Source organism: Phyllostomus discolor, chromosome 4 (genome assembly GCF_004126475.2).
Source record: "Phyllostomus discolor isolate MPI-MPIP mPhyDis1 chromosome 4, mPhyDis1.pri.v3, whole genome shotgun sequence".
Lineage (NCBI taxonomy): Eukaryota > Metazoa > Chordata > Mammalia > Chiroptera > Phyllostomidae > Phyllostomus > Phyllostomus discolor.
The window spans coordinates 65,211,137-65,283,225 of record NC_040906.2 but is presented as its reverse complement, the minus strand read 5'-3'; positions in this window follow the sequence as shown (position 1 = coordinate 65,283,225).

Sequence of the window (72,089 nt, the reverse complement as noted above, 5' to 3'; positions counted from 1 at the left end):
GTTAATGCAGGTAGTGTAAATTTATTCCTAAATTATTTTATAATTTTTGCTTGTATGTTATTGTAAGGCTGAACACATATACATATACATATGCATATGTATATATGTGCATATATACATATATGTGTACATATATACACGTGTGTATGCACATATGTATATATGTGCATATATACATGCACACGTATAAAGTATATGTGTACATATATGTATATATGCATGTATGTGTATGGAGAGAGAGAGTGCCTACTATGTGACAGCAATAAAAATGGATTCTCAGACACAGGGAAAAGGAAGGAGAAAATGTCATAGTTATCACGAGCTTGCACTATGAGTAACAGAAAGTCAACAAACAAAAAAACAAGAAGTATCTCAGGTAGTTAGTTACAAGCATTTAGCAGAAAATGATGAGTGCAGTGTGATAGTGAATGCAAATTTAGACTGAGGATTCAAGAAGATCTCTCCGAGGATGTGATATTTATGCAAAGATCTGAATGACACAAAGGAGCTGGCCTGATAAAATCTATGGGGAGAACATTTCAAGTAAAAGAAAGAGTTAGTGAAAAGGTCAAAAGGCAAAAATAAGCTTAGTTCCGTTAGAAGTTTCTGGAAGTTCTCAAGCCTGGAAATAAGTGAACAGTGTAGGGTCTTAAAAGCTCTCTCAGGTTCCAGTGGGGACAACTGAAGTCTTAGGGCTTACATAAGAGGCTGGTGCATTGATCGCTGCAGGAGTCCAGACAGGAAAGGATGGTGGCTGAACCAGTGAAGAGGTGGTAGAAATTCAAAATGGATGTGGCATTTACAGGACATGCTGATAGAAGAGATGGCAACAGAACTACTAGAGAGAGAAAAATAAAAAATAATTACAAGGTTTTTGGTGGTCAGTGAGTAAATTTGGGCCCATTTACTCAAATAGGCAGAACAGGGGAGGAATATAATTCTTTGGGGAGAGGAGAATAAAAGTTTTGCTTTGACCATGTTTTGACTTCGGGAGTCTTAAAGTAATGCCTGTGAGAATGCCAAGTTAGCACTGGAGGCAAATTTGAAATTCACTGCAACCCTGAGACTAGAATTAACCTACAGAGTCTATATAGATATACAAGATAAAAGGAGGGAAGCCATGTCCCAAAGGCCCTCCAGTGTTAGAGATGGAGCAGAGGAAAGACCACCAGGGTAGGAAATACTAGATGTTATTGCATCCCTGAAGCCAAATAAAGAAAAGCATTTAAAGAAAGCAAAAAGAACAAAATGGTAGAATAGGAGACCCCAGCCTTCATGGCCACAAATATCAACAATTAGCCTGCTATCCATGAACAAAAATTGTTCAGCGAGAGCTCAGGAGTGTTCATAAGAAACTTAAGCAGCACAATGAAGCAAAAAAAATCTGAGAATACCTGAACAAAAAAGGAAGAACAGCTTCATTTTCCCTACATCATTCCATCACCCAGGCCAGCACTGTTCAATACCAAGAGAGAATGACCCACCTAGAAAGAGAGAGCTGGTGAGCAATCACCTTCTCCAGCCTTTTGGGGCATCAGATGAAGGATCCGCTTTGGTTTCATCCTATCCAGAGACAAGTGAGATTAAGCCATATAGAGATGGCTAAGAACAGGCAGAAGAGCAGTGACTGTCAGTGTCAGCCGCCTAGCAGGAATGACTAGGGTTCACAGTCACCCGCTCTGCAGAGGAACCTAGCAACTTTCACCACTAAAGAAACTGATGTAAGCACAGCTGGCATGGTCTCTACAGACCTCACCATACTGTGTTCACAAGTGTTTGTATTTATAGATGCCAGACCCCTGAGTGCCTCCCAACTTCCTCCTGTGCTCCCTCCACAGCCTGGGATCTGCACCAGAAGTCAGTCCAGTTCTCTGTGCATGTGCAATATGCCAACCTAGACCCCTGAGGCAGTACCCACCTCTCCCCACAGACCACTGTGCATTCCCTTGGGGCTAGCCATTACTGCTATATACTCCACACAGCCAGCCTGACACCTGACAGTAGCCACCACCACTCTGTGTGTACCCAGTTGCATCTGGACCCTGATGAGGCCCTATCTTCTGTCATCATCCTGCACCATGGGGCTCACCTGTACTAGCCCCCACCCATCTATGCCCCTGATTTTGATACCCTTCACTTCCATGGTAAGACCCTGCAGTGACAATAGTTCACTCTGACAACCTGGGTCCCCAGGGACCCAGGGGACCCCACTCTGGGCTATTCCCTATCACTGATCTCTACTGCTGGGTTTGCTTGCAACTAGCCCCTCCAGCTGTGCACTTGCATGTCATCAGTGCAAACTCCCATCTCCAGCTTCCTCTGCTGGGCATGTGCCTATGGCAAGATACTGCAACCATAGGAGTGCACACTGACAGCCAGGGCCCACACAGCTGCCAGTGCAGCCTCTGCTGGCCCTTGCCCTCACTGCTGACTTGGGCCCCAACTACTACATGTTTGTCTGTAACTGCTCCCTACCACTACACAAGCACCTGAAGCTTGTCCCCACAGCTGAATGTGTGCATACCATGAGCCCTGACCATCTGCTCTGCCTATCCTGGTCCCTAGCCACTAGAATTTGAGGTGCCATTGAGGACCCCAATAGCCCTTGAAATCACTGTGGACCACCAAGAGTCTACTTTAAATAGTATTTAGGATCAAGGATAAAATTAATATGGAAATGAGTAAACCTTGCTCTGTTTAATTAAAATTGATTCTTCAAAATATTTGCAAAGTTCTCTTATAGTAAAATAACAACAGTATATATTCACAACAGGCAGGCATTACGTGAATAGAAACTCCAGCTCTGCCATTTACTAACCAGGTTGCCTTGAGTACTTTCCTTATTTTCTCTGAATTTTATTGTGGTCAAGTGCAAAGTGAGGTTCCTAAAGCTTATTTTGTGGGATTCATTTCAGGCTTAGTGAAATAATGTAAAACATCCAGTATAATGTCTGCCAAAATGATACATGTATAATAAATAATGAATATCTTATTAAGACTAGCTCTATTTAATAGATCCTTTAAAATTATATATTCTCATATATGATTTTATATATAATCATATATTCAATACTGTTAAACTGTGAGTTACGTGATGACAGGAATCATGTCTTACTTACTCTTGAATCTCTATAATCTTCTACAATGCCTAGCATGTAGTAGAAAATTTACAGATATCTGCTGACATAAACTGAACTAAGCTCCTTGATGGTTCTTATCAAACCACCTCAACACTTAGTGGCTTAAAACAACAAAATATGTGTTTTTGTTCAGGACTACTTCCTCTACTTCACTTAGTGTCAGTTAGGGTAGCATAAGACCTGGGCTCTAGAATCATTGGAAAGCTCACTAGATCACAAGTTGGTACTTGGCTAAAAAGACATAACCAGCTGTGGCATGGAATAGCTGGAACAATTTGTGCATATCGCTCTATCTCCATATGTTCTCTCCAGCTTGATATCTTCAGGCTAGACAGACATGTGCCTGATCAGAGCTCCTTAGGCATGAATCTTGAGAAGAGAGAGAGAGACAGAGAAAAGTAGAGAAATCACTTCACCACATTCTCTTCACTGAGTTGTAGAACAGAAGATATTGTGGACTTTTCTGAAAATACAATCTGCCCCAGTCTATTAGTGATGTTGTTTATTGACTGATCCAAGGTAATCTTACCAGGAATTTGTGAAGAAAAGCAGTGAAATAAAATTGGGCATAGTTTAACAATTGTTAAATATGAAATATATATATAAATAAAATCAGACTCATTGTTATTCCATTATGAATATATTTGAAGTTATATATAATTTATTCCTTTATTTTTATGGAGGCAGGGAGCAGTTTTTTAACTTTTATTTTTTAATAATTTTATTGAGGTAGCATTGGTTAATAAAATTATGTAGGTTTCAGAGGTATTTGCTTTTTTCTTTTTTAAAGTTCTGTTTCAAAGCTGAAAATCTAACCAAATTTTTTGGTATTAATCTTGTCACTATTTACCTGGTGCCTTTTCTTTTTGTCCTACTCTCATGAGATTCCTGTTTTCTAATGTTTGTGTGGGATTGGGGTCATGCTTTCAAACAAACTCCTTGATTATATTAATCACTTTTCTCAACTCTCCAATTATGTACAAGCATTGCTGACACTGACCAGGTGCTCTTGGTAATGCCATTAGTCTTATCTTTCTCTTCTTACCCTTAGCCTTTGTGCTTGTGCTTAACCTTGGGCTAGATTGTCTTACTGTTCAAAATACTCATTGCCCTTTCTTGTGGGAGAATTACCTACCCTTGTCCCACTGGCTCAGATTTCACAATATATATATATATATAACTTGCTTGTCCAGTGGAATGTGAGGAAGGATATTTGTGACACTTTTAAGATAGGTGATCATGCAATTCTAATAATCTATTTTCCTCCTTCCATAAGACCACCAATGTTCCAGGTAGCAGCTGGATCCCATAATGAAAATAAGTCAGACCATAAACATGCTCAGCTCGGAATGAATAGATACAAGTGAGTAGTAAATTTGTTGTTAGTTGCTTTGTTGAAATTGTTTGTTCCTACAGCATAACTTAGTCTAAACTATGTAATACAAACTCTGTTTAATCAATACTTACTGCAGCTTGTTCAATTTTAGACAACAGAGTTTTCCACCCACAATCATTTACCATCTACAAACTAATCTGGTTGAGTTTGACAATAGGTACAAAATGAGGTTCTATTCCCATAAATCATATGTATATTCATAGCCAGCACTAATCCCTGCAATAAATTATTATGTGCTGATCAGTATTATATGTTAAATTGGTAAAATGCTATGGTCAGTTTATTATATGTACTTAAATCTGGAAACAACTAATAGAATTCTGAATAAAAGCAAGTAAACTCCAACAGCAGTAGATATTTATCTCCCATGTTTTCATCCTTTCAGTACCAGCACAGTGATAGTCTGTTAAAATGAGTAATGTGCTCTTTTTCTTTAAGACAAGAATGCCAGCATTAGTTGTACATGAAAAATAAAGTAGTACTTTGTATTAGTCAAGGTAGACTAGGTAACAAACAACCTCAAAATCTCAGTGGCTTAACACATAAATTATTTCTTGTTCATGCAAAATGTACTATAGGTCAGGTTACCCTCCTGGGCAGCTATCCTCAGTGTGGCAACATAACAACCTAAGGTGTTTCAATCTTGCTGCTCCACCCTCTTAAAAATAAGTTCTATGATCACTACTGAAAACATGGATACTGGAGAATCATGCAGAGGATTTTCTTTTCTTCCACCTAAAACTGACACATCTCATTGGCCAGAATCAGTCTCGTGGCCCTCCCTCAAGCTATGCCAGGGCTGGCTCAGTGGGCTCAGGAAGAAGGAAACATCAATGAGCAGTAAACATGTTTACCACTGCTGCTTTCTTGTTTTAAATAATATGAAAATGATGCTCTAATGAGAGATGGCTAAAGTGATGGAAGTGGAAAGAAGTTGCACAAAAATTTTAATTCTAGTGTCACTGAATTCCTATCAATATGCAAAATATCAAAATACTGAAAGAAGTATTAATGTAGTAAGGACTAATGTAGCAAGGTTTCCTTACATTATGCAGCTACTTTTGTTCAATAGAATAGTAGAATATTACTGGAGGAATAGATGTGGCAATAATAATAGCAGCAGCAACAACACTGTGAGCTATCATTTGATGAGTAGTCTGTGCTTGGCACAACTTAAAGAAACTACTTCATGTAAGATGTCCTTCCCAGAAAAGACCTAGAAAATAGTTACTTGACCTAAAAAGTGTATTTAGAATCTTTGAGCAATATTTAAATAGTCAAAATTATTTCAAAAAATATATAAATGACTAGTACCAAAAATTTATGATCTTAATGACAATATCTCACTCTGCATAATAGTTTTCATATTTCTTTACATTCTTTTATGATTTGGCAGGAGTTCAAAGATAACATATGTGGATTTCAGTGCTCCAAGTTGGAGTCTGTGCTGACATAAAATGTGCTTTCACCTCACCAACTCTGTGCTATATACTACCAACTGGGAAATGTTCTGATGCATGTCAATCAGATAAAAGGTAGACATTACAACTCTTAATGTTCTCTTAGGTTGACATGGGGCATAAGGAAGAGCTTAAACAAAGGAATTACAAAACTACGATGTTCTTACGGAAAATAAAGAGAGAGTTATGCAAAATTCCAGATGACAAAGATAACAAGGCTGAGGGAGAATGTGACAGGAAAGATACACAAGTGGCTTTAAAAAGTGTTGATTAATTTGACTTCTTAAATTAGGTTTTGTGTACCTTGATATTTGTTTTAGTATTTAAAATGCTTATATATTATGCATACTTGCATAGTGTAATTATACAAAGAGCAAAAGAAATTTGCAGGAGAAAAACATTTAGACATAAAATTAAAGTTATAGACTTGACTCTTCATTTGATCTTATAGATTTTTGCTGTGTAGAACAAAAGGATTTGGGGGAAGGTGACAAACACATTTTTTGAAGGAATAGTGACCATTTTAATATCAAACAGTTATAAAACATGTTTATTTAATGTGTAAAAGTTAATTAGATTGTATTAACAATCATTGAGATACTAAATTATCAAGAATAGATTCTATGACTTAAATTTTGTGTCTTTGCATCTACAGGAAGTATTATGCTTCCCAACCATCAGACACACTCCCAAAACTGATGCCAATGGGTCTTTGTAAAATGCAGGTCAGGTATCTGACTCTTGCTTAATATCTTCTAGGGTCACTTCTGTTTCCATGAAATAGTATAAGGATCTTTAGTTATTTTTTAAAGTTCATTTTCTACTACTCCCACCATACGATAACAACTATTCTCAGCCATGTGCATTCCCCTCCCATGCTAGATTCTTCCTCAGCTCTCCCCTTTTGCATAGGTAGACTCTTCACTTTATCTGACAGGCTAACAGATATGCATCTTTTAAAACTCAACTCAAATTTCACCTTTGATTAGAAAGTCCCCTGACTTTTTAAAGAGTATTTCAATGTTTGCTCCTTACACTCTCACAGTACCTTTTCTGTGCCTCCACAAATGCACTTAATGCATTTTTGTTGGCTTAGGAATCTGTCTCTCCCACTGGAATGGGAGCACATGGAGAGCTGTACTAAACTCCACTCGTATTTTTCAATACTTAGGATTTAAAGTAGTGCTTGGACCACAGTGCATATTTCACAGAGGCTTTATTGAATGAGTAACTAAAAATGAATGAAGATGAGAATGTTTGGAGCCAAGAGTTTAGAAGTTCCCAATATAAGTGAATCTATTATCTCTCAGATTAGACCAAACAACCAACAAATAAATCACATTCCTTCCAAAAATGATGATGATCTTTTAATTTTATCTCCCTTGACAATAAATATGGTTTCCCTTTGTTTTGTGTGTTATAGACCTAACACTACATTAGGAGCTTTACTTGCATTCTCTGTGAAATTTACATCAATCCTCCTACGGTGAGTAGCATTATCCCATTTCATGGTAAAAAACTGCAGTTCAGAATAGTTAAGTAATTGGTCGAAAATAATATAGCTAAAAAGTGGTAGATTCAATATCCAAAACTGCCCCAAATGGGTATAATACAACTCTACTGCAGAGAAAAAAGTATCAGAGATTACATAGATGAAAAGATTTCTCAGCCCAAAAGAAGACAAAACTGCTAACAAGTTTGGATGACCAATATCCAAATAATCCATTCCCAGAAAACAGGATCACAAAAAAAACTGCTTTTTTGTCCAACATGGAAGTACATGAAGATCCTGAAGCTAAGAAAAATCCTAACTTCTCTTTAAAACCTGTGTTTCTGAACTATACAAAAAGAAATATTTCAGTAAACTTGTTTTGATAATGTTCATTTATCCAGCAAACACTTTTGATACACTCAGGAATATGTATTGTCAGTCCCCTCAAAAAGAAAAAAAAGTCTAAAACCTTTGGCTTTCTATTTACATTGTTTTTGTCTCCACTGGAAAATAAAATAGCCTAGTTTTTTTCTATGTTGATTACTAGCTGGGAGATTCAGAACCATAACTTTGTAGATATGTTTTTATTTTTTTAGTAAGACACTTTCAATTTGTCTGATTATTTCTCAAAACCATATTTAGATCTTTATTTCTAATAAAATATGATGTCTGCCAGGAAAAAGTCCATCCATTGTTAATATAACAATAATGACTTATGGAACATTGATGTAACCTGGCAGCCAGGGAAAGTGGACCAGAATGTGCATGCATGAACAATGATGACTTCACTGTACAAGTCAGTGGGGGCAGTAGATGCTGTTGAGTGAGCAGTGTACTGTGTGACAATGGCATTCAAAGTAACTGAGCAAGTAGAGAAATGAATGTGCAAGAAATTTTATGTTAAGCTTGAACATTCCTCCACAGAAACTATTGGGATGATTCAGAAAGCTGCAGCTATGAGCCACTAGTAGCTGACAGCTTCATCACAAGACACCTGCTCATACATCATGTCTCTTGCAGAGTTTTTTTGTGAAACATCAAGTCACCCAGGTGACTCAGCCCCACTACAGCCTAGATTTGGTGCCCTGTGACTTCTGGTTACTCCCCAAACTAAAATCACTTTTGAAAGGGAAGCGATTTCAGACTGTGGAGGAGATTTGGAAAAATACAACAGGGCAGCTGATGGCATTTGGGAGAACTATGTGAGGTCCCAAGGTATCTACCACAAAGGGCACTGAGGTGTCATTGTCCTGTGTACAATGTTTCTTTTATCTTGTACCTTCTTCAATAAATGTCTATTTTTCACATTATGTGGCTGGATACTTTCTGGTCAGATCTCTCATTTTTCATAACTGAGTCAATTCTGAAAGACCTACTAAATTTTTCTTTTTACCTGTGTTCAATCATAAAAAGTATTTATTTAACCTTAATCTTTATTTGTCTTTGGTAAAGTAATGGGAAGTAACTTACCTTTTTTAATGCATAGGTTTTTTGTGTAAGCTGATGGGGAAGATGATTACCAAATTAATTGTTCAGTATATGGAATGTTGGTCACTTATAAAGTATTGTATTTTAAATGTATAACTAAAAGGTATACATAATAAAGATGTCCACAGGCAAATATCCTAGCTAAAATAGAAGATCCCTCTATAAGTTTGAGGGTATAAATTCAGTAAAAGGCAAGGTGCACCAGTATAGCTGTATTCATGAGTAAAATGCTTAATGATATATGCTATTTCCAATACAAATAATTGCCTTTGTTTTCATCATCTTGCTTGCTGCATCATAGCAGCCTATAGAATAGTGTATGTTTTATCCTGATCTACACTCAGACAGTTCATGAAACTCTAATGGAAATGAAGGTCTTATTTGAAGTAGTCAAATTTTCATTTTCAAACACATCACAGCTTATAGCCACTGATGGCATTTGGGTTTGCTTTTGAGTTTTAGGATAATAGCAAATTATAGAGAAAATCTACCTCTTCTTTGTCAATTGCCTATAAGGGAAAAAGTCCATTATCTGCCTGAAAGAAAAGCAAACTTACGTGCTGTTTTTAAATAAAAAATACATATTTGTTTGTAGCTGTATGCTATTTATAAAGTTAAGATCATTATTCTTGCTTAAGAGACCAGGGAGTTTGTGCAAGTAGATAGAAATCTTTCTTCCCCTACATTTAAATCTATTTTATAAATAAAGAGGAGAATAAGAAAGGCAATGTAAGATAACACTTTTTTCCTTTCTATTTCAGTGGTCTGTGATCCATAAAACCCAAGTGGTTATTTAGAACAATCCAACCTGATTGGAAGTGTGTTGTAGCATACCTTTGCATTTCTAGTACTTTTTCTTCTGAATATTACTTCCACCTGCCTTTCTTTGTGCCTAATTGAAACCCCCGAGGCCTCTCCACTTTATTTCAAATCCTACTCCTTCCATGAGTATTTTACTGCCTGCCCTTCCCAACATTCAGTAACCTCAATTTTACAAGAACCAGTTCAAAGATCATCTTTGCTAGTCTCTACCCAAGTTAGGAAGTTTTGTTGTGAATTTCCTAATGTATTTTTTTGGTTAAATACTTGCAACAACAGGGAGTTCATTATTTTGAAATGCACCAGTTCCTAAAACATCTTCCCCATAGTTGAGCTACAATCTACCTATCTCTAATCTTCATACATGAATCCTTGTTTTTCTCCGTATGAAAATAGCCAAGTCATTTAATTCATTTTTTCAAAATAATGGTCTTTCAAAATGTTGTCATGTTTCACTCTCACATGTTTTCCAAGTCAAAACATGCCCGATTACTTCCATCAGTTTTGTGATGTATAAATTTTAATCACTCTATAGTCTTGATCATCCTCCAAATATATTTCAAGTAGCTGATGTTACTTTTAAAATATCACCCTAATAAAAATTCTATATCTTGAGAGTGGTAATGTTTATGTGATTTGGTACAATTACTAAGACATCAAAAACTACACTTAAAATAGGTGAATTTTATTAAATATGAACAATATCTTAGTGAAAAAGAAAACTCACAGACAAAACAGAGAGAGAGAGAGATCCATTTAAATAGGTCACAGTATCTTAGGCACTGTCTAAAGAAAGCACAATAAAGTGATCCACTCCCTGGTTCCCTAGTTCTGGTCTCTACATTTCTACTTTAATTTTTCAGCCATGTCAGTACTGCTTCTTAGTAAATATGCAGTCAAGTAAAACCGCAAGGATTCTCCACTCTTGGAGGGGAAGCATACACAACTGATTTTTGAAGTCAAACATAGATTTAAAAATAAATCCCAGTTTCATTCCTTTTTATTTTCTATTTATCTTCAATGTTCATTCACTCATCTGCATGGATTTATTGATTCCATTTTATGACACTCAAAAATGAACAAGAGATATATGAACCCTGCCCTGGTATAGCTTATAGTCACTTAGGGAAAATAGATGTAAAGCAAAAGAAGAGAATGGGCAAACAAAATAATTATCACTTGTGGTGGTATAATGAGGGGATAGGGTGCTGAGACAGAGAATAGCAGGAGATAGGAGATGAAAGTTAGAAAAACTCTACTATAAGCTGAGAGTTTACGGGAGACAAAATAAAGGAATTCATATTTAATTTGAAATTTTTATTTTATTTTTATTCTTGTTTATTATAGTTGTCCCAAATTTTCTCCCTTTGCCTTCCTCCACCCAGCCCACCCCCTTGCTACCACAGTCAATCCCCACACTGTATTCTATGTCCATGGGTCATTCATACATGTTCTTGGATTAACCCCTTCCCCTTCCTTCCACCATTCCCTCTGCCCCCTGCCCCTCTGGCCACTGTCATTCTGTTCCATGTCTCTGATTCTTTATTGCTCTTTGGTTTATTTTGTTCATTATATTCCTCTCATAAGTGAGATTGTATGGTATTTGTCTTTCACTAACAGGCTTATTTCACTTAGCATAATGCTCTCCAGTTCCATCCATGCTGTTGAAAAAGGTAGGATTTCTGTCTTTCTTTCTGCTGCATAGTATTCCATTGTGTAAATGTACCACAGTTTTGTAACCCATTCATCTACTGATGGTCACTTAGACTGTTTCCACCACTTGGCTATTGTAAATAGTGCTGCTATGAACATTGGAGTACATAGGTTCTTTTGAATTGGTGTTTTGAGCTTCTTAGGGTATATTCCCAGCAATGGAATTACTGTGTCGAAGGGCAGTTCCATTTTTAGTTTTTTGAGTAAATTCCATACCATTTTCCACAGTGGCTGCATTCCCACCAATAGTGCACTAGGGTTCCCTTTTGTCCATGTCCTCACCAGCATTTATTGTTTCTTGATTTATTGATAATAGCCATTCTGACAAATATGACATGATATCTCACTGAGGTTTTAATTTGCATCTCTCTGATGGCTAGTGATGCTGAGCATTTTATGTTAAATTGCAAGAGGCAGCAAAGGAAAGATCTGGGAAAATCATAGTGCACGCCAAGAAAACACAGCTCAGCATGTTTGAGGGAAACACTAAAGCCAGAAGTGCAAAGATAACATGGGATATGTAAAGGAGGAGAGTCAGACTGTACCAGATCATACACGCTATCATAAAGGATTTGAATTTGTTTTTATGTGCTGTAGGAAATCACTGTAAAAATTTTAATAGGAGAATGATATAGCCCAAATTATAAATTTCATAAGGATCACTGTACTCACGTATGCACAGTAGACTGGATATTCACAAAAACATAGCAATAAAAATTTTAAAGAAGGTTAAGCTAGAACACAATACTTGAGACAGCCCCTGATATCATGATGTGCCCCTTGGTCACAACTTTTGAATATGATTATGAAACTTATGGTCTCAAAAGGGTGTTGTACATACTTCGTGTATATGCAAATAATACTTTAAAATAATAGAAAAGCAGTGTGGAATTGCCATTTGTTTATCTCATTCATTAAAAAGTTCTGAGATATTTTGTTCTTATTTCATAATATACATTGCAATATCATTTGCCACCTGTGTATTACATGTGTATATACATATAATAATAGGGGTGCTTAAAAACTTATTCTGACATAAATACATCATCTCAAAACATGGAGGCTACAGTTTTAAACAGCTGATATTACAGTTAAACTATTATTTAGCATGTCTTTATTCTGTCTATTGGTCTATGTCATCCACATTCACTTGAACATCACTCTCACAAAGAGTATGGCTATATAAGGATTTAGAAAATGTCATGCATTTTTTTTTGCTTTCCATTTTACATTATAAACTCTTTAGAATAAGAAAGAAATAGTTACAGAAGGCTAAGCATTGCCTAAAAGTGAATGGTCATGTGGTCCTCTTTAAAATTAGGGAGTGGACAATTGGAGAATTTTAAACAACATTAACTAAAATGAAAATAAAAACACTGTACCATATACAATTACTCCAAAAAGTAAACTATTTAAGTATAAACCTAACAAAAGAGGTACAGAATCTCTAGCTTTCAAATTACATAACACTGATGAAAAAAAAGACTCTAAATTCACAGATGGACTACTCAACATAGTGAAGGTGTTATTTCTCCCTCAGTTGATCTGTAGGTTTCATGAAAGTCTTATCAAAATTCCAGAAATTAGGCATAGCAAGATTATTTTACAATTCTATGAAAAGGCACATGCCATAGACTAGCTAAAATATTCTTGATCAAAAAGAAAAAGTGAGAGGAAACACACTACCAGATATTAAGACTAGATAGCTATAAAAAGGAAGATTATGTGTTATTGATAGAGGGAGAGACACATAGATCAATGGAACAGAACAAAAACCCCACAAATAAACAGAGTCATGCAAATATGCAAAACAAAATTTTTCAAAGGGGCAAACACAATCCAAAGGAGCAAAGTTAGTTTTTTCAACAAGTGAGTCTGAAAAATTAGATATCGGTAGAAAAAACATCCAATTTAAATTTTACATATTATACAAAATTAACTCATTGTAGATCATATATTTTAAAAAGTTAGAAAAGGTTAAAAAATCTTTTAGAACAAATAGATCTTTAGGATTTAGGTTAAGCAAAAGTTTTTACAATTGATACCAAGCACATTATCCATAAGCAAAACAAAATGATAAATTGGATATCATCTAAATTAAACTTTTGCTCTCTTAAAGACCATGTGAAGAGGTTAAAAGGACAGATTTCATAATGGAAAAAATATTTTAAAACTACATATCTGACAAAAGACTAATGTCAAGAATACACAAAAATTTTCTCAATACTCAAAAATTTAAAAATCAATTAGAAAATGGAAAAAAATACATGAAGAAAATTTTCCTGCAAGGGTAGACAGATGGTAAATAAAAACATAGAAAGTTCATTAGCTATCAGGATAATCCAATTTAAAATAAGGGGATAACACTACTTACTTACTAGAATGGATAGTGTGGGGGAAAATGACAAAACCCTATGCTGGTGAGCATTTGGAGAAGCTGGATCACCCTTATACTTATGGTGAGAATACAAAATGGTACAGCCGTTCCCAAAAGTAGTTTGGCAGCTTCTTACAAAAGTTATCATGCAACTACTACCCTATGACTCAGCAATTGAACTCTTGGGTATTTATCTCAAAGAAATAAAAACTTAGGTTCATACAAAAATCTGTATGAAAATATTCATACCAGTTTATTCACAAAAGTCAAAAATGGAAAAACCCAAGCATGCTTTAGTGAATGAATGGTTAAACAAATTTCAGTACATCTATCCAATAAAAAACTACTTAGCAACAGAAATGAGGACAAATAATTGATACATACAACTTAAATGAATGTCCAGGAATTACCCTGAGTAAAAAAAAGTAGTCTCTAAAGTGTTACATACTGCATGACTTCATTTATATAAATTTTTAAAAAACTTTTTTAAAGGTTTTTTTAATTTATTTCTTTTTAGAAAGGGGAAGGGAGGGAGAAAGAGAGAGAGAGAAACATCAATGTGTGGTTGCCTCTCACGTGGCCCCCACTGGGGACCCAGCCCACAACCCAGGCGTGTGCCCTGACTGGGAATCGAACTTGCGATGCTTTGGTTCACAGCCCACGCTCAATCCACTGATCTACACCAGCCAGGGCTATATGAAATTTTTGAAATGACAAAATTGCAGAATTCTGCATAGTGTGGGAGAGGAAGTGTGTGTGTGTGGCTATAAAAGGGCAATGGAAGAGTCCATTCAATGATGGAACTATTCTGTATCCTGACTACATCAATGTTGATATCCAAGTTATGATATGATATTACAAGTTTTAAGATATGATTCCATAGTATTATATGTGGTTACTATTGGGGAAAACTAGTAAAGGGTACATGACATCTCTCTATTATTTCTTACAAATGTATGCAAAGTTAGTTTTTCTCAAGTAAAAACTTGAATAAAAATATGACATGAATGTAGGATATAATTAATTTGTATTTAATGTTATCTTTAAAAGATGTAACCTTCACTCTACACATTATTTATGTGGGAATTTCTGAAGAGAGACTTGCCAATCAAGATTAAATGTCCAGATTTATGTATATATATGTGTATGTGTCTATCATCTAATTTTCTATCTATCATCCATTTATTTTCTATCTATCATCAATCTATTTATCCATCCATCTGCTGGGCATCAGTAAAGCCCATTCCCTTGCCCTCCATAAGATGCAATCATTTTAAGCTTGTTTGTCCATGTGGGAAGTATGAAAGGTGGAGAATATTCTGTCCAGAAATATGTCAGAATTTACTCCAATGGTTCTAACATCAGGAAAGGATGTGTTATTAACTCTTTTAATCCAGAAATATAGGTTAAATATTTAAAATTAGTGAAATATTTTTATTCAACATAATAGACTTCGTTATAGATTAAAATAAGTAGCACTGCTGCATATGTGTATTTTCTTCTACATGAGACTTTGAAGCTGATAGAGTCTTCCTTTCTATCCTGTATACTAATGAGTAGTTCATAAAAACTTGGTAATTTCAATAAATTAAGATGCAGAAATGAAGCTAGGAAGAGGAGGGCTTAAAAATTGATAATGTTTATACTTTAAGCCACATAACTAAAGGATTTCAGAATTGTTATTTGGCACCATAACTAAAGTAATATAAACAACACACACTGGTTCAAATGACCAGAATAGAATTCTGACTTTGTGATTAGTAGTGGCATTAGGATGAGGATGGCACTTACGTGGCAACCCTTTCTGCAACAACGCAGACATTACAAATTAACTCCAGGTATTGTGACCAAAGGACCTTTCTCAACTAGTTGCCTTGGAGTCATTACAAATCTGACAAATTTAGAAACCAATTTAAAATATTTTCCCAGTCCTTTGTGAGAAATTGGATTATGAATTATTTTATTTTTTCATTTTTTCCATACTATATTTTTAAAATAATGTGACTGCATATTAAAATAAGTTTTAAAAACTGACCCTAGCTGATGTGGTTTAGTGGACTGAGCACCAACCTACAAACCAAAGGGTCACTTGTTCAATTCCCAGTCAGGGCACATGCCTCAGTTGCAGGCCAGGTCCCCAGTTGGGGGCACGTGAGATGCAAATCCACATAGATGTTTGTCTCCCTTTCTTTCTCTCTCCATTTCCCTCTCTCTATAAATAAGTAAGTAAAATCTCTAAAAAATAAAAATAAGTAAAATCTTTTTTAAAAGATAAATAAATAAACAAACAAACAAACAAATAAATTGAGCTGATATCAGAACTACCCAGAGGAAATAAATTTCTTACTTCAAGAAGACTTGCCTAATTGGAAATTTTTACTATCAAAATCAAGAGAATTAAATGCTTAAGTTTTTCCAATGTATTCTATATGTAGGGAAAATACCACAATCCTTACATAAATTAAAAACATGTACACACAGATTTATACACTGAGAGCTAGAACGATGAGGTCAAGTAGCTTTTAACTGTAAATTTTTACTCCACTAAAAGTAAACATCAATCCAGTTTGTCCCAATGAGGTTAAAAATTCAGTTAGCTATAACCTTATATGCTCCAAAAGCTATCCTATCATCTAGAGACCCACAAAATGAGTAAGCTGGGCACATAGTCTTTTCTTCATGTGGTTCACAGTTGATCAAGGAAGAAGACTTATTTACTTGTGGTATCAAGTGATAAATATCATAATAAAGAAATATACAGTGTCACAGGAACACACACAAAAAAAATAGTTAATTCTGACGGAAGAAATCAGAGAAGTTGTAATGGAGAAAGGTAGCATTGAATTAGCTAATTCTTAAAGAAAGACATAATGCATAAGTAAAACCATCATGTTTTGAGTTGTCTTATCTCTCCTTTGCCTGTCTTTTGACCTGGACGGAACCTGACACCTGGGTCAGCAACCCTGGAAGCTGGGGCAGTTTGTGGTGGAGAAGGAGCAGCAGCCACGCCTTGCACTTCATTTATAGCCCTTGTCAGTGTGATGGAGTGGAGGCTGGGGAAAGATTTAAAACTAAATTAAGCTAAATTTTTAAGAACTGAAACTTTTCAAATAGTGAATTGAAACTGAATGTTAAATTTAAGGGAACAGTAATGACTTACTTTTTTAACACTTAAAGATGAGCAGGAAGTCATGGACTCGCTAGAACTTTTATCAAGGAGCAAGGTAAGAACTGTCCCACAAAGGACTTAAAGGGTCAGTGAAACAACTAAATAAAGTTTCCTTTCACTTGTTACATATTCTAATGCCCTGATCATTTGCTGGTGAAGCTATGCACTACAATGTACAACACTGGTTTCTCTAAAAAATGACCTTCAAATTAACCTGTAATTATAGAAAGTTACTGGGAATGTGACAAATCTAAATTTTCTTACTTCTTTCTCAGTAAGTCCAAGAACACACAGGTGGTAAATAAGTAGCAGGTCCTGGATTAACTTCAATATTCTAAATCAAGCACCCATGTTTGAAATATGTAAACTACATTTCTCCTAAAACTCTAAAATTTCAAATTTGAAGTAAATTGTATGTTTCAAATCTGAAGCACCTTATTTTAATAGTGTAATACTATTGGGCTTCCTATCTGACCATGTATTTATCATATTTAAACATGTATAATCATTATGCATGCATGTAGAAAAAGCAATTCATTTCAATGAGACCACATAGCAGACACAAGCAAGCAAACAACTCAACAACTGTAACGAACACTGTTTAGGTTAGGGCTTTGTGGAAAATAGAGTTAAAATCCCACATTGATCAACTTTCAGACTTCTGGACATGAGAGTCACTCTTCTTGATGAATACTTCAGTCCTGATGGGGCTTCAGGAATAAATAACAGATTGCTAGACACTTAAGTGCGGTTCACTAACACTAGCTCTTCTAAAGCCTTTAATGGCATGTGGGGTAGAATTATTTTATGATAGCAAAACAGTATCATTAGAAGCCTGGAGACACCCATGTCTCAGAATCAAAGTTGGATGCATAAAAATCTGTTGCTTATCTCCTTAGTTATTTAGTCTGCTTATAAACTGATAGTTGTGGACCTAATCAACAAAACAAACAAGCAAGCAAAATATAACCAGAGACACTGAAATAAAGAACAAACCAGACAGTAACCAGAGGGGAGGCAGGAGAGGGATAATGGGAAAAAATGGGGAAGGGTAGCCAAGGAACATGTATAAAGGATAGATGGACAAAGCCAAGGAGAGGGAGGATTGAGGATGGGAGGTGGGGATGAATGGGAGGCAGTGGTGGGGGGAAAACAGAGACAACTGTACTTGAACACAATAAAAAAAAGTTTAAAAATACTGATAGTTGAATAAAACACTTATAAGCTAATTTCTTTTTTCTGATTAAAGACTTTTAATGTGAAATTACAAATGGAAAAAAGCAAAAAAAATTGCTCAAAAGGTTACAGAAATTGATGCATATAAAAATGTCCATCTAAAAATGACACAACCTCAAAAAGTTTTTATTTTTTTTAACAAGTATGTTCCATAAGAATATGGCCACATTTCAGAGAGACATTTCGTCTCCCAACACCATGACAAGTGTTGATATCACTAAAAGAATTCTGAAAATGAATTCAAAGCAACATCATTTTTTTAAATGTTGGAGAAAATAAAATTACTTTGGTATATATGTCTTGTAAAGACCTTAGTTTTTATAGACTCTTAACTCAGTTCTCTTAATACTCAAAAGAACTATTTGGACTGCTCCATGGATCTTTCTCAAAAACTTTTTTGAAGCACTCACATTCACACACACATGAATGCACGTGGACAGACACACACAAACTCTCAGATTTCTAGAAGAGAACAAGTTGCTTTATTCCCGATCTCATACATCTTCTTTGCCTCTCAGTATGTATATTTTGATTCCTGTTAAATAATACAAAAATAATTGTTTTTAGCTAATGGGCATATGAGGAGAGTTAGTAGAATTTTCTGCAGAGACTCTCGAAGCTAAGGGTGATTTTTTTCAAATGGTCTGTAAATTTTCTGTAAATTAAGCACTGGCATTTTGCTTCCCTTCTGCTAATCATGTCAAGCTACCTAATTCCTAAGTGTAAAATCAAATGTCTTACTGAATTTCTCCTAGCTGAATCTTTTCAAATAGCTTCTAATATTAAGAATTCAATGGTTGTGCTTTAAATGAACCCGTTTCACTGGCAGGTGCCTGCTGGTTTTTAGGTTTTAAACGGTACCATTACTATCATTTATAAGGATAACATCACAATTAAGAATGTATGAATAATTTAAAATTGAGTAGAATTCAGTTTCACAGTCTGTCTGGCATGAAGGTTTGAAAGTGCAAGGTCTTTATTTTATTACAAAACACTGGCTGTCTAGGTAAAAAGCGATGAAAAGTTACTAATTTCAGGCTTTACTTTAAATCCTTTAATCTTGAAAATAAGTGCCTTCAGTGAGGACTTTGTTATCTCCTAAAGCCCAGCCAGACTCAGTCATGTTCGTTTTGTCTTTTCTCAAGGTCCTTACCTTACCCTAGGTGAGCCAAACTAGACAAAAGGAATCCAGTGGAGGAAGTGGTTATTTAACAGAGCTTTTCTTTTTAAACCTTAACTTGGGTGGTTGACAAATATTATGAAACACGATCATTTCATTGCTATAAATAATGTTACATAATTAAAATTCCATTCTGTGGTTGGGAACAGTGTGATAAACTGTTTGCAAACTGCTAATTCTATTTATTAATTTTGACACATTGAAATATAACACAAACAGATCTTGTGTTTTAATTAAATGCTCTATTTGATGAGCTTTTTAGTCTAAGATTTAATACCAGATACTACAATTTGTTTGGTGTAGAAAACGAGACAATCCTAAGAGGGAATACAGAGACTCGGGCAAAAAAGCTCTGTTGTGTTCGGATTCGACAGGCATAGAGCACAACTCCGGAGCCTCTCCCTGAAACACCCCCTCTTTGTGTCAGGCCTGGTACCATTAGCTGGTTTGTTAAGGCTTCTCCAACCTCCTTTTTGCTTCCAAAGCCTCCAGCAAGGCTTGCGGTCCGGTAATGCATTACTTATTTTCTAATGATGAAGCAGGGCTGACTGTTTTTTTAAATAAATGAATAAATAAATAAATAAATAAATAAATTTAAAAAAAAAAAAACAAATAACCACCAAACAGCTTTGAGCTTTCTTTCACATTAAGCTACATTTAATATTCATTTCACATTTTTTTCTATTAATTAAAAGTAAACCGTGCATTGTATGGTACATTATCCCTCTAACAGCACCATGTGGAGATCATGAAGTGGAAGACTAATGGTGTAGACTTTAGCATTTAGTTTTAACCAGAATAATTTACATATCTGTGAGAAGAGTCCAAGGCATGTGTAAATAAGCAGAACTCTGAGATATCAAGACCCTTGCTTAGTTTACTATGGACTGCCGAGCTACGGGCTGTGTATTTATTCCATCAGTCAGGTAATTTAATGAGACTTACACAGCATCTATTTCTGCAGAAGAGACAAAAGTTATTATTAAGGAGAGGCATGTGGCAGTAAGAAAAATGTGTTTGCTTGTTTTATTTTATTCTATTACCCCAAGTAGCAAAGGTGATCCTATTCAATGTTCATTAAAGTTTACCTTTATAATTTATCAAAGGGGACCCACATCAACAGTTTTATGCTGAGGTTTCAAAATTGGAAACATTAAAATCTGATCCAAAATGCCAGATATTTAGGGAGCATTTTATTAGAAAAATAGCTTGCTTTAATCTACAGATTTTTATTAATGCACAGCTCTATTAAGTGAACAGGAGAAAGTACATTAACAAAAAGTCATCAACTCTGAAAGGGCATTTTAACTTCAAATGGTCAAACTTCAGACCGATTTTAAAAAAGGAAAAAAATTTCTTAAAGAATTGGTGACTTTAAACAAGTAATCATAAAAGCATACTTTTTAGTGAGTTTATCTGAGAAGAATTATATTATATTATAAACAGTTTTAAGAAGTTACTAGAAAACTAAAATTATTTTTAGAAAACACACTTTATGTTTCTTTGATAAAATACACATCAAATGACATTGGGATTTAATATTCAAACAGATTTTAGTAATAGCCTCTTAAAATATGTCTTGTATGAAATAGTTTTTTCTGTTAGGAAATCATTGTAAATGGTACAAAATTCAATGAGGACCTGAGTATACAATAATAAACATTGTGAAATAAGTTAAAAACTCAATCACTGAGGATGTTTTCAAATATTCAATATTTTTGGCAACAATGTGGTCAAACATGAAATAAAGAACAGAGCCAGGCTCACCCTAGCAATAATTCTTTCCTAGTAATACATTCAGACCACTGATTCCAAGGCTGCTTATATAATTTGAATTACTTAGATTTTTACCATTAAGACTTTGTTCTGAACTTCATGCCAAAAGAGAAATCAATATTAAAATTGATTGCATTGATGTCGTTTCTTTAAAGAACATCATAATCTTTTGTAACCCTACTAACAGTATGAGAACCCAAATGTTCAGACATAAACACGGCGTGTTTTACATGGACTCTTGAGTGTTCACACTCCTACAAAGGCTGTCAGACCTGCTAAAAGGCATAGCCAAATTTCTCTTGAATCTTTTATTACACAATGATACATAAGTCAATGTAGCATTTGACTCTTCAAATGTCACACCAAAAAGTCCTTTAAATATACAACTCAACCCATAGGTCTAATTTGAGACAGTTCTACAAAAATACTGTAGCTTTACATACCCTTTGCATATTAGAACCTAATGTTAAACTTATAGCAAAAATTCATACAGTTTTCTTCTTTGGTTTAGAAAAGATCTATCCCACTCAAATCTTGAACTTACCTTGCTTAATTGAAGGTATTTGTACAGAAAGCACACTCTTATAAAGAAACAAATTCCCTGTGTTTCATTCAAAATAATCATTTCAAAGAATATGGGAGTAATTTGTTGGTGCAACACATACAATTTTTTAAAAAATGAATCTGACAGCAGAATACTGAGAATCTCAGAAAAATATTCTTCATTTTTATAAAGTTTATGTACTACATTGAATGTTTTGTTATTGTCTCTAGTAGAGTCTGAGTTTCTAAGGCAAAGATTGTAGTTTAGTTCTCTCTCTTCTCAGCACCATATACAAGGAGGGACCCAAAAAAATGGAATTTAGTCATAAAAAGTTGTGTTTATTCATATATGTTTAAACTTAAGTCACCTTCAAAGTATTCTTCATCTGATGCAATGCTCTATTGATACTTTTTTTCCACTGCTCAAAACAGTTTTTGAACTCATTACCTTTGATGACTTTGAATGCTTTTGCCGTTTTTTGTTTCACCTCTTCCACGCTGGCAAAACATTTCCCCCTGGGGACATTTTTCATCCAAGGAAACAATAAAAGTCACTTGGAGTGAGACTGGGTGAATAAAGAGGGTGGGACATGAGGGTCCTGCCATTTTTGCTCAAAAACTTCTGAACACTCAGTATGGTGTGGGCAGGTGTGCTCATAAATAACTTATCATGAAATGGCAAACATATTGAAAGAGTCTTTAAAAAAATTGCTGAAGCCAAACACAACCTCTCACAACAATGCCAGCTAGTACACTGATACAGATGGGTCCTAGAACACCAACCTAGTGAGGTTAGCCTGCCCTCCAGAAGATAATTCCCGTTATTTGGGGGTTCCCCCTCATATATTGCCTTGTACACGGAACATACTTTAAAAGAATAATTGTGTTGATCATCAAATGACAAATAAGTAGAAATTTCCCAGGACTTATTCCAAGAATTTCAAATAAATTAGCTGCAACTTGGATTTTGAGACTATAAACTAAAGAATAATTGTTTTGAATAGGAAAAACTATACATAAATACTTGAAAACTTTTTTAAATAGGGATAATCATTCTTTCTGATAGATGATTAATTTCATCTTCGAATATTGGTGGTCATGAAAGATATGCGATACCTATTAAACTTAAAATAAGAATTGATTTTTTCTTTTTTTCCACTTAGGCTTTCTTTATAAAGTTTTTCAGTTTCTAATTCTGGCCACTTCATAGTTTTAGACATAATTTAGCATTTAAAAATATTATATCTAGTTTATTGTTTTCAATAAAGTGTGATAACATAGCAATATCTGTCAACTAAATGGCTGCTTTCAACATCATTAGTTGATAAAGATTCAATGGAGCTTCCTAATAAAGTGAATCTTGAAATGTTTTCCATTCTTTTATTGTAGAGTCTTTTCTGGATTTCTGTCATTAAAGTTCTTTGGATGAGATTAAAGTCGAGCTATTTTCTATGACACTGTTGAGCTAGCCATCAGTGGCTCTGCGTTCAATGCCTGTGTTTAGCATGAACATGCACATGCACATGCACGTGTTCCTTCACCGGTCTTGGTTTTTAAATTCAGACATGGGTCCTGGGTGTTCATAAGTGACCTTCACTCATATACTGTAACACTGGCGCTGCCTTGTACACATGACCTAGTGTTGAACTCCATGATATCCTATCCTAGAGTCATGGGAGATGCACATTTCCACTTTTGTTTCCAATTTAATAATACACACTGTACTAATATTACATAATATTAGTGACTAAGCCCCTAAGATGTAAAACAAAGATTATGTTAATTTTCTAATCTTTTAGGACCAAACCATTAGAGTATAGCAATATATTATAAAGTCTTGAATATTTAAGAATTCTTCAGTTGAGGTACTATGGTTCTTAGTAATATTTAACTTTAATTTTCTGCTTACTGTTATTTGAAAGTATACACAAACATTGAAAATATTTACTTCACTCCCCCTGAAATGATATAATTTTAAATAGCTCCAAATATGCAAACATACTGATGATGATAAAATTTTTGAAACTTAATGAGGGACAAAGTGTTTTTCTGCAATATGAAGAATTTTACATAGGAATCATCTGATTGAATAATGTTAGGTTGAGACAATAGAAACTGGAATGCTGTGACACAGAGTCTCATTCCTTATGTATTAATAACAGCCTTCTGAGCACACATATTCACTTTCAGATTTTTAAGCAATTAGTTTGCAGATGTCACTAAATAAATGGCATTCATTCCTGAAGCAGGAACCATACCTGTTAACCATCTCAGCCTATTCTAGCTTTAAAGCTGGGCTTGATGTGCACAGCATGCTCAAAAACTGTACTCACAGTTCAAATGAGCTGGATTACAGACCATGACCACTGAGACCCTCACATGACAAAGCCTTTGTGTAATTAATATGCAGGGTAAAATGCTCCCCGGACTGCTGCTAAAGCGATTTAAATCATGCACATAAAAAATGTAATCACAAATTTAGCATGGTGGACAGAGTAGTCACACTGGGCTTGATTGCATAGAAGGTTCCAAGTGTGTTTTAAATGTCCTTTAAGATTGAGATTAGGACTTGTACTTACAAGATGCATATTAATCTAAAACTCAACATTTTTCAGTGTGGGATCACAGTAGGAGAACATTATGGGCAATAGAGGTTCATTCTAATCCCAGTAGGTAATTACACTTTGAAATAATATTCTTTAATTAAATCTTGTTTGCAGTTGATTGATTTAAACACTAAATCTAAAAACCTAAATTTGAGTTTTTATCAATTTTTGATGCTTATTGCACACAACTTGTGCTTTAATTGATGTTTCTGAAGTTTTAAAGCCCTTGTCCACCGTATCCTGGTTGAATTTAGTGTAATAATCACCATCATTTTTTAATGCTCTTGATGACTTCCTCTGGAAGCTCAATAAGTCAGGGAACTTTCATAATTTTAACATGTAGCTGAAAAGTATTTAATATGTCACAGTGCCAGTATTTACATGGATATTCTTTATCACACCTTTAGTAGAAACATATTCTAATGCCTTCTCTGAGATAGTATGAAAAAATTTTCCCCCAAAAGAGTTATCATTTGCAATATTACAGGATAAGAACTGGGCCATAGCTCTAATAATGGACAAGGTACAAAGAATAAAAGATACTAAATTCGAGTTATTTGCATGTTTTAAATTTGAAATAATATAGATTAAACAACAGCACCAAAAATACTCCTTCCATGTATTCATTAGGGAAGCTAACGATATACACATCACCTTTTATGTTTATAGCTGCCGTCTCACCATTTGGCAAAGCTTGCCAAAACACAATTAAAAGACTCATTGTGGATATTTTACGATGTATCCCTTTTATGTTCAATAATCCATATGCCAAGAAATCTGTTTAATAAATGCTGAAAGCAATATGTTTTTAAAATAATATTGTGAAGGAAGACTGTTCCGGCAGGTAACATTAATATTTCATTGAATTTTAGCCTTGTAGATTTTGGAACTCTTACAATTTCTCACTCTTCTGACATAAGTGATTTTTCTAAGAGAAAGATGTGAAAAATATCATTTCTTAGGGCCCACAGAAAGGAACTTTGAAATATGTCCTCATTTGGCACATGATATTATCTGTCAGGGATGACCAAGGACCTTCATACTTTGTTGCAAATTTGCAAATTACTATGAGGTCAATTTTATTAGGCACCCATATAACCAACTAGTTGTAAAGTTTACCGATTTGTTTCCAGAAACACAAAATTAGGTCTTCTGGCCTAAGCATTGTGATTTAAAGATGCTGCTCACCAGTATTTATGTTTTAATTCATACAAACAAGGATTGGTTTGGTTTCAGCTTCAGCAGTGCCATGTAGCAGCATCTTGTAGAGGTAGCCTAGTAAATTATATTCATGATGCCATATTTAATAACCGAAAATTCACATTTTACAACAATTGCATTTGTCACTACTGAAAAACAAACTAGTATGTGGAATGTTTTATTACAATGACTACATTCTTGTGAGAAATGATTAAGTCACTATAAGAGAATAGTAAGGCCAAAAGACTTCATTCACTACCATGCAAATATTAATCACACATAAATAATACAGGTGTCTTGCAGTAAGCCACGTTCCCCTAAAATATAGATTACACATCCTAGGGGCAAATAGTACACAACAGACTTGAAATAAATCCCTCAAGCCATGGTGGCCAAAAGGAAATCATTTATGTTTTGACAGTTTAATACAGGTTTTGGTTATGTATAACAGATGAAAATATTTACATCAATATAAGAAAGCAAAAGAAAAATTAAATCTAATAGATTTGTTCAAAGTATGATTTTTAATTTCAAGGAATTTTTTATAACTACTCCAAATAATAAATATGCTTCCTATAATTCAACTGTGTCCATTCATTTTTAATTATTTCATGGCAGCTAAAAATTAAGCAGTATTTCAATTAAAAAAAAGCTTTCCTTTTTTTAAATTATATTTTATTGATTATACTATTACGGCTGTCCTGATTTTTCCCCTTTTGCCCCCCTCCACCCACCACCTCCCACTCCCTCAGGTGATACCTCCCTATTTTTTGTGTCCATGGGTCCTCCATACAAGTTCATTGGTTACTACATGTCTCATGCTATGGCTATTTACATTCCCATGGCTATTCTGTAACTGCATATCAGTACTCCTTAATCTCCTTATCTCTTCTTCCACTCCTCCATACCCCCTCCCATCTGGCAACCATCAAATCACTCTCCATATCCATGATTCTGTCTCTGTTCTTCATGTTTGCTTAGTTTGTTTTTTAGACTCAATTGTTGATAGATATGCATTTTATTGTTTATTGTTTATGATTCTCACTTTAACTTTTGGCATTTTAATTATGATGTGTCTTGGAGTGGACCTCCTTGTATCCATCTTGTTAGGGACTCTCTGTGCTTCCTGGACTTGCATATCTATTGCCTTCGCCAAATTAGGGAACTTTTCTTTCATTATTTTTTCAAATAGGTTTCTAGTTTCTTGCTCTTCCTCTTCTCCTTTTGGCACCCCTATGATGTGAATGTTGGACCTCTTAAAGTTGTTCCAGAGGCTGCTTATGCTTTCCTCATTTTTTGGATTCATTTTTTCTTCTAGGACCTCAATAGCATACAAAAGATCCCATCAGAAACAAAGGATATAGTAATTGAAATAAAAGACAATTTACAGGGAAACAACAGCAGAGTGGATGAAGCCAAGAATCAAATTGGTGATTTTGAACTTAAGGAAGCAAAAAGCAACCAATCAGGACAACAAGAGAACTTTCCTTGGTATGCAGACATATCTCATCTGCATTGAAAGAGGGCTGGCCACCAATCCAATACACAGGCTGAGTGAGATGAATGTCACTAGGAGGGATGTATGGGAAGTGGAACTGGGAATAACTCTGGGGAGAGAATCAGGGCTACAAGAAATTATGAAGCAGACAAATCTACTTCACATGACTTCCACTTTTGTACTGATTGAATTTTTTAATATATGTATTTTGCAGCTTCAAAAAAATCTTTAAAATATGTTGACAGGATAGAAATTGTTGCCTTAGAAACATGTCTATCCCTGCTTTTCAGCATGAATTTATTAGACTTACAATACTCTAACCACTAGGTTAGGCACTAAAAAAGGAGTAGGAAATTCTCAATTAGCACAATCCTTGATCTTAATGTTTAAAATTTAGTGGAAACTTAATCTGATAAGTCAAGTATCAGGACAGACCATATACAATCAAATGTGACATTATATTGTTCATGCTAAATGATTTCGGGAAAAACTCAGGATACTCAGGAAGATAATGATACAAGGAAGAGATGGATATGAGTAGATAACTTTTGATAGAAACACAGACACTCCAATAATGTAAGGAGTCCCCAAACTGAATTATAGAATTCAGAGATTAACAAATGAATCTGTGAGATATATTTGGGAAAATGATTTATGACACATTTTAATAAATTAAGAATATCTATGTTAAGGTTTTAGTGGTTTTAGATGAAATACATTTACATGTGACATGTGTACAAAAATATTTTACCCATAATCAATAAATAAGATAGTATGATCTGTTGCACAATTATCTTTATTCAAATGAATGGTATCTTTGGAAATTTACATGCTAAGAAATTTCAAACTTCCTTGTAAGAGATGGTCAAACAAAAACAGGTTCTAGTCTTTCCTACCTCATTTACCTTTAAATTCTTGTTTCTGTTGTTCTGTATTGACTGGTTAGAAATTCTTTTTCAAATAAAGTCCATTTCTTCTACCAATATCTGCATCACAAAGAGTCATTTATAGTTCCACCACCAAAATAACCAACCAACATGACAGGCTCTACTGTCCCACCTACTACTAGAAATGAAACTGTTCTACTACCTGTCAGTGCCAAATCTCTCCACTTATATCCTGGATCCTTCTTTCTCCCCCCTTATTACTTTCCTTCTTAAGTTTACCCTGAATCTCTTATATCATCAGTATCTCCCTACCTACAATACCATTTCTATCAGCATGAAAACATGATCTCAAATCTCTTATTTAAAAAAAGGAAGGAAGGAAGAGAGGGACAGATAGAGGAACACAATTCTCCCTCTAGCTAATTTCTCTTTAAACTTTCTCCATCACACCAGCATTTCTTGAAATGAAAGTCTACATTCACCTTCTTGGCATCCTCTCGTATCACTCTAACCTCATCCTAATACAATCATACTACCGTTCTCCCAGGATCATTAAGGTTGTTCTTAAGATTGACACATTTTCAAATCCAATGATTCAGTCTCTGTTTTAATCTAACTTGAAGTCTCACCAATATTTGATACAGCCAGCCTCTGTACCTTTCTAAAAGTAATTTTTACTTGGCCTCAATATTTTCACATTCTGGTTTGTGTCTGTGTGCATATGATCTGCTAATGACCATTTCATGTCATACTAGTACCCCACCTATCCCTGGGGGATGCACTGCAAGATCCCCAGTGGATGCCTGAAACCATAAATAGCACTAATTTCCACACACACACACAATTTTTCTGTACATACATACCTGTAATAAAGTTTAATTAGAAATTAGGCACAGTAAAATAATAACAATAACTAATTATAAAATGTAGTAATTTTAACAATATTACAGTAATAAAAGTTAGTGAATATGGTCTCTTTCTCTAGTAAATATTATATGTGCCAATCCAAACCTGCTCCTAAATCTGTGTAACCATCTCCCATTTGCAGTAAATGACAAATCTCTTGCTAAAGCCTTCATTTAGGCTCAATATCTTCTGGCACAACCTGTTGCCTTCAATAGGAACAAGGTTCTGTTCATGTCTTCCACTCTCAAAATTAATGCCCTTTTCATATTAGCTAAGAAGTACTTATCACACACTGTGGCCATAACTTTTGAAGTTTAAGGTACAGTGGCAAAACTACCAGATTTATTTTTCCTTCTGCACAATTTCACAGATAGATTTGTTCTTACTGTAGCTTTTAGCAACCTCAGCATTTAATTTTTTCCTTTATTTACTGGGAATTTTTATCTTTTTTTAAAGTTAATTTTTAATTCTCACCAAAGATATATTTATGATATTAGAGAGAGGAAGGAAGAGAGAGAGACAGCAAGAAATTGAGCAACATTGATTGGTTGCCTCCCATATGTACCCCAACCAGGAGTTAAACCTACAACATTTTGGTGTATGGGATGACCCTCCAACCAACTGAGCTACCCAGCCAAAGCTTACCTTTTTATTTAAAGGAATTGCTTTATGGTTTCTCTTTGGAATATCCAAATTGCCAGCATCACTACTCTTGTGCTTCAGGGTATTATTAAGTAATGTAAGGGCTACTTATCACAAGCACTGTGGTACCTGACAGTCGATCTAATAACCAGTCTACTAAGTTACTAACCAGTGAGGTGTATATAAGTTTAGATACACTGAATAAAGGGGTGATTCACATTCTGGGTGGGACAGAGAGGAAATGCATGAGATTTCATTATGCTACTCAAAATGGCATATGATTTAAAGCTTATGGATGGTTTATTTCTGAAATTTTCCATTTAATATTTTCAGACCACATTTGACTTGCAGGTAACTAACTGTGGCAAGTGAGAGCACAGACAAGGGGCACTACTATGTCATTTCCCAGATTTTCCTACTTGGCTCAACATCTAAATTCTGAAGACCTGCAGAACTCTGTCTTATGTGTCCTTCTCTTTCCTCTGTGCATCTATCCCCTAAGTGACCTCATCCAGTCTCCCAGATGTAAATTCTAAATTCGAGGCTTGATCTTTCTTTTTCTGAAACTCAGAATTCACATTCAACTGCCTCATTCCCTCTGTTCCTTAAACAATGGAATAAAATTAACACAGTAAAACACAGTTTTTAATTTTTCTTGTCAAAATTGCTTCTTTAATTCACTCAGTCAACTTGACCACCATCCATCCAGTTTGCCACATCAAAAATGTAGGGTCACACCTTTCTCTTGTTTAAATGCCTCCAATAAATTCCCATCATGATAAGAATCAAAATCATGCTCTTAACCTGTATTCGTTTCCAGTTTCCACACAACCTAGCCTTCCTTCATGTTTCCCTCCTTCTCCAACCACATAGGTCATTGTCAACTTTTGAACACAATACCTTAAATCAAATTTTGCATTAGCCAACCTAATGTTACAATAATATTTTCTATCTCATCATTCTTTTATAATTCCTGCATCAACATTATTACCATCTGATATTTACCTTCTTGGTTTGTTTTCTATCTCACTAGAATGTTAACTCTTAGAGAGTAGAAACTTCACTTGTCTGTTCTCCACTGTATTCCCATAGTCTAGAACAGACAGATACATAGTAGATATTCTAACAACTTTCATAGAATTGATATGAAAACTTAAGAATAATAAGTCTGAATAAATGTGTGACTCAAAGTAGATTAACTTTTGTTGTTTTAAATTATTTTTTACTGACATAATTATTTGTATTAATATTATAAGTATTTATAGGTAAAAATAGTATATATGATGTGTATGTCTGTTAGGAAAACTGAAACATTCTACTAAGTGTTGACATAACAGCGGCATATGTTCAGCTTATACTTCATGCCTGATGCTAGCCTTCACTAACTACTAGCAAATACTTGGATATAGGAAAGAAAGAAGAGTATTCATTTACTTCACTCAGCAATGGCCAAAGTCATATTATATAATAGCCACTTAGGATTCATCCTAAATGACATGGAAGTCAACCACATGAAATTGAGGTCTTATCCAATATATTTTCAGACCTGTACTGCAATCAAGTGTCCTCTCTATCCTTGTGCCTCCATCTAAGAGGCTTGCCTGAAGCTTTCAACTCTGGGCATCTCTTAAAATTTCCCTAAGGAAATGTCTTTAATGGCCCCCATGAGGGTCTTTACCACTACTAATGAAAATACATTGAGAAATAGTTACTCTCCACAAAATACATATGGATGCGAGAAGCAAGAGGATGATCACTTTTAGAGATTTTTCAATTTCCAAAGAAAATATGTTACCTTGTTTCAGATACTCAAATTAAAATGAAATCTTAGGTAAGACCTAAAATATATATAATTCCAGCACTATAGGTTATTAAAAATTATTTCTTTAAGAAATAGGTATTTGTTCAGTTTATTTAGACTCAATGACTTTGTAGGCCCTAGGCACCCTTGCCTTTTGAGACCCCTTTCTTCATAAGAATTAACAAAAATTATATTTTTATTACATTGATATAAAAACAAATATACTATTATGTGTATTAAAACATTTTCATGACCTGAATATTTTTTCTCATATTTTAAAAGAAATTAAAACATTTTCATCAGCTTTTGAAAGTATGGCAGGCCCAGGCTGTTGTTCCCACTGAGCCTAGTAAACAAGTAGGCCCTGCCCAAATCAAAGGCAGAGAAATGCTTTGAGGGGAATTTGTCTGTCAAATTTGATTCTTCAAATAAAACATTTCATTTTCATCTCATAGTTTTTATGGTGTTCCACATTTCTAAATGATTATTCAATATACATCTGGGACACTTAACTACATGGACAATAAACTCAAGGTCTATCATTGGTCCTAATTATTAAAAAAGTTAAATTAAATATTGGGTTAGCCAAAATATCTGTTTAGTTTTCTCATTTTTTTCCATTGCTTTTTTCCTGTAAAATAAAACCAATTTTTTTCATTTTCACCAATGCCTTTATTAATTTGGATATTTTGATTATGTGAGCTATGTCCTGCATGGTATAATGTTGATTATTCTCAATTAATGTCTCAATTTGGTCACTATCAACTTCAACTGGTCTACCAGACCATGGAACATTGTCCAGAGAGAAAGCTCCAGCACAAAACTGTACAAACCATTTTTGACACATCCCATCAGTCACAGCACCTTTTCCATACACTGCACAAATCTTTTTTATTTTTGTGTTTCAGTTACGTTTTTCTCTTGAAATAATAAATCACAATATGCCAAAATGTTGCATATTTTCTTCCATCTTCAATATTAAAATGGTTACACAAAACCACCAATTTTGATAAATTTTTTAATTCATGATGATATGACAGCTGTCACAATACAGTCTAACAACATTGTTTCGACTGAAGTTAAAGACAACTAAGTACTCTAGAGCCATCTTACAGAAAAAAAACAAGTGAGCTTTTTAACCAATTCAATATATTTCTCTAACCAAATGAAAGCAAAAATTTTAAATTGTCAAAAATATTGCTATTTTATATCCCTGAATAAGTGGATTCACAAAAGCACACTCTCATTTGTTTAAGGTAAGATATATAAAAACTAGAAAGATCTACATCAGAAAAAAAGTTGTATTCATCAAAAATCTCGAATGTGGAATTAATAAGACAAAGATTTTATTATAATCACTCATTATTCTTCCCATTTCTCTTCTCTTCCTGAAAATATTCAGACAAATTTTTATATATTATACCCTACCTCCTTTTCCCACCTGAACCCTAAATAAAATGACTATACATTCTACTGTGCTTGGAAGAGTCCCTCTTATTGCCTTTACCCCAACACCCTTCTTTCACTCTTATGAGTGATCTGGTTGAACAATAAATTATAACCATCTTATTTATAGTGACTCTAAAGTTTATTGTTTATTTAATCCTATTTGTATTCTTGTTAGTAAATTAAACTATTTAAATACATATAAAGATGAGGATGACATTCATACCAGACCAAAAAAAATCAAGCATAGGTGAATATCACAGGTGAATCAAGCATATGTGAATTCCAAGTGCAAAAATTATCATTAGCATTCCATTGCCTGTATTATAAGATTCAATATAGACTCTCCATAAATTTATCTCAACCCATGAACACTATACCATCCTTCCTATGTAATCTATTCACTGTTCCTCACTTGGATCTTTATCACACTCCTATTCTCCCCATTCTTACTAGCTGCTTTAAATTAAATATTCTGTATGTCCCAGGTTCACCCCTGAGAGGAAATTCTGAATAGCTAGCACCATCAGACCAGTATCCCAAGCAGGTCTTTGTCTCTCTTTTTCTATTCTTACTAGGATGGCATATTGCCTAATAATGTCATATGGCTTCATTTTTTCCTCAACATCAATAACTTACTGTGTAAGTAGATATCATAGATGCCTGTCTACAGAGCTATTTCAGAAATGTACTTGCATCCAAAATATGTCTCATTTTACTCCTGAAGGACTGCTGAGCTTCATCAAAGATCTTGTTTAAATTGTCATCCAAATGTCCCTGGGAAGGGCATATTTTAAAGTTTTGTCAATGACTTAGTATGCCCTAGTGTAAGTCAAAATTATCAAAACAGATTTTAATAGGGAGAATGGTGACCCTGGGGTAAAGAAAAGGCAAAATGGTGCCTTTCCAAGAGAAAATCATGATTTCAAATCCAGCTAACTCTGTAGTCCATCAAATCTTTTCCTTCTAGAATCTGCTTTGGAACCAATTTAAAAATATCTTTTTTTTAATGGAGGCATTGTAGTATAGTTTTAAAGGAAGTGTACTTCAGAATCTATGAAACTAGAATACAAATACAGATTCTATAATTTATTTACTATGAAACCTTGTATAATTTAAACAATTATTCTGAAGCTGTATTTATTTAATCTGAAGAACAGAGATGATAATTTTTTTATCTTTAGAGAGAGAGGAAAGGAGGGAGAAAGAGAGGTGGAGAAATATCAGTAGGTGGCTGCCCCTCGCACACTCCCTATTGGAGACCTGGACTGCAACTCAGGCATGTGACCTGACTGGGAATTGAACTGGTGACCCTTTGGTTTGCAGGCCAGCCCTCAATCCATGGAACCACACCACCGGGGCCAGAGATGATAATTCTTAACTAAAATTGTTATTGTAAAGATTTAGAGAAAATAGCATTACTATAGTACCTAGACTGCCTTGAATTTCATTTTAAAAAGGAGCCTTCCCTTTGCCACTTTTCAGACAAAGCAAGATAGTACAAATGTATCAATATTATAAGAAAAGTAAAATGTATTAAATGAGAACACTAATGCAAGAACAATCGTCTGACTGGAAACAGGCAGTTTGGGTGAAAGCTAGCCCAGTCCTCATCTGTATAGCCAAGCACTGTATTTCCCCCATACCTAAAATTCTAAAATTTTTATTTCTGGAGGATAAACAAACAAATAAATCTTGTGTTCAGGAACACCAAGCACAGATGTTAGGGAAAAGCAACACACCCAATTAGAGGACTAAATTAAAAGTCTATGTAATTAAGAGTGAGACCTCTAATTCTTATCCCACCCTAACCTGTGGCTAGGCATGTAAAACAAAAACAAAGATAATATTGATGCTAAAGAAAATTGTGGAAAAATATCATTAGTAAAATTAGAAAATAAAGTATAATATTGCATTTATAAAACATATACATAGTGGGCAAAAGAGGTTTAGCATTATGAATACAGAAAACAGAGTTTGTTCTTGTATTATTATTAATTATTTTATTATTTGCATTATAACTTTAAGCCTACTTTTGTCCACCTCTATAGAATGCTATTTTTTAAATCAGAGAATAAGAAATGGGCCATGGAAATTATAAAAATAAAATTTAGAAGTTAATGTAATATTTGGAAGATAAATTTAAGAAACTGTCAGAGAAAACAAAAATATGGTGAAATGGATGAGAAAAGAAAAAACAATTAGAAGGCCAGTTTAGGAGCTCTGACATCTGACTATTAGAGTCTCATCAAAGAACAAAATCCATGAAATTTCATGCCTTGCATTAAACTTAGATTATAACTCATTCCAGAGAGGAAAACAATATTCACCAATTTAACATAGGGTCAAGAATCAGAGATGTTTCATACTTCTCAGAAGAAAACTAGAAGTTAGAAAACAATGGAACAATTAAGGTCAGGGCACAAGTATTTCAGACAGAGGCTTAAACAACTTACCTTTCAATAACCCTTCTCAGAAAGCTTATTAGATTACTCCTTCAAACTAAGCAAGTTAACTTAATGAAGAAGGAAAAGGGAAGCCTGGATGGGAAGTCAAGGACAAGACAATTTCTATTAGTAAGTCTAGCTTGAAAACAATTAAATCAGGACTGAGACAAAGATGGAGCCTTCTGAGAGGGAGGGTACCAGTAAATAAAATCAACAGATTCAAAAATCCAAAGGCATAAAAAATTGAATAACAGTTTAACAGTTATGGGGATATTTAGTGACAAAGTAACTAAGCAAATCGAACATAACAATCTACTATCTCAAGGAAAACAACAAAAGTTATACAAAAGAAATATGACCTCAGCTATATGGTTCTGCCTCCAACACATCTTAGAAGCAAAGCCCTCCAAACTGAGCCATTGAGTAAATGAACAGTTCAGGCTACCTGCTCAGCAGGAAGTTTTAAGCACAGGTCAGCCCTCTTGCAGCTGAACCATTTTCTGTTCATCAGGCCTTCTCTAGCATTTGACTTTTAAGTTCAAGTAGCGGACTGCTTGGGAACACATAACAATCTAATAAATCCACTCTGGTCTTTGTTTTCATCTTACAGGCTTTCCCATCAATAGCATGCTGCTCCATCTTTATTATAGCTGATTAAATTTGATTGACTGTGTGTCTTTTAGTAATGGGAGAACAAGTCCATTTTTTAAAATTGTACTTTCATTTATCCTTATTTATTCTCCAGTAAATGTGCAAAGAGTTAAAAAGCAATCTGTGACCAATTGGATCTTTAACCTTAGAAGAGTAAACTGGGCTTCAAGAACGGATGTCTGGCATGCGAGAGCGAGAGAAATGGAGCTTATTTCCAGGTTGTTCCCTTTATTTAGTATGTCCTCTCTCTCTTATTTTGTGTTTGGTCCCATGAAAGAGTATCAGATAGTAAAGTACTAATTTCCTCTAATGTTAGGCCATCATGTAAATACAGTGGGTAATAAACATCCCAGTATTACTAGTTTCAACTGAGATCAGATGGGAATAAAATGAAAAGCAGGACGTTACAGCATAAAGAAAATGATGGGAAATTGAGAGCTTAGTCTTTACTTTCTTTTAGCAACCTAAGGGAGAAACACATCAGCATCTATAGCAATTGAAGTAAACAATGGGAAATAGATCAAGTCCTAGATCTAAAAGGACACCTTTCTGTGGATCACACTGACATTATAACGAGCTGGACAAATGAGCCCTAGTCCCTTTCACTTTGCTAAGCACCTCCTTTGCCTTTATCATGAGACCTCACTCACTGAACTCCTCTCCACCTGACTACTCGACATGCCATTTCCTTGAGACCTAGCATTCAGCCTACTAAATGGACTGAATTGCACTGACTGTCTCCTTGAATGTCTCTGGAAAGATGTTATGATAAGCTGCAGCTGGGTCTTATAGTCACAGGTCTGAGGTGAATATACAGGGAATACATAGAAGGCACAAGGCTCCCAGGCATCACCGTCATAAGGCTATGCTGTAGGGAAGTGCGCTATACTAATCCATTGGTGTCTCTGTAGTGGGTGATTTGCTCAATCAATGGGCACTACCATCTGCACAGCCTGCTAGACACTTGACACATACTGGCCTCAAATTCCTGTGAAGATGCCTGCAGCACAGCAGGTGCCATAGAATAGCGTGTGCTCCTTAAATTCAGAGTGTGTTCAATGTCCAAGGAGTTAATTAAAAAATACTCTCCAGATTTACACATTTTTTTCAGGGTAGATCAAAAGAGGGTTTGAAAATACAAGCCTAAAGTAAATAAGACCAACTGCTGATTTTTCAATTAGGTTATGTTTCAGGGATACAAAATTACATATTCCTTTCCCATGCGTGTCCCCTGCACTTTTTAAATACAGAGGAACCCATTATTAAGCTATTAATCACCTCTTCCAATTAATTGCTAGAAAATGACCCAGGTTTTAGTAGTAGAGTTGCAATTGAAAAGCTCTTTGATATTTGGCAAGGTAAAGTTACAGGCAGTAGTAATTTGAGACAGTGAGGCTATTAGTGGCTGTTTAGAATCTCAATTACTCTAAAGATAGATAATTACAAATAAAACAAACTTGTTCTCCTACATTAGTAAGTGATTCTTTTTTGGTTTACAAAATTTATGAGTGATTTTTTTCAGCCACTAAATATAATTTCTATGTGAAAAATTGACCTTAACAATATGAAGTACGGTTACAAGTAAAAGCTGTGTTTTCATCAAAGAGAATAAATGCATTTCCTGAACTCTGGCTGTTAAAGTTCATTGATTTATTGGCTCTCTATATAGTGTACTATTGTCTTTATGCTCTTGGGACATGGAAGCTCTTCAGAAAAGAGCTAAATTCTACCACATCAGTATGACAGTTGAAGCACACCTCCCCTTTCTTCAACTGTACAGTTTCTTGGAGCTTAAAAATAAGAAAAAAAAAAAAAAAGAAAATCTCTTTCCAGGACTGGTTCAAGTTAACTGAATGCTGCTGCATTCCTGGGTTTCTGGAATGTGTACTTTTTCTGCTTTCATGTTCCTGAGAAGTTAATAGTCCTTTTCTTTTTAATCATATTCCTTTCATAGTAAAATATTTATTCAAGCAAATGTAAAGTGCTTGTCAAAATATGAGAATATGAAATTCCCATTTTTAGGTTTCTTAAACACAGCAGTGATACAAAATAAAAAGTGATGCATTTTCCCCAAGGGCTAGTTTTTAAATTCATGAAATTGCCAAATATGTTTTTGTTTTATTTCCTTTTTACCTTTTACTTGCTATATAAATTAGTAAATATAATGACAGAAGTTTCTCAGCTGCAGTCGATGTCAACATTGCACAATCATTTCCATAAAAAGGTATAAAGAAAAACAAAGCAAAAAACTCAATACTGAAATGGTTCTAGCTAGATTTTTCCCTTGACTTGAGGTATAATAAACAGATTTGAAGCACTCAAGAAGAATTTCAGCTCAGAAAGCAAAACAAGGATTTATATCAACAATACATAGTGTGTGTATACTTATCACATTAGAGAATATAGATGAAGCTATTCCAGGTTTGAGGTATCCTATGCAAACTTCAGACCTTTGGGTCTTTGACAAGAATACCTAATTTTTTCTAGCTTCAGCACTACCTATAGCTGTTGATTTGGATTTGTTGGAAAGATAATATGGTAGATTTTAATTTTTTTCCTAAAGGGTGCTTTACCTTGAAGATATATACATAATATTCTGCATAAGATGTAATGCATAAGAAACACTTTTCTCTCAAGGTAAGAGCATTAGTAGGTAATATACCAATGTCACCTTCATGTTAGGTGTATATTAACTCTATGGGCAGACTGCAGTCAAAAAAAGAAAAAGAGAAGCTTAGATGTTTTCAAAGGAAATTGATGAATTTCTTTTGCATGTCAAAAAGATCCAAATAATATCTGGAAAAAAGTGAATTGGTGTAAGAAAATGGGATTTCTCCTTTTTCAGACTTTCATGTCTTTCAAATTATTTCATATTCTCTCACCAGAACTTATTACCCCACCATTTTTCCCATATAAACTCCTCCATATATGTAATTGTTACCTTTCTTTATAGCAACAAAGCCCTAGAGCTAATCAGTAGTGCTGCTTCCAAATTTAAAAAGGGGAAATATTACTAAGTGATTCAAAAATTGAAATTATCAAATGTCTTTGTCAATACAGAAAAGTATGCAGACTTAGTTTGAAACAGAGGAAATTTGAAATTCCAAGTAAAGTTAACTTAGTCTTTGAGTTGGGAAGAAGACAACTATTTATTCTGAAATATGTAATTTTCATTAGCAGGTTACAAATGTTTTCTCAATTATCATTTGCAACAGTGAGTATAGACACATGAGGTGCCAGTGAAGAATGAATATGGTCCATATATGCAAATCTGTTATAACTTAAGAGTGAATAATAAACAGAACAATAGGCAATCTATACTAACATGCCATCATTTCCAAAGAACATGGCAAGTGGTCAGAATTTTGCCAAGTATTTGAAAAATGAGAGCTTACAATCAGATATTCTTGTAATCACAAACATTCCATGTGTATGCTGGGTCACATTAATGGGAAATCTCACCTTTTAATAGTCATCATAATGCTGGCTCAGCAAGTCAGAGATTGGCCCTGGCCAGCGGGGTGTCTCAGCTGGTTGGAGATCATCCCATGAACTAAAGGGTTGTAGGTTCCATCCCTGCTCTGTGCACATATGGGAGGCAACCAATCAGTGTTTCTCTCTCACATTGATGTTCTCTCTCTCTCTGCTTCTCTCTCACTGAAATCAGTGAACATATCCTTGGGTGAAGGTAAAAAAATCAATAAAAAAGTCAGGGTTTGAGTGAGAAAGCTGCCATTGATGAATGATATTCAAATGAGCATTTTCAGTAATTTCAAATTTGTTGACCATACTATTTTACTGTATCCTGTATGTCCTTTGCATCTGTAATAACTTCTTGTGTCAAACACACTGCAGTAGCCACTTGGTCAATGGCAGAGTGAATGGGTGAATGAATATGTAAATTGGTATTTCTTGTAATGAAATGAAGCACTAACCACAAGGTGGGATGGATTACAGACATTTCTGAGGCTATGCTTTGTTATCCATAAGGAAACTTTCTGCTTCAGCTACCTTGGGAGAAAATGCATCTGCAGAGACTGATGAGTCTCTGCCTCTCTCTAACTCTGCAAATGTGTCTGGATTTGTATGTGAATACACTAAATAAAGTATCAAACTATGTAGAGAAAAAGTAACCTCTATTCCAGGACTCAGAAATTTTCTCTGGATCTTCCTGATCCCATAAAACTTACGATAACTATCTGGCATTAGCTATCTACGTATCTTGTATCTGCTATATCCTGCCTACCTAGCGCTGGACTCCAGCTCTGGAATACATCATTGTAGTTCAGTGTCTGTCAGATCAGTTTTTCCTACCTGTACCTCTATTTCTGATCTCTCCTAGTCAGCTATGCACTGTCTCTACATACCCTGCAGGTTAATTTTTTTTTTGTCAGTGGAACAAGGTGCATTGATCATAATTCATCACTACTTTGAGATCTGTATCAATTAAAGAGACAATTCTAAACAAAATTATACTACTCTCTGTCTAAATAATCATTAAACTAAACTGATCACCAGAAGTTTAAGCTTTGCTGCCTTCACACCTCCATGGATAATTAGAGAAATAAACACATTTTACTTATGAATTAAAGTATGTAAACAGTTATCTTCCACTGATGGTGAGAAGGTATAGAACAAGAGTATCACAGTATATCTATGGCAACACAAACTAAAATGATTCCACTTCCAATGTTATGTTTCTTTTTTAGTAACTGTCCATTGTTGGTAGGAAACACTTCAGAGCACATGCAAGTTCAAAGTGGGAATAGGTACTAAGTTGCACACAGTAGCCTGAAGATCAAAAAAGAAACAAAATGTATGGCCAAGCAGAACACATCAAATCTCTGAAAATAATATTGAAAGTTCTTGTCGAATCATACACAACCAAGGCTTATATGAACTTAGGAACATATAATAACATGTAAGTTTTTTCCTAAATATTGTGAAGGCCCATTTGTACACAGAGAACGATCTACTCAACAAAGTGAACTTGAGTGAGTTGTTCCATGGATTTGAGAAGCTTTAGAATACTGGCTCAAAGAAATGGTTGTTTCCAGTTATTTAACTGAATTTCATCATTTTGTTTTGTTAGAAAAACTGAAACTGTAGTCAATATCCACCTCTTGTCAAAGAGGAAGAGGACGTACACGGTGCAGTGTATTAAGATCTTTCTAAGAAAGACCACAGACTCACCCTAACTGAATAGCAAGTCTGTGCTCACAGTCCATTGTCCAACCCAGGCCCCTGCTCAGGCCACGTGGTTTAAAACATGCTCTGTTAAAACAAGTTTTTAAAATGCAGAATTAGAAAATACAGTAATATCAGAAAAAATTTATTTCACCATTTTTTACTTATTTTCTTAGAATATTAGGGGTGACTAAAGGGGGCTTTTGAAAATGCTGTTTCATTTACCTGTTCCTTCAGTGCAAAGGGAAACAGCAATCTTGTACATAAATAGCTACTCCTGCCTTCCTAGCATTCTTATGTGTTATAAAGCCCTTTTTAATATCTGATACCCAACTGAGTACTTCCTTTTACCATTAACTCCTTAAACCATGAATATTTAACGCAAACAAAATTTAAACCCCTGACTCTTTCACAGTTAGTACCTATAATCCTTTTTTCCAGACTAGGTTTTTCTATATCATGTTAAATCTTTCATCTTCCTTCTGGTCAATTTCAAGGTTTTTATTGAATCAAATACATTTTTTTATACCAGCTTTCCTTTTGCTTTTTGACACTTCTACTGGCTTAGCAAGAGCTGTTCAAATTAGGTGATTATCTTATATGCAGTACATTGATTTAAGCATTCCTTATTTTCGGACCACTACCTCTAAGTAAATCATTTATTTATTTATCTATTTATTTTTAATATATGGGATATTCAAAATTGGTCCTAAAAAATGAGGGCATTTTTCTTTTTGCAGGCTTTGAAAATGGTTTCATTCTCACCCCCCTCAACCTTTAAACAACAACAACAGCAAATAGCTACTTACAATAATCCTAAAAAATAATTTCAGTAAATAAATCTGCAATTAGATACTAAATTTTCTTCTGATAAATTGTCAGAGTAATACACTAAAAACAATATAATTGAACTATAAGTACAATGATTTTTGTAATGGGATTTTTTCCACCTTAAATGATTTTATTTTCTATAAAGTTATGAAAGATTGTGTAGCTGATTCTGTTATTTATGTCTCTTAAATTGTAAAACCAAAGAAAAGGTAAAGAAGAAGAACAGTTAACCTCTGGTGACCAAAGGTGCACTTGATCTGTTATTTTGTATTCTATACTCTTCAAAAGAGCAATATAAACAGAATTATTTATGCCCAGCAAAATGTTGCTTAATTACTTATGCACCACTGTTTGCTTGTATTTTAAGCTCTCTCTACCACCCACAGGCAGACGTTAAACAGCTGCTAAAAGCTAGCTTTAGTCTTGCCAGTTTGAAATTAGCATACTTGAGCTTTGAAAAAACTTTGTTACCAATTTACATATGCATAGAGACTGATATTTAGACTCACCATATGATATGTCCCTCAAGAGCTTTTCTTATTGCCTCCATCCTCAGGTCTCAACCTAGAGACTGTAAATCTAGCAGGTGATTAATTCTATACCCTTGAGAAACTAGCAATTAGCACTTGCAACCAGTAAAAAATTGTCATTTCAAAACCCTGTTTACTATGCCCATGTATTTTCTATGAACTCACAGTTAACTCTAAATAGATGTGTATGGCAATAGATCTGCAGACATTGCTGTCTCTTTATGTAAAATATAATATTGCTACCAGCTAATCAACCTATTAAATATATATAATTGGCATTCCTTTTTAAATATAAAATAGCAAGATGTAGCAAGCATGGAAACGCTATACATGATGTTTTATGTTACTAAACCTTAATCAGTTCATTTCAACATGATGACTTTGTAGGGTTTACCTGTTCTGTGTCAATTCTTATCTCTGATAGCTGAAATTACCGTACTTCCAGATGTTCTTATGCATTATTGAGGTCTTCTGCAGTAGATGCTGGAAAAGGTAAGATAAGGTTTTATTTCTTTGTAGTACTCACTACACTGAGATCAAAGACAGTAAAGTGCAGTGCTTAGTATTGAAAACTATGATGAACCTAACATTTATTTTCAAGTGGTAAGCCTATCATAAAAACTGCTCATCAATCTTTAGTTAACCATTTCATGTATAATCTGTAAGTTAAGCAAAAAAAATTAAAAGGTTTTAAAATACATATTTGGCCTCACAATAACTAGTGCTAATTGTGTTTGTGCATAAAAACTGAAGATATGTGTTGGAAGCTCTATCTGGTGAGACGAGAGTGAAAATAAAAAGAAAGACATATTAAAATGATTTCATAGACTAACTTACATCAAACAGTTCACTTTGGTCAGGTTTGAGAATCCGTTAAAGAATAATTTATACGTACACACATAGACCCATTCTTAAAAGTGGTTTCTGATAAAATCTGCCAGTGCTCTAGAGAGTGCTAACCGAAGTGAAGACAGAGTAATTCCATTTTCTGAAATGTTTTCAGTTTAGTTCAAGAAAAAAAATTAGGTGAAAATAGCTACCATGCATGCTACCACAGTGTGTTAACTTACTATAACCAAAACATTTCATTTTGAAGTACATGTTACACATTTTTATGACTACAAGAATAAAAAAAGAAATGCCATGTGGACTACCTTAATTCCTAACTTGAGTAATGTTCAATTAATAGACAGTCCTCCTTTTAAAAGACATTAAAAATCCAGAAAACACATGCAGTAGTTCCCAGTATTAGAACACCGAGGGCAGCAGCTCTCTTGCATTCAGAAGTGCAAAGCTAGAGCAAATGCAGAATGATCTTGTAGAAAAGTGGACCTTATTTTCTCCACTTGCACAGTCATTAGAAGGCTTGCTGAAAAATCCTGCTAGACTTTCACTAATTACATCATCGGATCATCATATTGTTAAAATCAGTTGCAGGGCACTTGTACACAACTAAATCCCTGCTTCTAATTACTATTTTAGTCTCTTTTTCCTTGTGACATGTTGGTGATAGATCATTATTTTTTCAGCAATTTGTTCGCATTTATATGCAATATAATTGGATCTGATTAATTATTATGATTAATGACTGCAGAATTTCCTTGCAAAGCTATTAATACTGGTGGTATCAAATGAAAGACATGGACAAATTAAAGCCAATGGATTCCTGTTGCTCGTACTCGCAGCCCCTGGACTGGAGTAACCCTTTGCTGGTCCACAGCAGACAGAAACTGACTGCAAACAAGAGCTCTGCAAATGGCTATCAGGGGCTCATAATGTATGAAGTGTTTAGAATGTCTTTATTTTTTTGGCTTATTTGGATGCATTACAAATGAGAAATCTAGCAGTTCTATGTTCAAAAGGAGCACCTAGTATTATTGATCTAAAGTAGTAAAGCAATGTATGGCATTCAAAATATGTAGAAAGCTATTAAGAAAGAATTGTCTTGAAGGATGTTTATAATTTCTCCATATTCCTCAACAAAAATGATATCAAGCAATTAGTTAATGTCTATTAAATGCCAGATTACAAATTTCTAAAAGACATATTTATGTAGAGTGTGTTTTGTGTTTTAAATTATATTCTGGCTTAGAAGTGGGATATTACATGTAAAAAAAAGCAAACAATGACTGAGTAGCTTAGGAGATCGACTTTCCTGTTACCTCTGGGACCTGACTTTAAATCTGGCTTTGAGCAAACTGAAGAAAAATCATTTCAATCTAATGGCAGCAGCAAATAAAAAAAATCAGATAGTTTGAGTTCCTTGAAGGTGGCAGCGAGCTTTTTGCTTTATGAAGTATCTGGAATTCCAGGTTTTAAAGGAAATAATTGAATTTGGGGGATGTGTGCCTGATTATAAATCGTAAACTGCAAAAGATGTTAGCATAATTTGCATCATAAACATACCAGCCCCGTGCATAGCATGAGTCTTAACAGGGGGCATGAAGTCTTGAATCTTGCTGAGAAAATGGATTCATTTTGCCTCACCTAGGATTGGTAGTGGTACCTGTATTAACATCAGGTTTCTAAAAGAAAAAATTAAACATGGCTTTTTTGGTCAGAATTGGATGAAAGTTCCTGACAATATTCAACATGAAAATGTGGACAATCATGCTTCACAGCTAACCAAATATACCAATAAAATAGCTGCATTTGCTTTATAAACAGCTTCAATTTTCCTTTGATCATTCATATTAAAATAAGCTCCCCAAAAGGAGAAAAAAAATAAAATAAAGAAATTGTGTTCAGGGGAATAACAAAATACTTAAAACACACCTGACTCTTAATCCTTTTAGTTTTAAGAGAGAGTGAATGTCTGTGAAGCTTTGTGTAATTTTTAACACTGAAATGTAAAATTTTTGTTCAACTTTGTATATTTTAGAAGATATTTGATTCTAGTGTATATTTCTTATGGAAATGATTAACACAAATTCAGGAATATCATTCTACATCTTCTAGCCCTTACCAGAGAAAGTAATCTGACCTATCAGAGTTCTTAGGTAAGCCACCAGCACCACCCCACTCCCCTGCACAATGGCTTTGTATAAATTATTTATGTAAGGGTAATGCTAGTTTTTCTTCTGAGAGTAGAAAAGCAGGATTAATGTGAAGACCAACACTGAAGCCATTTTCATGGGCTCCTTGTATATATAAACTGTGGTCAAGGCAATTATTTTAGAAATTAGAGCTGGCCTTCACCCCAGGTGACAGTGGAAGTTGTGGGGAGATACAGAAATCATGCTAAGGAATTCATTTCCCTTCCTAAGCAAGCGTCACCACCCAGGAGAAAGAGGACACTTATACACCTGATAAATAATCTTGAGTGTTCACAGTTGCTAATATGAAAAAGGTAATGAAATAATTAGTAACAGAGCAATTAATGGCATTATTAAATATACCCTGTATGAATTGCCAATAAGAAAATTGGTTTTGAAGTACATTTTCTTAGGAAATGCAGCATAAAACAAAGAAAATTCTGCACCATTCAGGGCATAAGTTGAAACTGTCCCAGGTCCATGGTGTGTACATGTAACAAATGACCTGTCACTTCAAGAGAACTTCCTTTTGTTCCCATCTTCACTTGATCACTTTGGACTTAAGGAAAAAAAAATATGTACTATGTTAATAACTGTATTGCCTTCTGGCAACATGCATCCAAGTTTTTTACACACTTATGTAGAAGAATTCTTACATGGGACATTTTTATTGTCATAACAGACACAGAGACCTATAGTGACCAAGGATTCCCAAGAAGAAGGCCATTTTCATTTTAATCAAACTAAATAACAAAATTATCAGAATCAATTATTCCCATGTTATCTTATTATGGAATCAACTTATTTATCAGTCCTTCAGGGAGCTATTCAGAGCCAATAACAAATCAGCCAGCAAACTAGCAAAAGAACCAAGAGCATATACCAGATCCTTGAATCAGTCCTAAGCTGCTCACAGACAGCTAAGTGTCCTGCCTTCACTCAATATCCTCTAAAGGACAAGGTCCCCAGAAAGCTGCTCCCTGGTAGGCTGAACTCTAAACACAGTCTTAACTCAATTCTAACACCAAGACTCTACCCAAATAAGGAAAGCTATAGGAAAACATCATCAGTCCAAAACTGACCAAAGATTAGAAACTTTCCTACCCAAAAAGGAATTAAACTGCTGTGTTAAAAGTATTGAACATCCCTCCCAGGAATACAAAGCCTGGATTCTCCCACATGTCTGTAACAGACAGTATAGGACAAGGATTGGCAAAAATGAAGAGCTGCGAAGTTGCATAGAGCCCTGCTGTTCTCAGTCTGTGTGCCATGACTGCCATCATCCTTGTCTACCACAAAATAAGCAACCTGAAATGACGGGAGACTGCTTGTTTTTCCCTAGAATCCTCACATCATCTAGCTAGTGAAGGGTGCATCATTTTTGACAACAGCAACATACAACCTTCCGTTTACAGCTTTTAGACTCTTTAAAGACCAAGTAGTTCTTATTTATCATTTTGTAGACAGAAAAATAAGTTTTGGAGAAGTGAGATAGTTTGCCCAAGTCATATAATTAATAAGTGACAGTGTCTGGAAGAGACCAATGTCCCTTGGCTCTAAATCTATAGCTCTTTCTGACACACTACACACTTGCTGACTTATGTAAAAAATATAGCATTGACATCTCTATTTTTTTATCCTTCCTTTGGTCTCTGAGAATTCCCTAGAAGATTAGTGTTTTTCAGTAAAACACATCTTTTGCAACTCTTCCTTTAGAAATCAAATTAAAATTGGAAACAACCTACACATCCACCTATAAGTAATTAATTCAATATATGACACATTCTAATAATAAAATGCTGTTAGGCCATTTGCAAGAATGAGGTAACTCTTCTTTATACAAGTCTACTGGCCTGAAAAGACATTCATTATATTTGTTTAAAAAGAAAGAAACAGAAAAATGTATGAAACAGGTATGGAATGATCCTATTTTAAAATTATAAAATTATATAAGGAAATAACTTTTGACATAATATACACCAAATATTTAATAGTGGGTATCTCTGGTAATAGAAACAGAGGGGTTGGAAGGGAGAATTTCATGACATACTACATATATTCCTTAGCTATATGATTTTATTTTAACAACAAGAATATATTTACTAAAACTAAAGTGATTGCATAAAATAAATTGCTAAATTTTGCAAGCTTATGTGATATTTATGAAGATCAATTCTATTAAGTTTTTTTCAATTCTTATGACCTTTCTGAGGTGTGGATATTTTGGGGGAAGCAAACTGTTTAGTAATTTTTAAAACAAATACCTTGCTAAATATTTGATTTTTTTTCAATAGGAACAAAACGAATAATATATAGTTATAAAGTAAGTTACAGAATATTACATTTTTAAAAGATTTTATTTATTTTTCAAGAGATGGGAAGGGAAGGAGAGAGGGAGAGAAACATTGATGTATGACAGATACATCAACCAGTTGCCTCTCATATACACGCCCAACCAGGGACCTGGTCTGCAACCCAGGCATGTGCCCTGACTGGGAATTGAACTGGTGACCCTTTGGTTCACAGGCCAGCACTCAGTCCACTAGCCACACCAGCCAGGGTGGATTATTACTTTTTATCAAATGTGAAGAAATTGTTCTATTTTATTATAATTAATAACTGCTATTTTATGCAGGAAAACAATAAGACCTAATTAAAATTTGGTTGTTGGTTTTGTTTGAGATTTTGTTTGGTCATTCTTTAATATCACAATATATTTCCAGGCTGTTGGTGGGCAATTATTAGTAGAAAAATTCAAAAGATAAAGCAACTTAGTTGTTAAGCAACTATTGATGACTTTGCCATGCATTTTGACAGGTAATAGTTTAACTCCTCAATTTTTCATGTATACACTATATTCTTGGGGTAATAAGATGAAACCTCATCTGTATTTCGTAAACTCATATTTGTTAGAAACTTGGAACAGCTAGAAAGAAGACATTATATAAATATTACATTTGAAGAACTTCAGAATTGCCCATTTAGTGTGCAAAAAACTTTATCAGGACATCAATTTGTGAATTTCATTCTCACCCAAATGTCTGTTTTTAGCTAAGGTTTTTTAAAAATGTTAATATGTCATATTACTATTGCTTAACTCTATTTAACAACAAAACAATATTCTTAATTTTACAACTCAGAATATACACATTAGTTTTAAAAAATAAAAATTTCTAAAATAAAATTTGTACTGGTACATAAAAAAACTACTAATGAGAGAAGAGATGTTTTCTAAATGATGACTACATCAGTACTTTTCTGGATGCTGAGGAGTAAAAGAAGATGTTTTGGACATTTACTCAAGGAAAAATGCAATGATTTTAAAGTCCATGTTAGCAACACCCATTTGCTGAGTATCCAGGTCTTATATCACAATTATTTAATGTGAAGAGCTGCTTTATTTTATTTCTGGTGAAACAATGTACAGAAAGGTTCAGTTGCTTCCCAAAATCACAAAGCAAGAAATAGAAAACCAAGTTAATATCCAAAGAACTGCTAATGCATTGCTGTTCTCTAATATTCTTTTACTTGGTTATACATTTACATATTTTAATGCTTTAAATGCCCAGGAAGAAGGTCACATGTTTTCTGATCAAAGCTTTCACAATTAAAACTTTTATAGAAATAGTGCTAAAGTCTTATAGAAATTATTTTGCTAAATATAGTCATTCTTTTTAAATATTGATGATAGTACCTACAAAATATGAATCAGATCAGCAACAATAGTGATAGCCAGGAATATCTTGCTAGATATTCTTGTTTGTCTGATATTTTTAATCCCAGAAGTAGACATCTACAGAGTGACAAACATGCATTAGAAACTGAAGTTTGTAAATCAAATGTTTAGAATTCAAGAATCTAAGCTCCAAAGGTCAAATGGAACACACTATTGTAAAGGAGCTCTACAACCATTAACTTGTGGAAAATCACATATTAAATATAATAAATGCAATTCACTAATGACCATTTCTAGTGATGTTATGGCTATGCAAGTACACTACTTGCATTCATAGTCAAGAAAACAACAGTGGTTTGTCATTTTATTACCCATAGTTGTCACAGATTCCAGTTCTAGTGCTGTGAAAATATATGTTTTATAATAATGGTAAGGCTGTTCTTATTCTACTGTTGAGCTAACATACAGTATGTTCTGATAGATGAAAAACAGCATAGGTCAATTTTTTTACTACTGCCAGGAAGCATCATTGCAAAAAAAAAATCTGAAAACAAGAAAGGTGGTTAAGTGAAAAAAGTTGTAAAATGCAGTGGTTAGGGAGGTAGAGAGTAAGAAGAACAAACAGGTTAATAATATCTTGCATCTAAAATAATAATAATAAAAAAAAGAAACACACACTCACATTAAAGCAGAGGTCATTCAAAGACACTTTGGGTAACTGTTATATCCTGTGACTTAAATGGCCAGTTTTATTTCACCCTAAAATTAATCACTGATCACTAGTAATCATTTATCTACTTTAAAATTATTTTCTTTTTTTTATTGAGGATTTCTTTTTTTTAGGATTTTATTTATTTATTTTTTAGAGAGGGAAGGGAGGGAGATAGAGAGAGAGAAACATCAATGTGCGGTTGCTGGGGGTCATAGCCTGAAACTCAGGCATGTACCCTGACTGGGAATCGAACCTGCAACACTTTGGTTCGCAACCCAATATCAATCCACTGAGCTAAGCCAGCCAGGGCTAAAATTATTTTCTTTTAAAAACCTTGATCAAAAGAGCATCAGCTAAAAAAAAGCTACCTAAAAAATGTAGGTTTTTGAGTCTACTGTATTTCTAGGAATGTGAAGAACAGAAGTTTGAAATCTCTGCAATTACACAATATATCCCCTCCAAAGGATTCCAGATAAAGCAAACAAATCAAGCAATATTAACAAACTATGCAAAAGAATCTTCATTTTTCTAGTAAGAAGTAGCAAGTTCCCATATTTTTAAATTTGTTACCCTCCCTTAGATATATTACATGTCGATTAACTTTTGTGTGTGTGCATAATTTTCTCATTTTCCCATAATCCTATCAAATCTATTATATAAAGTAGGTCTGTAGAAATCTTGATCTGAAATTGCCAAATATCATTTAAAAATGAAACTGAAAATCATACAGACATCTTATATGGTATCAAAAAGTAGCCCCTCCCCAAATGTAAAGCAGTATTTCTTTCTTTCCTTTTTGAATAGGCACACTGTGGCACTAGCTGTAATGGGATAGACATATATTTTCAGGGAAAATACAAGCACAGAAGTGTGCATTTAAAACATGGAAATTAAGTGGGACTTTATTAACAGCTTAGAGAATACTAGACTTATAGAACCTAAAGTTGAAGTGACCCAAAAGAGATGGCCATTAAACATCATGGAACTAGCATAATAAAGGAATTAGGATGTGTGATTTAATAGAAATTTGCTTACCAGTTCTAATTGTATTCTGTATAAATGTTCAGTCTGTTTAAAGGTCACCCAATGCTTAGGAATATGAAAAAGCCTAGCAACCTGTGGAAAACCTAAGAAAATCCACATCATTCTTTTTAAAACAACAGTATGTAGGAATTGTAACTTAAAAGCTGTAAAGTGAGTAGTACTCTCCTAAAATATCTTACCTTCCTTTCACATGACTTTTCAAAGGACACCAATGCATTTTCTTGACTTTTCTCCCTCAAATGACTAAAAATTTCAAAAAGCAAAAGTTTGATACTTAAGGATATGTATCTCAAATCTAATAACTGTCAATGTGAGTTGCTGGGAAAAAGTACTTTCTCCTTAAAAGTTTGAAGTCTAATGTTGAAAATATTATTTTTGTTTATCTTTTACAAGGGGATTTTCATAATGAAGGCAGAGTTTATTAATGAGAGATCAGTAAAGACATCAGTTTGAAAATGTAATTTAGAAGGTACTGGTAGGAAAGGCAAGAATGAGGTTTATAATCTGTTAGTGCCTTGCATTGTATTAGCAAAATACCATATCATCAATCTCCTTTCTTTTTCTGTGTCTGACTCTGCCACCTTCTTGGCTTGTACACCCGGAGGAGCATAATTATAGGCATGTAACATATGCATTGTGACTTTGAAGGTATGGAATTTAAATTACCTCAGTACATAAATCACCCTTAGCCTATAAGTCCATATTACTGTGCAAATGAGGAAAACCTAGTGCTTCTTTACCACACTTTGGAAAACTTAAAAAAAAAGTACAATGCATAATTATTGGATTTGTAAAAGCATGCTTTGATCAAATGAAATGGGCATTTAGTTTGTTCAAAGCTGCTTTCCATAATCCATTACAAAGCATAAATTTCACATAACTGCTCACATAGCAACTTATAAATATACCCCAATATCTTCCTCACTTTAGCATTAAAGAAAAAAAAAGTGATTAAGATGTAGTGCGCAAATCACTTTCACTTATAGCTTTTCATTTGAGTTAAAAATATCAAACTATAAGAATTAACCAAATAAGCCTGCAGCTATAAATATATAAATACACACACACACACACACATGCACATAAATATATATATATATATATATATATATATATATATATATATATATATAAATATATAATTTGTCTGGGAAAAGTCCAGCCATTGTTAATATAACAAGAACAGTTTGTGTGACACTGATATAATCTGGTAGTCAAAGAGAGTAGACTGCAGTGCACATGCATGAACAATGATGACTTCATTATACTAGTCAGAGGGGGTGCAGATGCCATTCAGTGAATATGTGTACTGTGTGACCATCTCATTCAAGATGACTGAACAAGCAGAGCAACAAATCTGTATCAAATTTTGCATTAAGCTTGAACATTCCTCCACAGAAACTAGTTGGATGATTCAGAAAGCCACAGCTATGGGGAACTGATGATTGGCAACTTCGTCATAACGACATACCTGCTCATGCATCATATCTCATGCAGATTTTTTTAGTGAAACATGAAGTTACCCAGCTGACTCAGACCCCTACAATCCAAATATGCTATCCTGCAACATCTGGCTTTCCCCAAAACTAAAATCACCTTTGAAAGGTAAGACACCTCAGGTGGGTAGATACACTATGCCTCCTCATACAACCAAAAGAAGAACAACAAAAAATAACCAGAACTGCCAGAAAATCAAACTGTATGGAAGTCTGACAACCAAGGAATTAAAAAATAAATATACATCTAAACCAGTGGGATGGGCAGAGACAGGCAGCCAGGGTAGAGAGGACTCACAGCAAGATGGTAGCGGGTGACTGTGTGACACAGAGGCTGGTGGACTGGATGGTCCCACACCTGTGTGCAGATAAACCAGAAGAAACAATTGGGGAGTAAGAGAGACCATCCAACTCAGGGTTCTAGTGCAGGGAAATAAAGTCTCAAACTTCTGACTGGAAAAACCTGTGGGGGTTGAGGTGGCAGGAAAACACCCAGCTTCACAGAAGAGTTTATTGGAGAAACCCACAGTGTCCTAGAATGTACATAAAACCACCCACCTGGGAATCAGCACCAGAAAGGCCCAATTTGCTTGTGGATAGTGGTGGAAGTGACTGGAAGCCCACCAAGAGCTGAGCAAGCGTCATTGTCCCTTCTGGGACCCCTCCCCCACATACAGTGCCACAACGCAGCGATGTCAGTTACCCCACCCCAGTGAATACCTAAGGCTCCTCCCCTTACTAAGTAACAGGTGCACTGAGACAAAAAAAAGTATATGGCCCAAATGAAAGAACAGATCAAAGCTCCAGAAAAAATACAACTAATCGATAAAGAAAGAGCCAACCTCTCAGATGCAAAGTTTAAAACACTGGTAATCAGGATGTTCACAGAAATGGATAAGTATGGTTGCAAAATAGAGGAAAATGTGGAGGCTATGAAAAGGAAATAAAGGAAAATATACAGAGAACCAACAGTGAAGGGAAGGAAACTGGGACTCAAATCAATGGTTTGGAACAGAAGGAAGAAATAAACTTTGAACCGGAACAGAATGAAGAAACAAGAATTCAAAAAAATGAAGAGAGGCTTAGGAACTTTCAGGAGATCTTTAAATGTTCCAACATCTGAATCATAGGGATGCCAGAAGGAGCAGAGGAAGAGCAAGAAATGGAAAACTTATTTGAAAACATAATGAAGGAGAACTGCCTCAGTCTGTCAAAGGAAATAGACTTCCAGGAAGTCCAGAAAACTCAGAGTCACAAAGAAATTGGACCCAAGGAAGCACATGCCATAATTACATTACCCAAGATTAAAGATAAGGAGAGAATCTTAAGAGCAACAAGAGAAAAGGAGACAGTTACCTACAAAGGAGTTCCTATAAGACTATCAGCTGATTTCCCAAAAGAAACCTTGCAGGCAAGAAGGGGCTGGAAAGAACTGTTTGAGTCATGAAAGGAAAGAATCTACATCCAAAATTATTCTATCTAGTAAAGCTACCATTTTTAATGGAAGAGCAGATAAAATGCTACCCAGATAAGGTCAAGTTAGAGGAGTTTATTATCACCAAGCCCTCATTATATGAAATGTTAAAAGGACTTATTTAAGAAAAAGATGAGATAAAAAATATGAACAGTAAATGACAACAAACTCACAACTATCAACAACCAAACCTAAAAAAAAATGAAATAAATAACTAGAACAGGAATAGATTCACAGAAATAGAGATGACATGGAGGGTTATCAGCAGGGAAGTGGAGGGGGAAGAATATGGGAAAAGGTACAGGGAATAAGAAGCGTAAATGGTAGGTACAAAATAGACAGGAGAGGTTAAGAATAGTATGAGAAATGGAGAAGCCCAAGAACTTATATGTGACCCATGGACATGACCTAAGGTGGAGGAATGCTGGTGGGAGGGAGTACAGGGTGGATGGAAATAAAGGGGAGAAAAAATGGGACAACTGTGATAGCATAGTCAATAGAATATATTAAAAGATAAATGAAGTCTGGTTTAATCTCAAAAAAAAAAAAAGGTAAGAGATTTCATATCAATAATGAGATTCAGGAAAATATGACAGGGCAGCTGATGGTGACTGAGAGAACTGTGAGGCCCCACGGTGGCTACTTTGAAGGGAACTGAGGCATCATTGTCCTATGTTCAATGTTTCTTGTACCTTGTTTCTTCTTCAATAAATGTCTCTAATTTTAATATTCCTGGACAGACTATATATATAGATATTTTTTCTCCCTTTTCTAAAACTTTAATAATAACAGATATAAAGTTTGAAGGTTGGGAAATATTACAAATTCAACAAGATGTAAAATATGCCAGCACTGTCCCAAAACTGAAGTGTACATTAATTGTATTCCAAAAACCCAACACAAACAGAAGCCTAAACTTTAATCTTAGCTTAAATTGAGATGAGAAAAGCTTGAAGAACATCACTTTGGCTTTAATTATTGTCTCCTAAAAAGCAATGCAGTGTTCTCTGGAGCATGGACAACTAAGAAAGATTAGAATTCAGTGAGAGGTTCCACTTATTTTCTTCTACCAGTTTAAGAGAAGAAATGTATGATTTCAGAGAAAGGGAAAAGAACTAAAATGAATTAACAAATGCCTTTATTTTTCATGAAATCCTGATGGAGCTGGTCTCATTCAATCATTCATTAGGTTCTAGGTGCTAAAGCATTTTTTTTTAAATTTTCAATCTCAAAATAACGAGGGGGGAGAACTATGTAGCTGATATTAAAATGAATTCTTCCACTAAAATTCATATTACAGTTGAGGAAAACACCCTTTTTCTCCACCTAAACCATGTCAGTTATGCAAGCTGAAATGTGAATTTTGTACAATTTTCACAAAGGTCTATAATTTTCATCTATTTTTAAAATGACTACATATTTCCCATGAAAAATTAAAATAAAAATTTAATGAATAAAATGAAATAAAGATCAAGATTATATTACAGTAGCACTGTCCAATGGAAATATAATAAAAGTCACGTGTAATTTTAATTTTTTGTAGCCACATTAAAAAATTAAGGAAAACAATGACAGCAACAACAACAAACAAACAGGAGAAATTTATTTTAAATGTTTTTACTTAGCCCCATATATCCAAAATATTATCAGTTGATCATATAATGCATACAAAACACTCTTAGTGATATATTTTACATTTTTGTACTATATCTTGGAATCTGGTATGCATTTTATACCTAACATCTTGATTTGGACACTAAATTTTCATTGAAAATACTTGATCTCTATATTTTTTCCCAAGGCCAATATCTTTTTAAAAATTATTTTATTGTTGTTCAATTACAGTTGTCTGCATTTTCTCTCCACCCCTCCTCCCCCAACCCCAGCCAAACCCACCTCCCTCTCTTGCTTCCACCCTCCCCCTTGGTTTTGTCCATGTGTCCTTTATAGTAGTTCCTGAAAACCCTTCTCCCCACTGTTCCCTCCCCATTCCCCTCTGGCTATTGTTAGATTGTTCTTAATTTCAGTGACTCTGGTTACAGTTTGTTTGCTTTTTTCTTTTGTTGATTAGGTTCCAGTTAAAGGTGAGATCATATGGTATTTGTCCCTTACTACCTGGCTTATTTCACTTAGCATAATGCTCTCCAATTCCATCCATGCTGTTGCAAAGTGATCTTTATTTAATTTCATACAATGTGCAGTAGAAAAAGTAGATTTTGCTATCCCAATTTTCCAAACATGCGTAAAAGTTTCTAATAAGCCCTGGCTGGGTGGCTCAGTTGGTTAGAGCACTATCCCAATACACCAATGTTGGAGGTTTGATTCCTCATCAGGTCATATACAAGAATCAACCAATGGTTGCATAAATAAATGGAAGAACAAAATGATGTTTCTGTCCTTCTTTCTTCTCTCTCTCTAAAATCAATAAATTCATCTTTTTAATTTAAGTTTTCCAATATGAAATTAAATATTAGTTTTCAAATTAATTTAAATAAAAGAAAAAACTTCTGTGCACAGTCAGATTAGTACATTTAAATTGTTCTATATTCTCATGTGTATATGGCTGACATAATGGGCAGAACATAACAGAGAAAATATAAGGATAATTAAATCCTTAACAAGGAACACTAATGACTTTATTATTTAATTAAAGATCTAATATGACTATTATCAATTTCTGCCACATTTGAAAGAATGTTATTGTTTATTACTTAGCTAAATTGCTATATATGTCAAACTACATGAACTCAATCACATTTTAAGCCTCCAATTGGTTGACACAGTATTTTCTACACTATATTTAGCTTAATGCATTTTAAAATTTGTGGAAGTATTTCATGTGGTTGGCATTGAAAAAATCTGAGTAAAAGATTTTGAATCTCAATCTAAAGCAAGTTAACATTGAGATACTGTATTTGTCATGGACATTAAAGTACTTGAAGACTTGTTCAACTGTTTGGTTTATTTATTAATACTTATTATATTATTGGATAATATGGGTATGAAAATATTTTTTCTCTTTTTATGTTACCAAAGTCAATGACAGAAACTATTTAATACTTCTTAGTAAAGTCCCACAAAATAGGATAAAATACTTTATAATGACTGACAAAACTAAAACTAGAGGGAAAATAATCTGTCACACATTGAGAATTTATAAAGAATTTATAAGAATTTCTAAGGGGTTATAAGGAATATCAGCTAATATAATAAATGAGAAATTCAAAACAGTTTTTAAGAGATTTAATTTTTAGGTTTACAGAAAAATGGAGGAGCAAGTGGTTTTCATTTGGGCCCTGATCCTGCACCAGCACAGCCTCACCCTGCCATCCACACCTTGTCCCAGTGTGGTACAGCTGATACAAGTGACAAGTGTTTACTGACATATTATTACCCAAAGTCTGTAGTTAACATTAGGGATCACTCTTGGTGCTGTGATTTCTATGAGTTTTGACAAATGTATAATGATATGTATCCACCATTAAAATATAGTATGGAATAATTTCACTCCCCTAAATATCCTCTATGTGCCATCTATTCATCCCTCTCCCCCCACTAACCCCTGACAATTACTGATATTTTTACTGTTTCCTTGTTTTGCCTTTTCCAGAATGTCATATAGTTGAAATCATACAGTATATACCCTTTTCAAATTGGCTTCCTTCACTTAGAGACATTCATATAAGTTCATTACATATCTTGCCATTAAATATAGTTTTTTAAACATCTAAGCCACAACTAAGTCAGAATAGCCCTCAAGTGTGAATAGTATATTCATTTTCTTTTACTGAATAACAAATGAGTACAAACTTAAAGCAACATGCGTTTACATCTCTCAATTTCTGTATGTCAAAAGTCCAGGCCAGGGTGATGGATGAGGTTCTCTGCATAGGGTATCAAAAGGCTGAAATCAAAGTGCTGCCTATCTGCATTCTCATCCAGAGCTCAGGGTCCTCTTCCAAGCTAATTCAGATTGTTTAAATAATTGAGTTTTCTTATGGTTATAAGGCTGATATCCTCAGTTTCTTGCTGTCAGATAGAGGTTACTCTCAGGTCCTAAATATGACTCGAGTTACATAGGCCTCCTAGCCACATAGCCCTCCTACAAATGAGCAATTTATTTCTTCAAGGCCAGAAGGAGAATATCTCTTCAGTCTACTAAAATTGAGTTTTTTAGTAGAGTAATATCTCTCTTGCTTTTATAATATAATGTGGTAAAAGGAGTGACCATACCATCATATTCACAAGTTTCTCCAGCACGTACAGGATGTGTACACCAGAGTCAGAAAACTTGGGCACTGTCTTAGAATTCTGCCTATCACAAATAGCTATACAAAAGAGATTAAAAATTAGAGGTCTATTAATATGAATTTGGGGAAGTTAAAATATAATAGGATCAAGAAAAATATAATAGGTTCCACCCATGTAGAAAATTTGTATCAATAAAAATTTAAATTTATGTCAAAGCTAAAATAATCTTGATGGCTTTTATGCACTAAAAATCAGAGCACCAAAATATTTAAAGAAAATTGTTGTTAGCAATAGAAGAAATTATCAACACTCCAAACTTAACTCATATGTTTTCTATAATTTTACAGAGAAGACAGAACATAAAGGAGATAGAAGATTTAAATAAAGTAAAGAATAAATTTGCTGGGTGAATACAGAGTACTTTGTACTATAATCCAAATTTAAAATATACCTGCATTTTATAGTAAAAACTTAAGAGTCAATTTTTCAAATATTTAAGGAATATGAACAAAAATCAATAATAAAATGTCTCCATTTGGTTTATTTCTTTTTCCAGAATTCTGTTCTATTCTTTCACTTAGGACATGTTTCTTTTTCTACCCCTTTTGGCAGCCTCCCTGTGTTTGTTTCTAAGTATTAGGTAGAACTGCCATATCTCCCAGTCTTGGTAGAGTGGCCTTATAATAGTAGGTGTTCTGTGGGGTCCAGTGGTATAGCCTCTTCAATCCCCCAAGCTAGGCACCCCAGGTATGCCCCCATGTGGGCTGTGTACACCCTCCTGTGTAGATGAGCCTTGATTGCTGTTGGCAGTTTAGTGGGAGGGATTTACCCCTAGGCAAGTTGGCTGCAAGGACCAGCTGTGACCACTGTGGAAGAATGCTGTGCAAGAAGGGCCCACCACACAGACCAGGACTTACCTCAGTGGGAATCTGATGCCTGCTGAATATACCCCTTCATTGTGTCCCTTATGGAGGTGGTTCACTGGTGCTTTGACATGGTCAGAGCTGACCACCAGGTGAACTGCCTCTTGAGCTTCCCAGGAGATATGGGCCAAAGTCAACCACCACCTGTTCCCTGCCCAGGGTTACCCAATGTGAGCTAAAAAGTGACCTGCAGATGTGTGCTACTTGTTCTGGGCTTGAAGGTGCTCAGGAGAGGCCAAGTTGTAAAACAAGGGGGACTTCCTCTAGTGCTGGGCCTGAGGCCACTTAACAAGAGGTATGAGGCATGCCAAGGCCTAATGCTTCTTGTTTCAGAAATTTTAAGAAAGTCTGAAACGTGAACCAGGAGTCCATTTTTTTTATGGAAAACCCCCTGAAAATGGCTTGGTTTGGGCCCACAAGTTGGTTGGGGCTGAGTCTTAGGGAATCAACATCATTAGCAAGGTTGATAGAGCCAGCTCTGTGTGAGGAGGGCTCACAAAGAAAATAAATGCCTCTGGCAGCACTTCTATCTGTGAGAAAGTTGCCCCTCCGGCTCTAGCTCCAGTGCCAGACTACTCACTTCCTCCCCTTATGTGCCTGATGCCCCAGCCCTGAAACCAAAGTAAGTGAGTCCAAGTTCATGCACATTCTCCTTAAGAGGACCACCTGGGACTTCAGTAGCTCTCTGTCTCATTCACTCACAATCTCTATTGGATTTTATAGCCACAAGTTATGGGCACTTCTCTTTCTAGCACTGAAAGCCGGGGCTGTGGGGCCTGATATAGGGCTGGGACTCCTCACTCCTCAGGGAAGGTCTTCACAGCTGAGATACTCTGCCTGACTTTTATCCACCACACAAGGGGTATGGGACTACCCTATTTGCATCTTCACCCCTTTTAACAATCTCTATGTGGCTTCTTCTTTATATGCTTAGTTAGAGGCCTTCTATTTATGAAGATTTTAGGTAATTCTGAATGATGGTTTTTCTGTAATTTAGCTGGATTTTGATGCAGTTGTGGGAGGATTTGAGTACCACATTTACCTTCACTGCTATCTTTACAGGGACTTTCTTTTGATTTGTATAAATACTAACAATTTCTGCCTTTTTATTAGATTACTTAGTCCACTCACATTTACTGCAATTATTGATATGATTATATTTATGCCCATAATTTTGCTACATATTTGTTCAGACTATTGTTCTCACCTTGTTATTTCAGTAATTATAGATCTATTATTTTTTAAAGAGTTTGCATTTCTTTGTTGAGATTTCTAATCTGTTCAATTATTGATGTCATATTTGCCTTCAGGTATTCAAATATATGTTCATTTAATTCTTTGAACACGTTTAGAATGGCTACTTTGAAATCTTTCTCTGCTCATTTTAATATCTGGAGCTACTACAAATAAGATTCTATTGACTGCTTCTTTTTATTTACATTTTTTCCTACACATGCATCACATTTTTCTATTTCTTTGCATGTCTGATGATTTGGTTCTTACTTGCACATTTAAGATCATTTATTGAAGTGACAATAGACAATGTTTCAAGAATTACTGGGTTTGTGTTCTAATCAGTAGTGCAGTTGCCCATAATCAAATCACAAACCATTTCTGCTTCAAGTTATGTAGTTACTTATATGCATCATGTTCTTATGCTTTCCCATTGCTGCATTTTTATTTAACCTAATCCACGTAAGATTCTCTTTCACCTACAAAATTTGGTAGGTTTTCTTGTTTTTCAAGATATCCTTAATTCCAGCTACTTGGTTGGCTTTGGATTCTGTAATCTTACCCTTCAGGTTTTCTGCAGCCCCAATATATTTATAATTGGAGAATCCAGTTGCTTAAGAAAAGTGTCAGATTCACACTTCTGGCTCCCTATGGCTCTAGGTTCCAAGAGTATTCTTCTTTCTGATCTCTGTGTTCCTTTTTAGTATGCCCTTTGTAGTGTCTTTTATATATGCATAATTTAACTGTCAGCTGAAGACTTGGGTATTTTATGTTCTAAATGGGTTGAATACTTTGTTTCTTCCTAGTTTATACATGTCTTTTAACTTTCTAGATGTTTTCTAGAGCCAAATACTAATTTCTAGTACTTTTAGTTGATAAATTTGTTGTTTTCCCCCTATAATTTCTGTTTCTCAAATGTCATTTTCTTCAACTATTAGTTTTGGGGCTTGGGCAGTGTACTTGAGCCAGGAAGCTGCAAACTCTCACTTTTCAGTGTATGCATATATGCATATTTCACTTGGTTTTTATAATCATCTATATGTTGGACATCCATGGGACTATTTTATGTCTCTACCTTATCAGAGCTGAGTTTGTAGTGCAATTACATTTAAAATTCATCAAGCTAGACCTAGGGGTTCTGATAGTGTTCACAGTATTATAAAGTTTGATCTAAGAAACAATAATGTTCCATATATTTTATAGTATAAACTAAATAATGACATTTGTATGAGTTTTTTAAACTAAAAACACATTTTGGTGTTTAAGCATAGCCCCATAATGTTAATAACTTTTTTATTGTTTTACTATGAAAATTCTAGGGTAGATGATCCCTACAGAGAAGAGTCAGAAAAATTAAATCAAATTTAGATTTGTTCACCAATCTCTATACTCATACATCAACATTTTGAAAGCATTTATTTCTTGTTAGAATACCAGTAGAACCATCAGACATAGGAAATCTCTGAAGAACTCAAGATTTTGAGAAAAAGTTTTACCACTTTTAAAGTTTTTTATTGTTGTTTAAGTATAGTTGTCTCCATTTTCCTGTCACCACTTTCCCCAACCCACCCATCCCCACCTCCTACCCTCAATCCGACCCCTCTTTGGCTTTGTCCATGGGTCCTTTATATAAATTCCTTGACCACCCTTCTTGCCTTCTCTCCCTCCCCTCCGGTTACCGTCAGTTTGTTCTTTATTTCGATACCTGATTATATTTTGCTTGCTTGTTTCTTTTGTTGATTAGGTTCCTCAAAATAAAAAACTAAAAATGGAACTGCCTTTTGACCTGCAATTCTACTGCTGGGACTATACCCTAAGAACCCTGAAACACTAATTCAAAAGAACCTATTCATTCCAATGTTCATAGCAGCACAACTTACAATAGCCAAGTGCTGGAAGCAGCATAAGTGTCCATCAGTAAATCAGTGGGTCAAAAAAACTATGGTACACTTACACCACAGGTGGCAAACACAAGGCCCATGGGCCAAATCCAGCCCTCCACCTTGTTTCTACCCAGTGACAGCAGTGAGCTCCTTGCCCCTAGTAAGGAGTAATTACAGTATACAGTCCTAAAATTACATTCGACCCATTGAAGGCAACCATGAAGCTGATGTGGCCCCCAGTGAAAATAAGTTTGACACCCCTGATTTACACAGTGGAATACCATACAGCAGAAAGGAAGAAGGAGCTCCTACTCTTTGCAACAGCATGGATGAAATTGGAGAGCATTATGCTAAGCAAAGTAAGTTAGGCAGTGCAAGACAAACACCATATGATCTCACCTATAAGTTTTACCACTTTTGGTAGGATACTCTATTACAAGTGAACAAAAACTACATTAAAATTTTGTCAGAGCAGAAAAATATAACAAAATATGAACTATGCTGTTATTCTTGACAGGGATATATATAGAACTTCCACACTTCTGAGCACAAGTAAGTAGATTGATTCTTTTTCTCCCTTAATCCACTTCCTATATAGTACAACATTTGAGTTATGTTAACCACACAGAAAAGTCACATTTAAGGAGCAATTGTGGCATTATAAAGTTCAGTGTAAAGATTTAAAATATATTAATTTAGTCTATGTTTTAAGTTCAAAGGAAAATAATATAAAATGACTATTGAAATAGAAACTATAAAGGGTTTATTTTTCTATTCATGAGAATAAAAACTGTTTCAAAATTCTTGAAGTATTCTTTTCTTTTACTATTTCTCATACTCAGCCAAATTTCTTAAATCTTGGTTACTTTTGTAGTCCTGAGCTGTAAGTGACCTATTTTTGACTGTAGCTATATTCTCCCAAAGTTTGTTTTACATTCAACACTTTTGATATTTTCACACCATTTTAGCTCAAAGTTGGCAGAAGTAGTGATGATCACACACTATTCTATCTTAGAACTAGAATTTTACAAAAGAAAAAAATGTACAAACTTCCTATTTCTCTGAAGTACAAAAAAAGAATTGGTGGTATGGTAAACAGATGTTAAGACTACAGTTGAAAAGAAACTATATTTATGTATTATAATTCACCTATTTAAATAAGTTTAATAACTTCTCCCTGGGCATGATAACTTCAATTTATTTCTATATTAAATTCCAATGTAACAAGTGGGCAGAGGACATTAGGTAGAGAGAATTCACAAGATAATAAAAGATCAACACTGTTGTCAAACTCAATAGCACAGGGTGGCATCAGGTATGACATCAGGTTTCAGAAGAGTTCCAGAGTCCAACAAGTAAAGACATTGGGATTATAGGTATGTTAATCATATAATTTATTACATAAACCAGGACACTTTTAAAATGAAACACTGAATTACACTAGACAGCAAGTGAATCCTACACTCTACTATGTGGAGGAAACAGTATATATGGTCTTCTTAACAACAATAAATCAAAGAAAAGAATGGTAAATGTTATTATAAAGGAGTCCCAATTTAAATTCACCAAGTTAAGCTACTCAGAAAGAGCTGATCATAGCAACAAGGGTGTTTCCTGAAAGACATTGCTCTACTCTGAAGTCTGACTGAAATCTCAATGGCCTTGTAATGCAACCTGTCAACTAACTGGCATGGTACTCCCTGGAGCTTAAAGAGCCTGGACCAAAGGTGGCATTGTCTTGGAAGAAATAGGTAAAAGTTTTCAATTCTAAATTTAGTGTGTTTTAGTTTTAAATGAAAAATCATAAATTCTAAGCCAGTTTTTTCCCAAGAGAAACAGTAGAACCAAAATAAGTAACATGTTACTATAGAAAAAAAATGATTTAATTTTACATAAATTTGGGAAATTATGGAGTAAATAAAATAATGCTGGTGACTGCAGAACATTACAGTCCCTAATATGCAAAGTTCACTGACTTTCCAAGAGTTAGCAGTAGTGAGCATTTTTTCCCCAAATATAGTTAGCTGTCTTAAATCAAAGTTCTTCCTACCAGAGCTTGAGGTAGGCTTTCTAATGCAAGTGATTTACTGAGAAAATGTTTTGGAAGCAAAGTACAGTTTCAGTTCCAGATTTGCTTCATTTTGATACCCCAAAAGAGTACAAAATATATGACAAAAGTAGTCCCACTTTGTGGCAAGGTAGCCCACATTTTTGTACCCTTTAGTCAGTTAATCATTGACTATGTGTTACCTGGATTGTGAGTGTAGAAGGCAAGATGCTACCTTCTATGTCAGACAGCTAGTGTTTAATAAAAGGGTAATTCTCCAGAAAAAAAGGGCAGTGATGAGCTATTAGCAGCCAACCTTCACAGCAGCTGGGAGATGACTGCACCTGACAGTAAAGGTGAACTAGGCAGAGCAGCCATCCTCTGACCAGATAATTATGGTTTTCACACAGTATATAATGAGAAAAGTGTTCTATTAACACACTGAAAAGAACACTTCTCTGAACAGACCGTGCATCACTCAGTTTCTGTATCTATTGTACACTCTGTTATGCTAAGCTCTACCACTTACATACTGGCAGGGAGACTTCAACCTCTTCATCATCAGATAGCCCATAAATAAAACCACATACATCTAGGACACTGGTGGCAAATCATATAGAAAACTGACCTTAGTTTGTAAAAGCCAAATTTTCAGATGATACAAAATCATCAGTATTTGGATATTTTTAATTGAAAGAGGCTATGAAAATCTCAAAAATTCCAGGGCAGCTTTTATATTGGAGATTTTAGGAAGACATAATGTCACATATTTGAATATATGAACAATTAAATCACTGTTTGCAACAACACCACCAAAAAAAAAAAAAAACACCCAGATTCATTCTCAAAGAGAATAATGTATTTATAACCTATTAAGAAATATTTTCAATTTTAACCTAGCTTGCAACCTGGCGGTATTTTTATCAACTGAAATTTTCAAAATAGTATTTCAATTTTTTATCACATTTACCATAACTACAATTCAAAGTCCAATGTTAAACCACACAAAATTTCTAGAACACAGATGTGACTATTTAATCATAAGATGTCAAATTCAGAATTAATATTATTAAGTTAGTTGTATGAATAATAAAAATAATGTTTAGTATGTATAAACCTAATTCTATAATTTTAAAAGACTATCAATAAAAAGAAAATAAACAACTCAATTTAAAAATAGGGAAATTATTTGAACACATACTTCATCAAAGAAGACATACATAGAGCAAATAAGCATATTGAGAAAATGGTCAATATCGTTAGTCATTAGAGAAGCATCATTTACAACCACAATGAAATGCCATTCTATGCCTAGTATACTGGCTAACATTTTATTAACAACAACAATAACAGCAACAACAACTCAAGAGCTGGTGAAAATGTGGACCTGTTGAGAACATGGTGCAACTGGAATTCTCATAAATTATTTGTAGAAATGCAAAATGTTATAGCACCTTCAAAAAACAGTGGTAGTTTCTTATAAAGTTAAATATGTACTTACCGTATAACCCAGACATCTGGCTTCTAGGAACTACTCAAGTGTAATAAAAACCTATGTTCACCTGGCTGGCATAGCTCAGTGGATTGAGCTCGGGCTGTGAACCCAAGTGTCGCAGGTTCGATTCCCAGTCAGGGTACATGACCTGGGTTGCAGGCCATGACCCCCGGCAACCGCACATTGATATTTCTCTCTCTCTACCTCCTTCCTTTCCCTCTCTGAAAATAAATAAATAAAATCTTAAAAAAAAAACAAACTTATGTTCACAAAAAATTAAATGCAAATATTTGTTACATTCTTCTTCATAATCACCAAAATCTTGGAAAAAATAAAAATTTCCAAAGGAGAGTGGTTGAATAATAAACAATGTAATATCATCCAGCAATACCAAGATAAAAATGACTGCTACACATGATGACGTGGATGAAACTTGATGCACAATATTAAGTAAAAAAGCCAAAACCAAAATGCTATGTGCTATACGATTCCATCTAAATAAAATTCCGGAAAAGGCAAAATTCTAGGAATAGAAAGCAAATCAATGATTGCTAGAGGTTAGGTTGGAGAGAAGAGTTGACTAAACCAGAAATATGAAAAGTTTACAGATTGATGAAAAACCATATCTTGATGGGTTTGTGATGACATGGAAAGCATTATGCTGAGTGGCATAAGCCAGTCAGAGAAAGACAAGTACCAAAAGAGTTCACTCATATGTGGAATCTAAAGAACAAAGTGAATCTAACAAGCAAAATCGTGACAGAAGCATAGAGAACAGGCTGACAGCTGGGTGTGGGGGCAGTGTTGGTAGGGGGATGTGAAAAAGAAAAAGAACAAACTCATAAGTACCCAACAGCAGTGTGGTGATTGAGGCAGGGAGGAGTGGAGAAAGGTGAAGGAGGTTAGAAGGGGGCAAGTGGTGATGGAGTATTGACTTTGGGCAATGAACACACAACACAGTGTACAGATGATGTGTTGTAGAATTGTGTGCCTGAAACCTGTATAATTTTGTTAACCAATGTCACCATAATAAATTCAATTAAAAAAACTGTCAAAACTCACAGAATAGAACTCTAAGATGGGTGAATTTTGTGTATTTAAAGTGTGCCTTAAAAATAGTGAAATAGCAATGTGTATCTATGTAATAAAGTGATCTTTATCTAAACATTATTATGATTTAATTAACATCATTTTGATGCTGTATCTTGAAAGGAAACAATACGCCACTTTTTTATACTATTTTATTCATCAGAAAGCACATCATTGTCTTAAGATGAATGAGCCTGGGGGGACTCTTTCAAATCATATTGGTTTGGTTAGCCAGCTTTTAATCTTTAGAAGCACAGGAAGTTTTTTAAGAATGTATCTTAATCTACATTTTCTTACTTAATAAAAATTAATTACTTTTAAACCATAATATGATACAATTGAATATAACCTAGATATTTTGTCATATTTAAATGATTTTTCTTACTGAAAATTGTTCTTTTAATTTAAAAATGTTTGTTAAGCTTTGTTTATTAAGAAATCTGTCTGTATTGGAAGATCAAAAAACAGTATATAATTATTTCAAGTATTTCTATACCAGTTCATTAAACCTTGATAAATAGCAATTATGCTTAAAGTCTGATGTTAATATTTTCAGTGTTTTCATAAACCACATCAAAATCTTTCTATTTGCAAAGAAAAAAAAGAACCCAAAATGGCTACTGGTGTAAAATTCAGCTTGAGCACCCTCAAATATCTTTGTCAGTAGGATTCTGTGTGAAAGAGAAATGCTAGGAATGTCCCCAGAGTGTGGTTCATGGCCCTCTAGTATTCTATCCTAGTTTTAGAAATGAGAAATCTTGTCATCTTATCATAGAGTCCCAGAAAATTGTAGCAAACTTTATCTGCTAAGTGAACCTTAATAACCCCAACTTTAACTTCAAGAAAATTACCCTTGGAAACATTTCACAGTCCTGCAGGTTGCTGAGGATATAAAAATTTTTCCCTCTCCAAGAGTTATTAACCCTCACAGCACATTCCCTGAGACCTTAACAGTAGCAGTTCAAAACATTCAATTATAATAATCACTTTTTATTTCTTTTATAAAACTCATTCCTCCAGATTTTACATAGCAAAACAAACTGGGGTCAAAAAACATTAACAATTTATTCACTTTGTGGCTGCCTAGTTCTTAACATGAAATTGCTACTTTATTGACACTGCGGAGTACAAATCAACCCTCAGGAAATGTTTTACAGGGAACATTTCAGATTTTTTTTTAAAATGTGCTTTGGAAAATGTTCTCAGAATATCATGAATTTATACAGAAACAATGAAAAAAAAGTCTCCCCAGAAGGCTAGAGTTCTTTTAAACCAGTTCTTCTCAAATTGCTTTTATTGGAAAGTTATGTTTTTAAATTTTAAGTTTGAGCATTTGGGAATCTATTCTATATACTAAGAATCAGCAACAGTCTCCATAGATACCCTATCTAATTTGCAAGAAGCTGAATCAGATTATTTGATTTTAGGAAACACAAGGTATCCTCATCATATACCCACAAGGATAATGAAATCCAGACTAGTGACACTAATATGCCATACCATTCCAGCCTTTCTTTCAATGAATTCCCTTCACCCTGTAACCCAAGCAACTGAAAATCTTCCCTTCCACACACCTTGCTTGGCCATCTGTGCTTTTGCTCAAACAGTTTGTCTACACTGAATGTCCTTCCTCCCTGTCTCACTGCGCCGGAATCTTAGTCATTCTGCAGAGGCCATTTCCAATGTACCAGCCTCCATGGAGGTTTCCATGACCACCCAAAACTGTAGTAGTAATTAATCAGATCCTTCCTTCACTGGAACTCCTAGAGCACTTCATTTAGACCTAATGATAAAGTTACTTTACATTATAATAGGACTATTAATGCATATGTGTTATATCCATTACTTGTTTAAAGTATCTTTAAGGGTCACAGTTTTTTCTGATTTATTTTGAATCCTCTCCCTCAGCAATGCTATGCTTAGCACATATCAAACTCTCAGTAAATAGTTGATGAAATGGACGAAGGAAGGATAACATTTCTCAGTACATTTCTAGTTCAAATAAAAATGAGCTTGAGTAGTATGTATGTTCTGAGTAATCATTTTTAAAAACCTTTTTTCTATTGTTTCAAAGAAAAGTTATTGCTGCTCTAAAGAACAAAGAGAGACTTACTAAAGACGTGGAATGAAGAAACTACCATTTGTAATGACACTGCCTCTATACAGTTGACCCTTGAGCAATTGCTGGTTTGAACTGCATGAGTCCACTTACACTTTTCTTTTTTCAATTGATGGGAACCATTCAAATCCATGCTGTCCCAGTGTCAACTCCACAGTTGGGAATCTGAGTATATGAGGGCCGTGGATGTTTGACAGTACAGGAAGTCAGCTCCCCTAACTTTCATGTTGTTCACAAGGGTCAAACACAAGTAGATAGTTTGTTGAATAGTGTCTACAGAGAATATATAGATGCATATATACACTCATAAATACTTTTGTTAATTTTTCATCACTTTATGAACTGGTATTGTGGATGTAAGTTCTGTTTTCAAGAAAGATAAAATCTATAGGCTTGTTTAAACTTGGGTCAGAATGGTAATAATAAAATAAAATGTAATAAGAGCTATGCTAGGCATAAAGTGCAGGTATATTGACAACACACAGCAGGGCATCACAACTTTAAGTAACAAGAAAATTTTTCCAATGAAGCAGAAATACAAGCTGTGTCTTAAAAAATAAAAACACACATGGGAGGCAAAAACTGAGAGCAAGAAAGAGGCTGTGTAATTTACAAACATCTAGAACTGAGATGGGGTATAACTTCTTCAGTCTGCAAATATGATTGCCTGCAGAGAGGTACTAAAGATAAGACAGAGAAACTATCCAAAACAGCCTAGTGCCATTTGGGATCCATGGAGATGATGGGGAGGACTTTCCAGTAATATTCCTCTTCCTGTTGCCCTCCTTCCCCAGCATGTGGGAACATCTTCAGGTAATTCCCGGTAGACACTATTCAACAAACTATCTGACACTTGCTTTATGGTCCAGCAAGTGGTTTATTTTGATGAAAATTCTATATACTTGTGCATTCTGCAGTGGTTGGGGGTAGCGTTCTACAAATATTAACTCAATTTGGTTAATATTGTTCAAATTTTCTATAAATTTTATAACTGATTATATGCTTGTTCTCAAAATTACTGAGAAAGTTGTTGCATGTCTCCAACTGTGATTGTGAATTTGCCTATTTCTCCTTTTTGGTTTATTTCTCCTGTTTTCCCTTTATATATTTTATATTTAATAATTAGTTGGATATACATTTAGAATGATTTGTATATTTGTGTTCTTTCTGCTGACTTGTCCTATTTGCCACTTTTTTGTAAAATGTCCCTCATTATCTCTGATAATTCTTTTTTAAAATCCACTTTATCAAATATGAATATAGTGATATATGAATTTTTCTACCATTTTATCTTTTTTAAGGATTATTTATTTATTTATTTATTTATTTATTTAGAGAGGGAAGGGAGGGAGATAGAGAGAGAGAGACAGAGAAACTTCAATGTGCAGTTGCTGGGGGTTATGGCCTGCAACCCAGGCATGTACCCTGGCTGGGAATCGAACCTGGGACACTTTGGTTCCCAGCCCGTGCTCAATCCACTGAGCTATGCCAGCCAGAGCTCCATTTCATCTTAATATATGTAAATATATACATATTGCCCCATGCCCTGTGCTTTTAGCCAGTTTTCCTTTCAACCCAAAATTTTCATTTATTATTTTCTATAGAATAGGTCTTCTGGCAATGAATTCTCTCAGTTTTAACCTCTCTTAAAATATCTCTATTTGGTTTCATTTTTCAATGATGTTTTCCATGAATATAGAATTCTACGTTAGCAGATATTTGCCCCAGAACTTTAAAGCTAGAATTATATTGTAATTTTTAGCTTCTGTAGTTTGCATTTAGATAGCACCCTTCAATCTTTTGATTGCTCCCTGAATTTATGGTGTCTTTTTTCCCTGGCTACGTTTAAGACTATGCTGTGCCTAAGTGTGGCTTTCCTTGGATTGACCCTGCTTGGTGTTCGCTTAATTTCCTGAATGTATAGGTTGAATTATTTTATCACTTTCAAAGAAATTTCTAATAATTATCACATCTTCTGACCTGCTATCTCCTATCCTTTTGAATCGCTCTCACACAAATGTTAAGTGACTTGACAGTGTTTACATCTCCCACATTCAGTTCTGATGTTTTGTTTTTTAGGTCTTTGTTTTTTCACTGAACTTCAGATTGAATAATTTTTTTGGTTCACTGAATATTTATTTTGTCACATTCTGTTGTTGTAAACCAATCCAAGTAATTCTTCAATTTAGATATTATACTCTTCACTGAGTGTCATCAAGTTCTGTTACTTTTTATTTTTTTTATTTTGGAAATTTCAACACTGATAAGTTTTCATTATTCTTCCATTTTCCTTTTTTTCTTTATTTTTATAATGTATTTATGATACTTATTTCAAATTACTTGTCTGCTTATTGCAACATTTGTATCATGTGAGTTTCTGCTTTATTAAATAGTTTTGCTCTACATTATATGGGTCAAATTTTTCTGTAAAGATCTATATCTCATAATTTTTATTTTATGCCATAAATTTAGTACTTTAAAATGTCAGATAATTTGATATGTATTTTCCCCCAGAGAAGGCATGCCCTTATTCTTATATGTAGGTAGCAGGAGGGGCTGGTCACCGTGATGTTACCAGGAATTATCTGTGTTGTAATGCACACATTACAGCTTTATTTAGTATCAGTTTCACTGCATGTGAAAATGTCTTGGGGACAAGAACACTATTGTGTTTATCACTGGTTCATGTCACCAGAGACCTATCTCCTAAACACTGTGACTCTATGGGGGAGTCTCTGCCTTTTAACCAACAGCCTCTCAAACTCTCACACAAGAAGCCCTTAAACGAAAACTAATGGAGGGAAGTGGAGGCACCAGTAGGGAGGATAGGACCCACAAGAGTCCAGTGGGTCACACTGCCTGTATGTTCATAAAACATCACCACTTTTTTCTTACATGTGTATGGTTGGCCAAAAAGTCTGTTTAGTTTTTTTCCTATAAATAAAAGATACATTTTTTATTTAACCAATACATTTATGGATTTGAATATTTTGAGTATGCCAGCTATTTCTGCATGGTACAACATTGATTGCTCTCAATTGATGTCTCAATTTGATCACTATCAACTTCAACTGGTCTACCTGACCATGGAGCCTCATCCAGTGAGAAATCTCCAGAGTGAAACCTTGCAAACCAATTTGACAATTCAATTAAGTCATGGTACCTTTTCCATATAATGCATAACTCTTTTT